This window comes from Bidens hawaiensis, unplaced genomic scaffold (assembly GCF_021521415.1).
Source record: "Bidens hawaiensis isolate Kalapana, Puna unplaced genomic scaffold, B.hawaiensis_p1.1 tig00038209_1, whole genome shotgun sequence".
Taxonomy (NCBI): Eukaryota; Viridiplantae; Streptophyta; class Magnoliopsida; order Asterales; family Asteraceae; genus Bidens; species Bidens hawaiensis.
Window position 1 is genome coordinate 7,064 of NW_027496715.1, and position 72,089 is coordinate 79,152.

The 72,089-nt window shown below is 38.4% G+C and overlaps 4 protein-coding genes and 1 pseudogene across 4 annotated transcripts; 1 reads left to right on the forward strand and 4 right to left on the reverse strand.

The window, feature by feature from the left end:
- Positions 1 to 2,310: 2,310 nt before the first annotated feature.
- Positions 2,311 to 13,175, forward strand: LOC143590209 (uncharacterized protein At1g76660-like). Its single transcript, XM_077070760.1, has 3 exons — positions 2,311 to 2,394; positions 3,206 to 3,826; positions 12,053 to 13,175. Exons 1-3 carry the CDS (start codon positions 2,311 to 2,313, stop codon positions 12,518 to 12,520), a joined length of 1,173 nt encoding a protein of 390 aa, XP_076926875.1. The 3' UTR covers positions 12,521 to 13,175.
- A 10,551-nt stretch (positions 13,176 to 23,726) lies between these two features.
- LOC143590206 (uncharacterized) lies at positions 23,727 to 25,243 on the reverse strand. The gene is made up of 2 exons (XM_077070757.1): positions 24,707 to 25,243; positions 23,727 to 24,626 (listed from the first exon to the last, which is right to left on the reverse strand). Exons 1-2 carry the CDS (start codon positions 25,241 to 25,243, stop codon positions 23,727 to 23,729), a joined length of 1,437 nt encoding a protein of 478 aa, XP_076926872.1.
- Positions 25,244 to 25,851: 608 nt separating this feature from the next.
- On the reverse strand, positions 25,852 to 27,322 carry LOC143590207 (uncharacterized). Its single transcript, XM_077070758.1, has 2 exons — positions 26,861 to 27,322; positions 25,852 to 26,616 (listed from the first exon to the last, which is right to left on the reverse strand). The coding sequence occupies exons 1-2, from the start codon at positions 27,320 to 27,322 to the stop codon at positions 25,852 to 25,854; spliced, it is 1,227 nt and encodes a 408-aa protein (XP_076926873.1).
- Positions 27,323 to 28,924: 1,602 nt separating this feature from the next.
- On the reverse strand, positions 28,925 to 39,464 carry LOC143590210 (short-chain dehydrogenase TIC 32, chloroplastic-like; annotated as a pseudogene).
- Positions 39,465 to 49,113: 9,649 nt separating this feature from the next.
- Positions 49,114 to 49,584, reverse strand: LOC143590208 (uncharacterized). The gene has a single exon (XM_077070759.1). It carries the CDS (start codon positions 49,582 to 49,584, stop codon positions 49,114 to 49,116), a length of 471 nt encoding a protein of 156 aa, XP_076926874.1.
- Positions 49,585 to 72,089: the final 22,505 nt, after the last annotated feature.

Consider the following 72,089-nt stretch of genomic DNA (forward strand, 5'->3'; position numbering starts at 1 on the left):
TCTTGGGTTCGGTTTAAGAATTCAATATGCCAGATCACAACCTATCAGCTCGTCAATCCGACCAATGTTGTTGAGACCGGACCGAACAGTTGAAGCGCATCTGACCGGGATTCGGTCCACCGACCGGTCCAGTTTTATTAGTTCGCTCAGATCCAAAGAACCGACCGGTCTGAACCAGTTCGACTGGTCGGACCGGTTGAACCGGTGTCCTATGAAAAAAAATATTTTTTTTTAGAAAAATCATTTTTCCAGCCCGATCCATTATTTTTTGACAAAGTTGATTTATCGGTTCAACAGGTTAAACCGATGAATCGGTTGGCCGTCTATACGATGTCCGGTCCAGTTAAAAAAACATTGAATCCGACACATTTTACTCGCCTGATTATACCTCATTTATTTATTATAATAAATAAAAAATTAAGTTGTTTTGATAGGTAAAGTGGTGGTGGGCAAGTTGGAGAGGAAGTTTTAAAGTAGGACCCGCTTATACCTAGACGAGTGAAAGCCATTATTGACGTAGATGGACACACGTGCGGCTTATTATTATATTTATACTCAATTATTACCCTACATTATCATTCAATTCAATTAGTTTAAGCATCATTTTTATCCTTTTTAACCACTCATTTTCGTAATCAACTTAGCCCCCACCAAGTATAAGAATATTACAGTACAGTTTTGTTTATAACTCGTTTAAGTAAACCACAGTTCATTATATTTGTATTAAACTAAAACTTTAAAAACCATATAATAATTAGAAAAATCCATGATATCCATATACACAAACCCAAAACTAGTTTATACATAAACCAAACAGTTTATACACTAGTATTAAGACTCTCTGTGTGTGTGGGGTGGGGGTGGGGGGTAAGACCATGTTATGTAGCATCAATGTCACATCCTCACCAACGACCATTAAAACTGGAAAAGCTCGTAAAACATAAGAAATAATAAAATCGAACGGAAAATAGATGTAAAACGTTGAATATGTGCCCTTTGGCTTTTTGGGTGGCGTTTTGTATAAAACGCTGGTGGAAGGCACACAAATTTAAAAAAAAAACAAATAAACAAAGTTATGGAAAGTTATGGAGGCTTTATGACTACACCCTATTTTTGTAAAAAGTCATAACTCTGACTGGGTGTCACGTGGCGCATAATGCCAGCGGGTGAAACTTTATGACTACTCATGGTCTTATAGTTAAAACTAAAAAAGATGAAGAAAGAAAAAAAAAAACAAAGTAAGATACAAGTTACAAAGCATGAAGTATAAACCACCATGCATAAGTAAGTTGCTAATTGTAATATACGGAGTATAAAATTGATTGATCCCATCAAAACACCGTTTGTTTGGACTAGGGTCTCAATAGAAGTGTTGGACCTGGATCCGGGGGATGACATTCAATTCAAGAGAAACCGGTTTTCCCATTTTTCTTCTTTCGCTTTTTTTCATTTTTCTTATTGCAGTTCCTTACAACTCATGAGAGACTGGCTTGTAGTCTCCAGACCTCGTAAAAAAAACAAGTGGACCCGAAGGATGGCGTTCAACGACACCCCTGTTTTTTCACTGTCTAATCTCGACTCCCACTCCGTTCCCTTCATATTAAGTACAATGTATGTATCAAACTATAAAAATAAATATTATTCAACTTTTAATATAGATAAAAAAAAAAGTTATACTGCACGTATAAGTACATATATTTCTTACTTTTTAGTTTTTAGCATTAATCACATGGATGTTAATCATATTTCATGTGATATGTTCACATGATGGTTTTGAACTAAAGTTTAAGAAATTGCATATTTGAATCAAAAGTATATTGAAACGTTATATCATCTCCTCGTCCAACGACTGTTAACTTTACATTCTTATATGGTTTTGGTCCAAACATATACTTGTCAAACTCCAAGACCAAAACCAAAATCAATACATGGCACGAAAACTATTATTATTATTATTATTATTATTATTATTTAATCAAATGTAGATTTGTGTCAAATGTTAGGTGAACCAAATAATACTTCAAACTCAGCACAAGGGCCTTTTTGTACTTTGACAAAAGTTACACTTACCCCCCTAAAAAAAGTAACAAAACCACCTTTTAAACTTTAAACTTTTAAACTTTTTACTTTTTAGCTTACATTCCCAATACCAAATTGAAGTCTTTGCCGTGTTTGACCCCAATGTGATTCACACCCATCATCATTCATATATTCATATTCATTAATAATAATCATTCTATTCTATTCTCACAGCACAAACCCATCAAATTCAGATCAAATAACCAACGTGTTTGATTTGATTCCTTCATCATGAATGATCCTACGGCCACCGTCAACGCCGCGTCGGTGATCGCATCGGCGGAAAACAGAGCACCTCAATCGACTCCGGTTCATGTTGGTTTTTATCAAATTGGAATTGATGATTGTGTTTTGATCAAATTGGTTGATGGGTTTTTGATTTGATGAGGTTTTAGATCTGGGTTTGCTGTTGATTGACCGTTGGTGAATCTGATGTTGATATTTTGTGATATTTGTATTGATTTGAGTTTGTGATTATTATTGATTTTGTATTAATTAATGGAATTGATGGTGATTCGTGTCGTTTGGATGGTTTATGTGCAAACATGAAGCTGATTTTGTGTTAAATTTGTAGTGATTTTGTTGGGATTTATGTTATAGGTTTTCTTTTTAATTAATTTGTGTGTTTATATTCCCAATTTGTGTAATTGTAAGATTAATTAGTGAAATGGTTTGATCCAAATGCATTAGCAGCGCTGTAAACGAACCAAACGTTCGGCGAATTGTTCGTGAACTTCACTGTTACGCGGTAGGTTCGTTTATGTCCATTCGTTTCCCAAAAGAACGAACCTGAACAAGGAATTTCGTCTAATTAACTAAAGGAACAAAGGGCGTGTTCATGATTAGATAATGTGTTTGTTTACGCCCGAATATAAATCTAAGCAAATTATTAACTATAAAGCAAAAATACAGATGAGTATTACGTGATAGATTTATAAGTAAAATTAACATTAATGAAACATTAGGTTAAATGTGCTTGTTCAGTTTGGAGTTCAAATTGTTATAAATGGTGACTGTTATGGGCAGTTAAAACTTAAAAGCTAGAACTTTAGAAACAACTGTTAATACAGGCAAATTGTTGAATTGTAAGATACTATTTGTTAATTGTTTATCGTTTGTTATATAGAAACGAAGATGGGGAAGCTTTTGGAGTATTTCTTCTTGTTTTGGATCTCAGAAGCAGAATAAGAAGATTGGGCATGCGGTTCTTGTACCTGAACCTAGTTCATCAAGAACCGAGGCTAGAACAACCGAAAACCCAACTCAAACCTCTACTGTGGTGCTTCCGTTTATCGCACCGCCATCATCTCCTGCATCTTTCCTCCAATCAGAACCGCCATCTGCCACCCAGTCACCTGGCGGCTTATTATCCTTCACAGCTATATCCTCCAGCATGTATTCACCTACTGACCCGACCAACATGTTTGCTGTCGGGCCATACGCCCATGAAACACAGTTGGTTTCACCACCAGTGTTTTCAACATACACCACCGAGCCGTCAACCGCACCGTTCACACCGCCTCCAGAGATGGTTCATTTGACCACACCGTCATCACCCGAAGTGCCATTTGCGCGGTTTCTTGGTTCAGCTAGCCAAAATGTTGGACCTGGTCGGAAATTTTCATCATCACCACATGAGTTTCAGTTGTATCAGTTATACCCCGGAAGCCCAATGGGCCAGTTGATATCGCCAGGGTCGGTGGTGTCCAATTCTGGGACCACCTCTCCGTTCCCGGACGTGGAGATTGTTGGGGTTTATACAAGTTTATCAAAGTCAAGTTAACCATATTTAACTAGAAAACGCAACGGAAGCTTAGATTATAAATCTTGTTATGAACATACCATTATGTTAAAACTAAAACCCAATTAACAAGGATCAAAATTACAAGAACATAATGCTCACAAAATGTAAGTGTACCTTCTTCTACCTTTAGAAGAACAAGCAAGATGTTGAAGATGATGGTGGATGAATGGCAAGCCTCCAAGGAAGAAGACCTCAAGAGTGTGATACCCCAAGCTTTTGCAACAACACCAACTTGATTGCTAGGAATTATGAACACTTAAACAAGCTCACCAAGCTCTCCCAAAAATGCCAAGGTTGGCCGTGGGGTGTGTAGAGAGAAAGAGAGTTTGAAAAATTCAAAAGTTTACTTGAGAATCCAAAAAGGGGACAAGACCCAAATGCATGTAATTTGAATGGAGATATAAAGGGATGGTCAACACAAAAGGACAAAACATTTGGTTGGACCAAAACCTCCACCCACATGGGGTGGCCGGTTTTTTTTTTTTTTTTTTTTTTTATTTTTTTTTTATTGTTGTTTTGTTTTAACATTTAAAAACATCTCCATTTATTTTATAAAACTCATTTTTATAAAATGCACATACATTTATGTAATTATTTAACCAATTAAATAATTATTTTATATAAACAAATTATCCAGATAATTTATTTAAATCCTCAAGTGTGTTTGTTTAGAAAACCAATTTTCTAAACACGTAGTGTTCGGTATTCGTTTAAATGATCAAATCACTAAAAGAATACATTTGGTGTTGTCTAGCTTGTTATTGGGTATGACCCGACTTGGATCAAACACAGTTAGCCACATTAATATAAGTATGTGTCTCGGGCATACGTAATTCCAACAATCTCCCACTTGCACGAGATACATAGAAAATTAATGCAAGTGGTGAATACCGCCTAACAACAGTTCACCACCCCTAATGTGTTTGACGAAGTGCCATTCAATAACATCATCCCTTCAAGTCCCTTACTTGATATGATTTAGGTGAATCTATCATTATATCCCTTTGTTACTAGATGTCATGTTGAATCTAAGAGACATAGGTGATCATTCTCTTTACAATTCAACTTTATCAGGCCTTAGACATCTAAACTCTCAACACATAAGAGGAACAAATTCCGTCTTGACTGTATACGCCTCTCACTATCACTTTATACTCCACCTGAGCTCATCCTTATGTACCATCTTTTACGAATAGCGAAGGGGAGAGTCAAAGTGTAATACTCGGTGAAAATCAAGACCCAATATACATCTCAGGTCTAAGGATAATATGAAATTCTCCTTTACTCAAGATTACTAATGATCAAGTCAATCGACTCCATGTAGTAATATTGAGAGCGGGTCAGTCCAATATTTGTATCCCACAAATATCTATGAACTTTGGCAGCAAACCTATGCTCCATATTCATTTCTTATGAATATCCACCAAACCTAGTTCATAATAGTCTTGCTTCATATTTGTTCCCACAAATGTGATCGACTACGGACTTTTAGAATAAGATAACTTATTCATGGATTAAACATGCAAAATTAGAATTTAACTCAAGATTCCATAATCATATAAAAGAGTTAAATTACAAAAGTCTTTTAAACTTTAATACAAAATAGATCAAATCCAATTACTAGAATATCGAAGTCCTAAGCCACTCGCATGACGCTCATGTTTCGGTCTTTCTAGGAGTTTTGTGAATGGATCCGCAAGATTTTGATCAGTTCCAACTTTGCGAATACATATCTTTCCCTTTTCAACTTCATCCCTTATGTAGTTGAATCTCCGCTCTATGTGCCTTGTCTTTTGGTGCGAACGAGGTTCCTTGATTTGTGCAATCGCACCCTCGTTGTCACAAAAGATTTCTAGGGGGTCTTGAATGGAAGAGACCACCCCTAGATCAGTAATGAATTTCTTCAACCATGCAGCTTCCTGAGCTGCCAATGAAGCGGCGATGTATTCTGATTCTGTAGTGGACAATGCTACCACTTCCTGTTTTGAGCTCTTCCAAGAGACAGCTCCTCCATTAAGAGTGAACACATACCCAGATTGTGATCGAGAATCATCTCGATCAGTTTGGAAGCTCGCATCCGTGTAACCTTTTATAGCGAGTTCCTCCTCACCAGATCCATATATCAGAAACATATCCTTAGTTCTCCTAAGGTATTTCAATATGCTCTTAACAGCCATCCAATGACTGTTTCCTGGATTCTGTTGGTATCTGCTTGTCATGCTCAAAGCGCATGACACATCCGGTCTAGTACATATCATCGCATACATGATGGATCCTATAGCAGAAGCATATGGGATTTGTTTCATCGTCTCTTGCTCACCCTTTGAGCTTGGACATTGAGCTGAACTCAATATGGTCCCTCTTTGAATAGGTACAAAACCTTTCTTGGAGTTTTCCATCTTGAACCTTTTCAAGATCTTATCAATGTATGTACTTTGGTTCAAACCTATCAAGCGCCTTGACCTATCCCTATAGATCTTTATTCCCAAAATATAGGCAGCTTCACCTAGATCCTTGATGGAAAATCTACTTCCAAGCCAAGCCTTAACGCTTTCCATGGTTGGAATGTCATTTCCAAATAGTAGAATGCCATCGACATACAATACTAAGAATGTAATTATACTCCCACTAGCCTTTTTATACACACAAGCCTCATCAGCGTTTTTGATGAACCCAAAACTTTTGATTTCTTCATCAAAACGATGATTCCAAGTTCTAGATGCTTGTTTCAATCCATAGATTGATTTCTTTAACTTGCATACTTTATTAGGATGTTTTGGATCGACAAAACCTTCAGGCTGAACCATATAGACATCTTCCTCAAGATATCCATTTAGGAAAGCGGTTTTGACATCCATTTGCCAGATTTCATAATCATAATGTGCAGCTATGGCAAATAATATCCTAATAGACTTTAGCATTGCCACAGGCGAAAAAGTTTCATCATAATCAACCCCTTGAGTTTGAGTGAAACCTTTAGCTACAAGTCTTGCTTTATAAGTATCCAAGTTTCCATGCATATCGGTTTTCCTTTTGAAAACCCACTTACTTCCAACAGCTTTGGAGTTGAGTGGTGGTTCAACCAATTCCCAAACTTGGTTATCATACATGGATTGCATCTCAACGTTCATGGCTTCAAGCCATTTGTCACAATCATTCTTGGACATTGCATCACGGTATGTGGTTGGTTCATCCGAATCTACCACGTAGCAACCTTCTACAAAAAATCCATATTTTTCAGGTGGATTGCTAATTCTACCAGATCTGCGAACGTTTTGTGTGTTTTGATCAACCACTTGATCACTTTCAACAACCTCTTGTTGAGTGCTAGTATCAACCAATTGTGTATCATCTTGTGATTCTTGATCCTCATCAAATTTCACTGTTCTACTATTAGTTCCTTCCTCAAGGAACTTAGTTTCCAAGAACTTACCCTTTCGAGCAATAATAACATTTTGCTCACTAGGATCGTAAAAGTAATATCCTAAATCATCTTTAGGATAACCTATAAAGATACACTTAGTGGATCGGACTTCTAATTTGTTTGGGGTGTATTGCTTTACATAAGCTTCACAACCCCAAACTTTTAAGAATGATAGCGATGGAGCCTTTCCATGCCATACTTCAAAAGGTGTCTTCTCCACTTTCTTGGTTGGAGCCATATTCAATATGCGAACAGCGGAAAGTAAAGCATAGCCCCAAAATGATAGAGGTAAAGTGCTTCTAGCCATCATCGATCGAACCATATCTAATAGGGTACGATTTCTCCTTTCAGACACACCATTATGTTGTGGTGTTCCAGGTGGAGTAAGTTGTGAAATAATTCCACAACTCTTAAGATGATCTTGAAAAACACCACTTAGGTATTCACCTCCTCTATCACTACGAAGTACTTTGATTGTGGTTTTGAGTTGCCTTTCTACTTCAGTTTTGAAGTCTTTGAACATTTCAAAAGCTTCATCTTTGTGTTTCATTAAGTACACATAACCATATCGACTATAATCGTCAATAAAGGTAATGAAGTATCTTTCACCATTCCTAGTCATTGGTCTAAAAGGACCACATACATCCGAATGTATGATACCCAATAATTCTTTTGACCTTTCAAAAGTTTTATTAAAGGGTTGCTTTGTCATTTTGCCTTGTAAACAAGATTCACATACATCAAATGAATCAAACTCATTGGTTTCTAGAATACCACTCTTGCGAAGAGTTTGCATGCGATTCTTGCTTATATGTCCAAGGCGACAATGCCAAAGATAGGAATCACCCAAGTCCTTCTTGAGTTTCTTGGTGTTGACATTATACATTGAACTATTATGTGACATACCACTTTGATCTATTTCATATATACCATTCATGGGTATAGCTTTAAAATAAAATATGCCATTCATCAAAACATGAATATCATAATCAATAAACTTAAGATCAAAGCCACATTGTTTTAAAAGAGACACGGAAATAATGTTTCTCCTTAACTTAGGAGCATACAAAACATTCTTCAAAATTACTTCCAAACCACTTGGAAGCTTTAATATGTAGTCTCCTTGGGCTTGGACTTCAACTCTTGCTCCATTGCCCATAAAGAGACTAATGTCCCCTTTGTTGAGTTGTTTACTTCTTTTGAACCCCTGCAACAAATTGCAAATGTGAGTTCCACATCCGGTATCAAGTACCCATGTATTTGAAGAAATAACATTTAGTTCAATATGTATAGTAAAGATAATACCTGAGGTATGCCCCGCATCCCTCTTATCTTTTAACGCATTGAGATAGGTCGGACAATTCCTTTTCCAATGACCTATCTCTCCACACTCAAAGCATGGATCTTGCGCCGCAACCTTTTGCTTCTTTTCCTTCGGTTTGATGGGCGTGATGGCTTTTCTCTTTCCCTTTCCTTGGACGTGGCCCTTGCCCTTAGCAACACTTGCTTTGGGGTTGGAGTTATGTCCCCTTTTGCCTTCATTGATTGTTAGAACGGGTAAAACCCTTTTACCCATTCCCGCTTCGGCCGTTCTTAGCATTGCGTGAAGCTCACCAATGCTTTTGTCCCACCCGTTCATGTTATAGTTCATGACAAATGTTTCAAACCTTTTGGTCAAAGAGTTGAGAATCAAATCCGTAGCCAACTCATTAGAGACGGGACAATTCAACCTACGAAGCTTTTCAATGTAGCTTTTCATTTTTAGGACATAAGATGAGACGCTTTGGGTTTCCTCCATACGACATGCATGAAACGCTCGAACCGTTTCGAAACGTTCCGCTCTAGCTTGTTGAAGGAACATTTCCTTCAATTGAGTTATCATGTCGTATGCCCCATGATGCTCGAAATCCTTTTGGATTTCGGGAATCATAGTCCCCAACATGAGGCAAGAGGCTTGCACCGAATCTTTGGTGTACTTGACCCAATCGTTATACGCCTCCTCATCTTCCACGTTAGGCTCATCGGGAATGGGATCGTCTAAGACATATGATATCTCTTCTTGTTTGAGAACTATTCTCAAGTTGCGATACCAATCCATAAAGTTATTATGGTTTAGACGATCCTTTTCAAGGATGGTTCTTAAGGATAGGTTACGGGTGTTATGGGTAGAGGTGTTTGCATTGTTAGCGGCCATCTACAAAATTTAACAAAGTTTTATTTTAGTATTATAAACAATTTAATTATTAATACCCTTTTATTCCAAATTTTAAAATAATAATTAAATTCTAGAATCCAACGATAAATCAAATTTCGGTTAGGTGACCTTTATCCCGTTATTTGATTTAACAAGGTAGTCAACCTTGACAATTGCAACCCTTTGCAACTTCTAGAGGTATGGGACCATTCGAAATCCTTATTTCGTGTTGGCATGTTTATCCCATCAACACCATTGGACCCCATGCTTAGGTGACCTTTATCACATGGTTTCCAATTCAAGTCGTCCTACTTGTATAAACATGTAAGATTAACATACAAGTGGTTAGGTGACCTTTATCCCACAAATATGTTAATATTACCTTAAGTATATTAGTTTGCTCTAAAATGGTTAGGTGACCTTTATCCCATTTAAAGTTTCCTAATACGTTAAGTGTCTTACAAAAGGATGGTGTTAGACTTGTTTCCTTGGTAATTATGAAAAAGGGATTTTAAGTTTTCCAATATTCTAGTTTGAAAAACATTATGCCATATCCTAACATGCATTTAGTAATATGGCGATTTTGAAAACCAATTTTCAAGGTTCAAGTTATAATAAAACCAATTTTATTATATGTGAGTAATCGCTTAGTTTTAATAAACCCATTTTATTAACTAATTGACGCGATATTACCAAATATATATAGAACCCGTTTTATGCTAGTTGTCGTTCCTATGTGACGGTTTGGATATCCTAATATCTATCAACCACACGTTACATAAAGTAAAACAAACAACCAAGCATACATGCAAAATATAGTCATAACCGAGAACCGCTAAGTTTGACCATACTTGTTAGCCGAAACAAGTATAGGTCATAAGTCTCACCTAAGGGACAAAACATGACACAAGGATGGAATGTTGACTCCCACTTGATCTTGCATCCAAATGCTTCAAGTATCCTTTCCAAGTTGTTGTGTTCTTGTTGGGCTTGTAAATGGGCTCCAAACTTCCAAAAGTCTTCTTGGGCCCAAGAGTGAAATTTATGGGCCTAATGGGCTTGAATCCCATGATGGGCCGGTGAGGCCCAACAAGCCCAAAATTTGGTCCAAGGCCCAAATCCACCAATTCTTGCATCTTCAATTTTTACAAAATGTATCCTAATACATATTTTTCTAAAACAAAGAAAATGCAACTAATCTATTTATTACATACCAACTTATGAATAAATAAATTACACAAGCCTAAAATATGAATTATTACAACCATATTGAATAATAAATATAACCAACATACACATAACAACAATCAACACATCCAAGGTCTCGGTTTCGGTTATGACACATCCAAACATACCAAATGTTCTAAGCATGCAACCTAAGCAACCATTGCCCAAAAACATCAAAGGAATCGGCCCCCCCCCCCCCAAAAGGCTACGGCCCAAACCCCCCCCCCCAAAATTTTACAATTTTCAACATGCAAATGTTAATAATGGTTTCCTAAGATCTTTCCATGCATGTCAAGATCTTACAAAACCATGGGGGTTAAATCCACCAAAATTTCGGACCCCTTTTTCACCCATGAAAAAACCCGAAATTTATGAACATGCAAGGAGCATAAGTCCTTGTAACCGGCTCTTGATGCCATTGTTGGGGTTTATACAAGTTTATCAAAGTCAAGTTAACCATATTTAACTAGAAAACGCAACGGAAGCTTAGATTATAAATCTTGTTATGAACATACCATTATGTTAAAACTAAAACCCAATTAACAAGGATCAAAATTACAAGAACATAATGCTCACAAAATGTAAGTGTACCTTCTTCTACCTTTAGAAGAACAAGCAAGATGTTGAAGATGATGGTGGATGAATGGCAAGCCTCCAAGGAAGAAGACCTCAAGAGTGTGATACCCCAAGCTTTTGCAACAACACCAACTTGATTGCTAGGAATTATGAACACTTAAACAAGCTCACCAAGCTCTCCCAAAAATGCCAAGGTTGGCCGTGGGGTGTGTAGAGAGAAAGAGAGTTTGAAAAATTCAAAAGTTTACTTGAGAATCCAAAAAGGGGACAAGACCCAAATGCATGTAATTTGAATGGAGATATAAAGGGATGGTCAACACAAAAGGACAAAACATTTGGTTGGACCAAAACCTCCACCCACATGGGGTGGCCGGTTTTTTTTTTTTTTTTTTTTTTTTTTATTTTTTTTTTATTGTTGTTTTGTTTTAACATTTAAAAACATCTCCATTTATTTTATAAAACTCATTTTTATAAAATGCACATACATTTATGTAATTATTTAACCAATTAAATAATTATTTTATATAAACAAATTATCCAGATAATTTATTTAAATCCTCAAGTGTGTTTGTTTAGAAAACCAATTTTCTAAACACGTAGTGTTCGGTATTCGTTTAAATGATCAAATCACTAAAAGAATACATTTGGTGTTGTCTAGCTTGTTATTGGGTATGACCCGACTTGGATCAAACACAGTTAGCCACATTAATATAAGTATGTGTCTCGGGCATACGTAATTCCAACAGAGATCACGCGTGGCGTTCCGGTTATTCTTCACAACCCGACGCGTGCAAAGCTCTGGCCTCAAGGGTGGAAATCCCAGCAACAATCAGGGGTCACGACTCCTGCAGGCCCGCAGTCGGTTTTGGGCCGACAACACTCGGATGTGGGCCCGTTGACGAATTTCTCGAACGATGATCAGCATGTAGTTGATCATAGAGTGTCATTCGAGATCACGCCGGAGGAAATTGTAAGATGTGTTGAAAGAAAACGTATAGCTGATGTGGCGAACGGACGAGATTGTGGTCTTGATGACATGGCAAATTGTCACAGATCAAGTGGCACTCTTGGATCTGCTAAAGAGTTTAACTTTGGTAGTACAGATGGAGGGGATTCTGGCTGGTGGGCCAGTGTGAAGGTTGTTGAACAAGAAACTGGGCCTGGGCCCACAAAAAACTGGGCTTTTTTTCCTATGGTACAGCCAGGTGTCAGCTAATGATTGGTGTAATCTAAAATGTTCAAAGTTAAAAACTTTGTTGTTAGAGGAAAGAAGTTAGTGTAAAAGATCAACAAATGACAAGGTTTGTTAGATAGATGCATATAATATTATAAGATTTCAGTTCTTTCTTTGTTTTTAGATTTTAATAAAGTTTCACATTATTTATAATAATTAGCTATGAAAACTTCTTCTAATCTGTTGTTTAATAATTTGAAGTTCAAAGTTTTTTTTTTATTAACAAAATTTTATTATGGTTTTTGCAGTCACAATTCTCAAAGAAAGAAAAATTGATGACAAAAGGGCATGTGAAAAGTAGATGGGGATTTGGATCTTGATATCTACATACATGGGTCTCACATTATTTGCTAAATCTAAGGTTGTAAACGAGTCGAGTTTGATTTCGTTTAACTAGCTCAAGCTTGAACTCCCATTGTTTCAATCCATGTTTAGAGCTTGAACTCTCGAGCAACTTTACAAAATCGAGTTCGGGTTGGGCACTACTCGTTTGTTAGTTAATCAATTTTTATGTGTATACATATATATTTATTATATTCAATTTTAGTACTCTTGGGAATGTAATAAAATGCTAAGGAAATCGAATAGTTTTTGAAAATTTTGTGGGGTTAAATCATGAGTTGAGCCAAACCCGAGTTTGCCCATTTAACACAAAATATTTTGAGTTAAAAGACTTTTCTAGAGCTTTATTATGAAGCTCGAGCATAGTTCATGAGTGATTGTTAAAGTTTGAGTTTGGATAGGGCCATACTCACTTATTATTTATTATATTTATATAACATATCCCTGTTTCTGACTGGGATTGTAGAACACACAAAAAAAATGACCCATAAATAAGAGGTGTATTTTAGTCACTTTACAAAAACTTAGCATACTAATTACCGATTGTTATCAACAAGGACCATTCATGTTACACGCTAGGAATTAAATGCATAATTTCTCGTACATAGGGACCAAACTAATAAAGCATACATACCATAGAGACTCATTCCTAGCATGTAACATGAATGGTCCTTGTTGATAACAATCGGCAATTAGTATGCTAAGTTTTTGTAAAGTGACTAAAATACACCTCTTATTTATGGGTAATATTTTTTTGTGTTCTACAATCACAGCCAGAAACAGGGACGCCAGATAGATATGATAATCATTGTCTCATATATGATTGTAAAAACATGTTCAATACACAGCCTAGTGGTATGTGTCGGATAATCACTTGTAGGGTATTGAGTATACCAGTTAGTTTATTAAAAATTATCCGTTGATATTTCAATTAGATTTCTTACTTTTTAAGTTTTATATAATTTTATTACTTAGATAATATGGAAATAAAAATTCTAAAGTTGGTGAATTAGTAGATTAATCTATACAGACAACAAAAGAATATAAAAATAAAAGAAAATGTTTATGGGTATGATTCAGATAAACATGTATGTGCTTCAGGTAATCGGGTTGGATATCACCTAATACCATCCTTGTCTCGTATCTGTGGAAATTTTTAAAACTAATATCATACATTCATACCTAATAATCTCATACCCACATATGTACATGCCTAATGTTTCACATTTTGAGTTTGTATTTGAGCGGGTTAAATTGTCATCCCCTAGCCTTAACAGGTAGAGACGGGCATAAGGGGATGTTAGCGAGGGGCGTGAAGGTGGTGACTATTGAAGTAAATCTTGCATGTGATCGGTGATCGAGCAAAAGAGGAGAAGAAACGTGGGTTGATGGACATGTGATTATTTGTTTATTAATGTTCCTCTTTCTAGTATTTGTTACTACTTTATTTTACTTTTTAGTTAGGGGGACGGGGCGGTGCGTGATAAGCCACCCATCACACGTGATGGGTAATTGAACACCGCCGTCGGTCCTTTTTTCAAGCGTGATGGCCATCACGCAAGTGATGGATTTGAGTGATGGAACTCTCTCTCTCACACAAAAACCTATATGTATATATATACACCCCAAATACACTCCTCTCACTCACACAAAAACCTATATGTATATATATGTATGTATATATACCCACCTATCACACCACACCACACCACACCTTCTAATATCCATCAAATGTGATAGATTTGTAGCTAGTAACCACCCCTCCCCCCTTATAATTTAATAAAGTTGTAAGATTTTTAACGTATGTTACCATTAAAGACGGTGTAATCTATCAGTGTATAATGAAAACAAAAGGTGTAATTTCTTGTAGCTGTGTAACAGTGTTATCTGCTAGTAAATAGTGAAAACAAAAGGTGTAATTTCTCATACAATTTATACACTACCAAATTCATGAAACATAGATACTACACGGACAATTGATAGAAATATGTTATATGTCGACACATACTTTTTACTTATTTATATCATAATTACATGTTTAATAATATTTATTATATTATTATTCTATTTATATAAACAATATGTTATTTTAGTACCATGAACGTAATCAATCCGAATAGATGAAACTCATGCTCAAACTCGTTCATTAATGAGCTTAAATTTAGGTGTGGGTTCGTTTAATTGTTTAGGCTTAACTTGACCCGGATTTTTAATCAATTTCAAGTATCTCAAAAGGGGTTTACACTCCTTCCAAACCACAAATTTGTGTATTTTGCCTTCTCTTTTTGTGTTAGGACTTAGGATTGATTTTGACATTAACATTAACATCATTGATGGAGTAAAATGTCAAAAATCGTTTTTAAGGTTTGGTTAATTATGTGATTTTCATTCAAAAAGTTTTTTTTGCACGACTTGACCACCAAGATTTCCACTTCTTGGCAATTACGTCCAACTTGCTAACTCTGTTCAACTCGCTAACTCCATTAGGCTTTTAGCGACAAGTAAAAAGAAGAGAAGCAGAGAGGAAGGTGGGAGAGCCACGGTGCAAATTACAAATACACCCTTTATTTTCGACCAAATACACCTTTATTTTCGATCGGGAAATGATTAATAAAGTTGGGTCATGTTATTCATACACCCCTTCTAGAAACTCACACACCCTTTATACGATCGTATAGGATCTATATGATCGTATGGAATAAAAAAACGAAAAAAGTACACTTGCAGGCGCAGTGTACGGAGTTTGACTGAGAGTCATACGATAGTATAACTCCCATACGATCGTATGGAAACAAAAAAAAATATAAATTGAATGACTTATCTGTGCATGTTAAAACCAAACGTGATATACATGGATAAGAATTATGCATGATATATATATATATATATATATATATATATATATATGTATATATATAATATTCCGTACGTACTTACCCTCGGTTTACGGAACGTCACGATACAATATTCCGACGTGATATAATATTCAGTTTATTATTTGATACGACATAATATTCCGGACATGATATAATATTCTACCGATTTTAATATATAAACACGAAGGAGACTTGTTTCTTTCTCATTCATTCACTACCAAACCAACGTGCGTGATGTCGATTTCTGGCGATGACGATAACGATAGCGAATTCTATAACAACATATCAATGTTTACAACTGATCATGTCTATTTTTTAAAAATTATATTTGTATTATTTAAGCACGGGCATCACTAAATATTTATTTTGTTTAAGTTGTTTGGGTCCGTCGATGAACTGAAGACATGGGCGCAAACTACTGGTTGTGAGAATGGTGTCGTCATAGTCACAGAACGATCAAAGAGTAATGTTGCTGGTGAGGTGGTCAAAATATACCTAAGGTGTGATCACGGAGGGGAGAACAAGTGCACTGCAAAAACTCGACGTACTGGTTTGACCAAACAAGTTACCCGTGGTATGAAGATTTATACGGCAAGGAAGTTAGGTGAAGCAACAGTTAAAAAATATGGGAATTGTTAGAACTTTTCCGGAGGGTCTTCGATTTTCTGTTCAGGAGGGGGTCATTTGGGATCCTCATCATCCGCCCCCTTTAGAGGTACATGTGTTCAAAAAAGAAAAAAAAAATATAAGAATAATTATAAGAAAAAAAGAAACTGTTAAATAACCCCAAACCGTAGAATTTGGAAACCGAACCGAACCAAACCGTTAGTAACGATTTGGTTTCGGTTCGGTTTCACGGTTTTGGATATTTGCCAAACCGTGATACTTTTTTTTATATATGCTAACTTTAATTTGATTATGCCTCATAAAATAACTGTGAAGGTTGTTTTAGTTATATTCATCTAAAAAATATATATTTAACACCCTTGCAGGAAGAGCATTTGGATGAGCATGCTCAGCAGCCTCAGCAGCATCAACATAGGCATGCTGTTAGAGTTGAAAGGGTGCCCCACCAGCTTACTCAGGATTTTGAGCACTTGAAACACCGCATCGAACTTATGGTGGGCATGCAGGAGCGGTATCATGGATGGCAGGCTGAGTTGGTGCGGTCACACGGTTTTGTTGTTCCTGAGTTGACGCAGCCACAGCAGGATCCGGGTTAGCCCCACCCGCCTCCACATGGTTAGGGTTTTGACGTTTCTATATGTTGGTCATATTTTGGTACTATATTTTAGACTTATGTTTTTAATGTTATGGTGTTAAGACTTGTATTATCTTTTGGAATATATCTTTTTAATGTATTAGGGATGTTTGTTTGAAGTTTAGTTATGATGTTATTTGGTATTTTCTTTTGCTTCTTTGTATCTTATTATTCTATTTATTTATCATATCAACAAAGCTACACCAAGAATGTTGTGTATGAATTGGTATAGTATTCATCTAGCAAATTGGGTTTATGCTATATATTTTTTTCCTCTAAATATACGTCTCTCGCGCCGAACGAATAGGACAAACAACTAGTTATACACTATATAACTTTATGTTGATATGCCATACTGAATTTGTAAATATAATATATATGTTTGTAACAAATATATAAAACTTCTTTAAAAAGTTGCAAATTGTTGAAAGAAAAATTAAAAAAAACAAGCCATACGATCGTATAGTATCCATACTATCGTATGAAATGTTCCTGAACAGTAGACAAAGCCTACGAGAATCTGACAAAAGCTGAAGTCCTATACGATCGTATAGAACCCATACGATCGTATGTGTTCCAAGGGTGTATGAATAAGCCAAAAGCTGTTTGAATAACTAAAGCCATAAAGTTTTACTTCCATCACAGTCAATAAAGACTTTTCAAATCAATATTATCACAGTTTAACTACTTTTCAAATTAATAATAAAAAAAAGGGTCATGCTATGCATACACCAGCCCCCTGGTGTGGGAATAACGCTATACGGCTCGTATAGGGCCTATACGAGTCGTATAGCCCTAACCTATTGACCTGCGTACGAACGTGTCAGTGTGGCATCTTTTTGCAGTCTATACGAGCCGTATAGATTTTCCAGCTCGTATAGCCTACGTAACTCGTCTAACCTATACGAGTCGTATAGGGTCTATATGACTCGTATATACAGCATGTCAGCATGTACTTTGACCAGAGATTTTTAATTACTTTTCTGGTCTATACGACTCGTATATGTGGTATACGATCCATATAGACCAGGTACCAGATTTTCAAAAGGCTCTATTATGAAGGCTATATTTCAAAAGTTGAGTTAACACGAGCCAAAACATCTACACCAACAAATGAAACTATTTTTATAGCAATTATATTTCAAAAGCTTAGATAACTCATATATGTGTCAACCAAAATGGATTGCATTACCACATCTAAAAAGTCGTTACCCCGAAACGCTCATGTTGTACGTAGGTTGCTATGTATATTTTTATTTTGTAACCAACTTGGGTGTTGTTTTTAATATTTTGTAGTTTTAAGATTGAAAAAAAAACTATACGAGTCAAATAGACCCTATACGAGTCATATAGCCCTATACGAGGCGTATATGGGCTATACGATACAAAAGAATAAAACATGACACTTCTGCTTGAAAATGACTTGATCATGCACCTATACGAGCCTATACGACTCGTATAGGCTACCCTGGTGTATGAATAACTAACATGGTGTATGTATAACCCAAGCCATAAAAAAATGTATTACTTTTAGTGTGTTTTCCAAAAGTTTCTTGTGCAGTGTACAGGAAACAACATAGAAACTGTCCTTTCAGAATTATTACTTTATTATTTTCACTCGCTGACGTGAACCGCATGGTTCCATTGCTTGTGCCTTGTAGGGATTAGCTCAACCTAACCGATACCGATAAATACTGATCACAAATTTTCTGATTTTGAATTTCTTAAAGACAAGATACCGGCACCGATATTTTTAAAAATATTTGATTCAATGCTAGTACGGCACGCTACCAATACAGTACCTGTTTGGTAGCACTACCATAGAAAAAATCTCGATAATTACCGGTACTGATCCTGATTTTCTTATAAACTTGGTACCGGTGCGATACCGATACCTGATACTATTTGCTTGTCCATAAATTGTTGGTTTGTTACTCAACGCACAATAATTTGATTCTAATGGTGCACAATCCGTTATATACATTTACGTCGATATATGTTTCTTCATTATGACCTGAAGAGTTTTAGTAAATCCGTTGAGGAAATATGTGACACACTATTAATGATCACTTTTAACAAATAAAGTGGTAACATTCAATTACGTATTCATATTTCACAACAATTTAAGAAAATATTGTGAAGCAATGAAGCTGGAGGTGCACAAACCGGTTACAAAGTCAAAATCGGTCCGGGTTGTTCAACATAAAGCTAAAACCGGTTCGGGTTTTGGTCATGTTTTTAACTGGGTCGGTTTAGGTAAAGTGGTTGGGAACCGACTTTAATGGAGAAGATTATAAACGATTCTGAGCCTATGGTTCAATCGACTCAAAACTAGTTTCTATCTTATGGAACAGTATTGAAAATTCAGTAATTTTGGCAATCTGCCATTGGGTTAAGCATGACAAGATTATACATTGTATGACATGACAAAAATACTTTAACTTAGATTTTTATTTTTTAGAACTTAAATGAAGCACTATTTAAATTCGAGTTTTGAAAAGAAGTAAATCAAAATTCACAAATTTGTATTAAGTTCGAAATTAGTTTACTGAAATCGAATCGAATTTTAATGTCTTCGAACCGAATATGAACCTTGAAATTTGAATTGTAATCGAATTACAAGTTTTCCGAGCCTAAATTCAAATATTGAACTCTCCTAATCACGCGGACATATAAACGAATATGTGGCATAAAAAGAAATCCTGAGGGTTACTTCACCCCGGTGCCTTTGTCCGCCCTAGCCGACAATTGTAAAAGCCTAGGTGTTCGAACCTACGTTGATTTATACTGGAATGTAAGCCCAAGTGGTTTTTTTAGGAAGAAGATGATGATTATGATAAGAGAATGTATATATTGATTATGAATATTCTGGATTACATGTCCTGCCTCTTTGTACTCCTTCCTTTATATATACAAACCTAAAGATAACTCCTTTACCCTCTAGGTCTTGACTATTCTTTTGTTCTGTGGACTTTTTGCCTCATCGCCGAAAGCACTTGGGGATTCCCTTTATCCGCTGGTCGTTCTTCTTCCTCCTGATCATGCGTGCGCTGATGGTCTTCACTCTTCTCGAGTCCACAGTGGCTTTCCCCCCATGTTATAAATTCCCGCCTCTTGACTATTGACCTAGGCTCTGGTTTTATGGGCCAATTGTCTTGGGCTTGATGGACTTTATTATGTCTTGTGGCCCAGTTCATATGGTAGCTCTTCAAGTCCCCCAGTTTATTGCCTTCGTTATTAATGACAAAGGTAATAAACTTACACATCATACTTGGGCTTCTGGCCTTATGTCCTATTTCCCTGGCCCAATTATCTTTGCTTGTTGTAGCCCAATATTCCAGCCCACAAGTCAAGACGACTTGTATAGGTTTCTTATTAATAATAAGACTGAAGCTATGACTTATCTTGAACCCTTGTATATGGCTGGGTTAAGTTCAGTGTGGTCCGATCCATTGACTCGTCCGTCCGTGATTGAGGGTGGACGAGGTCGCTTATCACATATTCTTTTCATTATTTTCGTTCGTATTTCCTGTTGCTAACTCCTTTACTTGTTTGTTTTACAGAACGAAGTTTAATGGAGACCCTCCATAAAGGTCCCTTAAAGGCTGCTGAGTTTGTGAGCCTGCCCGTGTCTCCTACTACAATTCGGACGTGAGTCCCCCAGCTGGCTCGACTTCCCCAGATCCGTCTTTTTCTGTTGCTGATATCCATGTCCGTGTTGAAGAAACTCCGAAACGTAAGACTCCTCTTGTCGACATTTTCGATGATTCCATGAAGGGCAGGTTACGCAGCTCCAAACGTCCCTACTTATGCAAGTCTTCCACTTCCTCGCCGGCTTCGGTTTCTTCACATGAAGTTGTTGACTTAGACTCGGACTTTTCCTTCCCGGTGGTTACCTCAACTGTAATAGACCAGGGGGCCGGTTCTTCCAAGGAGGCAGGACCAGATCCCAAAGGAAAGTTACCCCAAGCACTGACCTGTGATTCGCCTAATCCTGCTTTGGATGATTCACAAGACATTTTCGTTTCTAAATGGAAGTTGATTGTGGGGTCATGTGTTAACACTCCTCAACTGGCTCATGAGTTCCTAACTCAAGCCGTTCCTCCTGCGGATTACTATTACATCCGATCCTTGCCAGTTGATTCCCTCGTTGGTGAGTTTGGGACCTACTTGTATCGGGCCATGGCTTTGGGAGCCGCGACTCGTCAAGCAGTAATAGATGCAGATCAGGCTCTTCGTGAAAGTGCAGATGAGATTTCCTCACTCAAGCATGCGGATGAGAAAGATAAACAGAAGATTCAAGACTTGAAATAGAAACTTGTTCTTGGTGAAGAGAGGGTTTTGGAGTTATCCAGCTTCGAGAGCGCTTTGAAGGTTTCAAAGGACGAGGTTGCCTCCTTAACTGCCGATTTGAAAGTGTCCCGTGATCATGCTGCTGGTCTTGAATCGAAACTCTCTAAGGTTGGTGTCATACCCTCTCCATTTATTTTTTTTCTTCTTTTTCTTTTTTTTGTATTGAGTTTCTTTATGTTACGTATTGACAGTTGGAGGTCTTGTTGGACCAAGAACGTGCGAAGCTTGAAGTTGCCAAAAAGGATGGTGAGGCTGCTAGGGTTCAACAGGATCAGGCTATTGTTGAGTTGCAGGGAGAGTTGGCTCATGCTCGAGAGGATAGGTTGTGGATGATGGCGGGGGGATTTGGGCTGGTTTATGAGATAGCTCGTTCGTGTCGTGAAACATGTCAGGTTCGCGATGTTTTGAACAGGGCTATCTTTTCCTCCGGGTTCCAACATGGGCTTAAAGCCGGTTATGATCACAGTGTAGAAGGGACTCCTCTTTTCGAGGTCCCCACTTTCTCCCTGACTGTCGTGGCTGAAGCTGAACGCGCCTTTAGGGTGTACAATGCTCACCTCCCCCCCATTCTGTCCCAGCTGTGTGCTGCTCCCGACTTTTCTATGGATGAAATCAAAGCTTTGTCATCGATGATCGACCCTTCTTCTTCCCTGCCATAGTGGTTGATTCTCATGTGTCTTGCCTCAAAACTCTTTTGGGTGTTTTATTTTGATGTTTATGTATGAACCTCTCGAAGGTTAAGACTTTGTGTGGATGATAAATCTTTATTGGCCATGTAGTAGTTTGGGAAAGGTTACCGTAGTATCTTAATTATGACTTTCAATTATGCCCTTGTTGGCTATGTAGTAACTTGGGAGGGGCTCCCGTAGTATCTGAATTATGATTCTCTTTTGCTTTAACCTTTAATGTTTTGATTGACCGGTCAACCCATCGACGGGGCCTTCTTTATGTCATTTATGGCATAAAGGTATTGTGTTATTGTTATGAATTGCTCTACTTGTTTGTTCTCGCGGAGAGGAACGTGGTTTAAGAATAACTCGAATGTTTGTCATGTGCGCACATTTTTAATTTCGAATAAAACGGATTGCCATCAAATCTCTCATTCCACATACATAGATTACAAAAAGAAATCTTCAAAGCTTAGTTAATGGATTGATGTCCTCACGGAGAGGTTCTTTGAGATTTATCCTTTCTTCTGGGAGTCACGCCACCTTTTAATGTTTATCCAAAAATCGATGTTATGGGTATCCTCCCTTCTTCCCCTGGAGGGTTTAGGCATAATATTTCCTCAATTGCATGGAGTTCCAGGTCCGGGGGATTTCCTCCCCGGAGTGGTATGCCAACTTGTACGATCCCTTGTCTCCGGCCCAAATGACTTGGTAGGGTCCTTTCCATCTGGGGCCCAATTTTCTTTGGTCTTCCTGTCTGCTTGCTTCATTTTCTCTAAATACCAAGTCCCCCACTTTGAATCTTACTTCTCTCACCCTTGAATTATAATACTTCTCCATTTTCTTATTGTACTCGATTTCCTTTCTTGTGGCCATCTCCCGTCTTTCTTCATCTAGATTCAAGTGTAGCCTGAGGCCTTGTTCATTCTCCCGCTCAGTTAATAATGTACGATGAGTGGGCAGCCTTATCTCAACGGGTATCATCGCCTCCGTCCCGTAAGTTAAACTGAATTGGGTCTCTCCGTTGCTGACTTTTGGCGTTATTCGATGTGCCCAAAGGACATGGGGTAGTTCGTCAACCCACGAATGTCTTTGTCTGCCCAGCCGGTTCTTGATCCCTTCTACGATGCTCCGGTTCGCTCTCTCCACTTTTCTGTTGGCCTGGGGATGGGCCACGGATGTGAATATTTGCTTGATCTTCAACTGGTGACACCAATCCTTGAAGGGACCACTAGAAAATTGCTTCCCGTTGTCACTTACTATGGAATGAAGGAACCCAAAATGACAAACTGTGTTTTCCCATACAAACCTCTTTACTTGCTGCCCGGTGATGGTGGTGAGGGGCTTTGCCTCTACCCATTTCGTGAAGTAATCTATAGCCACTACTAAAAATCTAGTTTTCCCGGATCCTTTTGGAAAAGGACCGACCGGGTCGATGCCCCACTTTTGGAAGGGCCAGGAGGAGCTAACGGGGACGAGGTTATGCTTAGGCTGGTGAGTGACTGGGGCATAAATCTGGCAGCTATCGCACTTCTGTATTTCCCTTAACGCGCTCAGGAACATTGCTGGCCAATAGTACCCTGCCCTCATAGCTCGAGCAGCCACCATCTTTGCCCCCATGTGCATCCCACAAATACCCTCATGTATCTCCCGAATGATGTATTCTGCCTCCGTAAGGTTCACACATTTCAAGGAAGCTCCCAAATAGGATCTTCTGTACAACGCCCTTCGATTATCTCATACTGCAGAGCCTTGATTCTGAGCCTTCGAGCTTCTTGCTTAATTTCCGGTACGACCCCTTCCCATAGGTACAGTAGGATGGGGGTCATCCAATTCTCCTCCTGGACTTCGACATTGGTCATGGCTATTTCCATAATAGACGGCTCTCCCAGGGTTTCTACTTTAACTTCTTTGGCTAGGTGATCAAAAGCAACGGAGGTTAGCTTACTTAGGGCGTCTGTTTTTTTGTTCATCCCCCGTGAGATGTGCAAAACCTCGGCTTTTTCGAAACTTTGCATTAACTCTTTGACTTTCTTCAAGTACTCCACCATCTTTGGATCTTTTGCTTCGTAGTCTCCCTTTATTTGATTTTCCACCAACAGTGAATCAACGTGAGCCTTGATACGTCGGACTTTCATCTTTTGAGCCATTCTAAATCCGGCCAGTAGTGCCTCGTATTCGTCTTCATTGTTGGTGCTGGGGAACTCGAGTCGTATTACATATGTTAATTCGATACCCTCGGGGCTGATAAGGATTAAACCTGCACCGTTCCCGTCCCCATTAGAGGCTCCATCTGTGTAGAGGAGCCATAAAGGCTCTTTTGGGTCTTGTTTCGTCCTCTTATCGAGTCTGTTCCCAGCCCCTTCTTGCTCGACGAGTATGACACCATCTTCTGGCACTGATTCCGTGATGAAATCAGCCAGAATCTGCCCTTTGAATGACGTCCTGGGTTTGTACTCGATAGCATGATCGCCCAGTTCAATGGCCCATTTGGCTAACCTCCCCGACACTTCGGGCTTCATAAGAACCTGTTGCAGAGGCCAGTCAGGACGCGGATCACATGGGCTTAAAAATACCGTCTCAGCTTTCTGGCCGTGTAAAAGAGGGATAACACCAGCCTTTCTATAGGGGAATACCTCTCTTCAGGCCCTTTGCGTGTGCGACTTACGAAGTATATGGGGATCTGGGCCTCTCCCCTCTCTACCATGAGAACCAAGCTGATCGTGCGATCGGTTTGGGACAGGTAGAGTATCAGCGTCTCCCCGGGTTTGGGGGCTACCATGGTAGGAAGCTCGCATAAATGAGATTTCAACTCTTCAAAAGCTTTGTCAGCCTCATTGTCCCAGCAAAATTTGTTTTTCTTCATGCTTCTTCGGAGGACTGCCATAAAGGGGAGTGTCCTCTCGGCTATTCTGGATAAAAAACGGTTAAGGGTCACCAGCCTTCCATTCAATCGCTGGACCTCCTTGATGCTTGTGGGCGGCTTCATGTGTAACAACGCTTCCACTTTCTCTGGATTAGCCTTCATACCCTCGTTGGTTACCACCACCCCCGGGAATTTCCCTTCTTCTACTCCAAACAAACATTTTCCCGGGTTAAGCTTCATGTTGGCCCCCCTAAACGTCCGGAAGGTCTCGTTGATGTCTTCCAACATTTTATCTTCATCGGTAACTTTTATTACCAAGTCATCTACGTATATTTCCATGTTTCTTCCCCTTTACGGGTCGAAAAGCCGATCCATAAATCGCTGGTAAGTGGATCCAGCATTTTTCAAACCAAATGGCATCTTGGTCTAATAGAAAGTTCCCTCATTGGTATAGAAAGCTGTTTTCTCTTCATCTCTGGGGTTCATCTGGATTTGATGGTACCCCTTGTAGGCGTCCAGAAAACACCTCAATGGGAATTGGGACAAAGACTCAATCTTCTTCTCTACTTCCGAAAGAGGGTACGAGTCCTTAGGACAGGCTCTGTTCAGGTCTTTAAAGTCAATGCACATACGCCAACTGTTGTTGGACTTGGCTATCATCACTGGATTGGATATCCACCGAGGGTATTTTACCTCGCACACTATCCCCACTTGTAAAAGCTTCCCCGTCTCTTCCAGAACGGATCGACTTTTTTCCGGCCCAAGCTTCTTTTCTTTTGCTTCACAGGTTCCATCCATGGAGACTCGTCCAGATTATGCTGTACCAAATTCCTGGGGACCCCGGTCATGTCCTCATGGCTCCATGCGAAGACATCAGTGTTGCATAACAAAACCTCTTTGAGACCAGCCCTCCCTCTATCTGACAGCTGAGTCCCGATCTTGACAGTTTACTCGGGATGATCCTCTTTAAGGACCCATTCCTGGGTCCCCGGTTGAATCTTCTTAACTCTACTGCATTTCCCAATGCTGGCCACGATCTTTGCCGAGGACCGAACCGTGGCCACCCCCATGGAGGTAGGGAACCTTAAATACCCGTGAATCGTGAAAGCTACAGCTCTGAAGGCTTTCATACCTGGTCTTCCAAGGATGATGTTGTACTTAGATGGAGCAAGCACTACCAAGAATTGGAGGTTCACCGTTCGCGTTCTCTCACCGTCCCTTAACGTTATGGGTAACGTAAGGGAACCCAATGGCTCTACCACTTCCTCCGAGAATCCCATTAAAGGGCAAATATCCTCTTCCAGTCTGCTTCGAACCTCTTCCTGAAGTCTTGTGAAACAATGTTTGTACATTACTTCTACTCCACTTCCCCCATCAACATGGTTCCGGGCCACCCGGTGTCCCGCAACACTTGCTGAGATATTCAAAGGCATCTCATGAGCCTCATCCTCCTCTAGGCCTGGGAATGAGATGGAAGCCTTCATCCATGATGAGTTCCCGGACCAATGCCCCAGGCGACCCAACTTGGCATGTCTCATCAAGTCGTCTCCCTCTTCTTCCCTTCTTCTAATCATATCCACAAAATGCCTATCGTCGTCTTCATTCTTTACCTTTGTCAGGCTTTCCTTGGGAACTGACAGTGGGAGTTGGCCAGATTTTAGGGTGGCTTCCCATAGTTTCTTCAACTGGACGCAGTTCTTCGTGGTGTGTCCCTGGCTCTTGTGGTAATTGCAATACCCCTGGGGATTGGCTTTGTAGGCTTGCTTGAAGGGGTTGGAGGTTCTGGGAGTATACTTTGCCTTATCGGCCAAAAGGACGTCTCCCGTGCTCGGAAGGTGTCTCTCCTCGAATGGTGGTCGATGTCAGGGATCTTCGGGGCGCGTATCTGTTGGAAACCTCGGGGTTGGGGGGCTGGTATGGGGTGGCTGGAGGTGGTCGGTATGGGGTGAAACGAACCTTTTTGAATGAGGATCTTCCTTTTCCTGGACTTAAGCCTCCCCCAAAATTTCCCCCGCTTCCTCCCTTTGGTATGATTCTCTTGGTTTCCCATTCTATGAGCTTTGTCCCCGTGTCTTTGCCTCTGACGAAGGCCCATACTCGGTCCATGAGTTTATCGAAGGTGGTGGGAAAATCTTCCCCCAGCTTCTCCGTTAGCTGGGAAAACCTTAGGCCGTTAATGAACCCGCTAATCTTCATGACCTCCAGCACCCCTTTGATGTTCATGCTTTCTGTCACATATCGATCCATGAACTGTTCCACTTTTTCATCGTCTCTTCTTCTTATGTGTAGAATCTTGTTAGGATTCTTCATGGCCTTTCTCTGCTGACTAAAATTTCGTAGGAACTTTCCCCTCAGCTCCTCATAACTGTCAATACTTCCCGGTTCGAGGCTGTCAAACCAAATTCGAGCTCCCTCCATCAGGGTTTGTGGGAAAATCAAACACCATGCGGGCATGGACTACCCGCTAACCATTCCGGCTCTCCTAAAAGCATGCAAGTGATCCTCTGGGTCTTGTGTTCCATCGTACTCGTCTGCCGTTGAGGGATATTGGAGCTTCAGGGGCATCGTGGCTTCGGCAATCCGTCGGGTGAACTTGGACATATCCGACGTGTCTGAGGGCCGGTAAGGGGTGTCTAGGGCACCAGGAAGGAACTTTTCTTTCCCTTTAGATGCAGCTAGCAGAGTGGCCAAAGATTCTAACAATGATCCTGGATCCTTTTCTCCTGTCTTTTTTAGCTCTTCCCCTCCTTCTGGACCAGGGGTTTCAAATGACAGCCTTGTCTTAACTGCCATTAGTTTCTCTCTTTTCTCGTGTTCTTCTAAACATGCTTTGAGCGTGTCCTTGTGCGCCCGGATAAACTCGGGGGTTATCTTCCACCTTTCTTTGGTGTTTCCTTCATCTCAAGTCTTATTTTCCTGTCTTTCTTCCCTTTTCGTCTCATCTTCTATCAACACCGAGCCGTCGTTGCTTCCCATCTCTTTATCAGACTGGGGTGTTACGTCCGTTCCTCCAGGAGTAACCATCGTGCTTTCTTCGTCAGAACCTGATAGGAAAGCTGTGGGCATCCCTGTCAAGTTTGAATCAATCATCCCTTCCACTGCAAGCGATAAGACCTTCAATTAAAGGTCCCACGGATGGCGCCAATGTTCGAACCTGCGTTGATTTATGCTGGAACGTAAGCCCAAGTGGTGATTTTTAGGAAGAAGATGATGATTATGATAAGAGAATGTATATATTGATTATGAATATTCTGGATTACATGTCCTGCCTCTTTGTACTCCTTCCTCTATATATACAAACCTAAAGATAACTTCTTTACCCTCTAGATCTTGACTATTCTTTTGTTCTGTGGACTTTTTGCCTCATCGCCGAAAGCACTTGGGGATTCCCTTTATCCGCTGGTCGTTCTTCTTCCTCCTGATCATGCGTGCGCTGATGCTCTACACTCTTCTTGAGTCCACAGTGGCTTTTCCCCCATGTTATAAATTCCCGCCTCTTAACTATTGACCTGGGCTCTGGTTTTATGGGCCAGTTGTCTTGGGCTTGATGGACTTTATTATGTCTTGTGGCCCAGTTCATATGGTAGCTCTTCACTAGGCTTTCACATCAGGCATGTACTCGTGTGTAGGGGTGAGCGTAGGTTGGGTAAGGTCCGATTGGTGTTTTCAAGAAATAAAAGAAAAAATGTGATTGCTTTTCGGATATCACGGTTTCTGATACGCTTTTGGCTGTTTTCAAGAATGGTGTAAACTCGAGAGACGTGTTTTATATCGACTTAAAACACATGGGTTCGAATAATACTTGGTATTCAATTGTGATAGTTGGAGTATAAATGAAAGTTTAGTAATCATTCTTTTTAAAAAAAGTTAGTTTTTTTTAAGAAATATAACTGTATATGAAATAATGAAAATGACTTGGAATGGAAGAAAATGTATGAAAAAGATTAGAACGGTCAACAAACCAAACACTAGAAGCAAAAAAAGTCAAAAAGACAACCAGACTTTCATCACAAACTTTATTCACTTTGAGCTAGTCAAGCCAAGACTAAATTCCCACAATTCCTTGGCTAACTCTTCAACTTTAGCTCTCAATGACGACTGTGCCAAATTACAGTTTGAGAAAAACTCACCCGTCACGCCTTTCACCTTCGGGTCTAAAGCTAGATAGCATGTCATGGACGCACCCTAATAACCGTACAGTACAATTATTAGGCAAAATCCTTTTGCTAAAAGAAACCTACAATACAAACCTGTGAAACATCTTTTATAACGTAACTCAAAATCCTGTTGCAGATAACTGTGATAGAAAAAACATGTCAACTCAAACACGCTTTTTGAAACAAGTTTCAAGTAAACATATTTAGGGCCATATACGAACCCGAGAAAATACTGTGGCCACGGAAAAGTTCAGTGTTAATGAATCCAGGATGCAATGAGTTTGCAGTGATGTTAACCCCCTCCTCCTAATCAAGATGGGTTAGTATATAATGCATAAATGTCAAGCCAGCACTGGTTAAAACTTAAAACCAGAAAAAGGACTAAATTCACATTCAAAAGCCTTCCTAGCTAGTTAGCATGAAGTATATTAGCCAGTTTTGATAATCCATATGCATATACAGAATTATAACTGCATGCATATAAAATATCAACTCCATGTATTTTGCAAAACTAAGTTTAATGACGAGATAGAGTTTGTGTTTTTCTAAACCTTGATTCATTGTTTATATAATCAGAAAAATTTCCACTGTATGACAAACGATGTCCTTCAGATGATACGTTGATTATCCCTTCCTCTGTGTTATGTTCATATAAAGTTGTCTTCATAGTCTCCAACAACAGATTCATCAATAGAAAATGACCTGCAAGTTCGAAGTATTGATGCTTTTAATGATAAAGAGATTATTAAAGACTTAGCCGATTCTTACTTGGACTAGCTAGAGATGGGAAAACGAGACCAAACACTAGTCCAACATACAAAGAACATAATTCGGGCCACAAGTGGAGTTACTTGATCCATATGTGGTTAACGTAGTTGTAGCGTTAATCACGCATCATCAAGAAGTACAAGGGTCTTAGTGTAAATAGTTAAAAGTATGTTTAAGTTATACTTAAACAAGTCTGTAAAGTCTAGGTCCTAGATGTGTTAATTTGGAAGTTTGTAACTTCCATGTACAAGTGTTAATATATGATTGGATCTTGTAATATATAAATAGGGCAACAATTAGTATGTTTTAGTCATTCAATCCAAGTTCAATTTCAAGTATTCAATAAAGATTGATTGTTCATTATCATTGTTCATCTTGTCTCTTTATCAGTTCATAATCAAAATCCAGATTGGGCCAACAATTGGTATGAGATTGTAACATGGTGAAAATGTCGGATCAAAAATACCAAATTTCTTAAAGTCCAAGGACCAAAAATGGAAATTTATGATTTTCTGGCCAATCGCGATACGTGATGGCCCAAGTCTTAACGTCATTGCGTATCGTGATGACATGGTCTGATAGCAAGACACGTGTCCCGCCACGTGTCACCACGTGGCAAAGCTACCGGATGATGCATCAAGCCTAGTCGCGATACGCGATGGATTTTCTTTGGCCCATCGCGTATCGTTATGACTTAAAATAATGATAAAAGGGTCCGTTGACCCATCGCTATACGCGATGAATCATAATCAAGACCCATCGCGTATTGTGATGGGTCAGCTTAACAGCCCCTATAAATAGGGCCATCAGTCCTCATTCTCAACACACAACTCAAGTATCTCTTTCTCTCTCTCTAAAAATATCAGCCTCTCGCTACCTCAATATCGTGCCAACTTTCCTCATAATCCGTTCCCTAAACCGATGATACCTCGAAACCCTTGCCACACACCAATGATGTTGCTTTGAATTACGTGCCATCAAGAGACGACCCGACTCCCGCCTCGAAGCGCGTGCCGATAAGTTTTGAAGACCGGTGTGCCTTGATTTGCGTGTCGAAGAAGGTGTTGATCAAAATAAGTTCAATAAAACGTAAAGGCGTTGAAGTGTTGTTCAAGTGTCTAGGGATTTATAAGCCAACCAAGGTAGGGATAGTGCCCGAATAAAATATTAATAAAATATTAAAAAGGCTTAAAACCTTTGTCGAGGTTATACTCGATACCTTGAGAATAAACAAAAGAAAGTTAAACAAAGAAAATGTAAAGATAAAGATAAGAATATAATTCTTTGTTATAGATAAAGTGTAATTATTATTTAAATGATTATAGATAATAATAAAGAAATAAAGTATACGTTTCTTCAAGAAGAAGAAACGTAGTATTCAAAAGTAAACGAGTAAAACTAAAGGTTTAACTTGTAAAAGAAAGAAAGTAGATTCTAAACTAAAGGGGTAAAATAGAAAATATAATTGAGGTAAAGATTATACAAAACAGACTAAAGGTCTTAAGCAGGATTAAAAATCTGGTATTAACAAAAGGTTATACTCGTACTATAGGTCCGAGATAACAAGAAAGACCAATCAGTGAAGTAAAGCTGGTTATTTGAACAGGTGAATACGCCCAACTTTTACAACTTGTATTATCGAGTCAAACAAATTGATTACATGAGATTACGTATCTCTAAAACATTATAAACAAAAGTAATCGCTGGCCCTTAGGTTGTCATGTACGTTTGTTTGAATCCTTACATATGTGGTTAGACGGTGGGCACACCGCGCCACACCTGGTAAGATGACTCCGCCACGATGGGCCGGACCTAAGTTACGTCCGTGAGAGGGTAATCATGTGTATGCTGATGGTAGCTAAGTAATCTCGAACGCTGCGGTGTTTGCTGAGCGGTTTCGAGTAGAGATTAAGTTTGTAATTGTGTTTTGTTTTAACTTAATTATTCATAAGCTATGATGGGCCGGACCTAAGTTATGTCTCTAGGGGTAATTAAGATAATAAAATATTTTATGCGTCAGCTTATTCACCAGCATGTGTTGCTGACCTATTGTCAAACTGTTTTACAGGTAACGAAGGTTAGTCGCTTGAAGAATCAAAGTGGACGATAGATGATCTGATGGCTCAGATCCTTTTGTTAAATTTTAAAGTATGTAAATGGTGGTTTGATAAACAAGTAATCATTTTGTAAACATTAACTAGTATTTTTAAAATCCCGTGTTTTGATTATGTAAATATAAGATTTTTTATTTTAATCCATGCTAATATTTTCGCACAAACCTGTAACTTTGATTTATTTACAAAAATGGTACCGACATTTGGGTCACACGCCTAGGCCGTAGTTTGGGATGTGACACAGATCATCAAGGATATCACGAATTGATCATTAGATTGAACATTAAAACTGACCAGAAAAGAATTCCGGCAAAAAAAAAAAAACATGTCGCAGCAGATTCCGGCGTAATTCCGGCAGCCACATTTTTCCGGTGAGATTTTTTTGGCAAAATTGGACAACATAAGTTAGAGACAGACTTTGTTCATTATTATATTGAAAATTCCCACAAGAAAGAAACGCGGCAGTAGCGTTTTCCGACGAAAACGTTTATCCGGCGACGTCTCCGGCAAAAAAACACGATTTTTCGGCAAGGTGTTTTTCGGGCAGATTTTGAACAACATGTGGTTTCGGTGGTTTCCGGCAGTGGATTTAAGGATTCCAGCACAAGAAAAAGAGAGCGGTGTGGTTTATTTCGGCGGTACATGTTTTCCGGCGAACCTGTCTTATCGGCAACGAATTCCGGTTAATATGTGTCTTGCGCAGCAGCGTTTTTTTGAAGATAACGCTTAGGATTAGTGGCGGTGGTAATCCCGGTTTCAAAATTCAACAAATAAGGATTGATATTGGTTGTGGGTAGCGGTGCGACTTTCTGGTGGTATAAAAAGGGCGTCGACGTGGAGTTTTCCGACAGGGTAATCGGAATTCAAGAAGGCAACGTGGCAATTTTGTTTGCGGGGTATTGTAAATCCGGCGATATCTGGTAAATAAAGGCTTACACAACGGTGATTTGTTACGAATGCGAATCAAAAAACTGAGGTTAAAGATCAAAGTTGATCGATTCCAACAAAGAGAGTTTTGTTGAAGAACCAAACCGAAGAAAGATATACAGGGGCTAATTCGGTTTGTCAGTTTTCAGTTAATACAAATTCAAGTTTGCAAGTTATATTCCTGAATCATTGTATTTTAGTATATAGAACCAAGAGGTTTGTCTATACAAAGGTGTGAAAACCGTAGTCAGTCAAGGTGAAAGTTATACGATTTGAAAGGATGTCAGATTTGGAGACTCCTTCAGATAACAACGCAATGGTAACACACAGAGGGGTAGGATCGGTATCCCATTATCAATGCCCAATTTTAAAGTCTACAAATTATACCGCTTGGGCAATTCGAATCAAGATAATTTTTGTGGCGAACGGATTAAAGGAATCAATTGAACCTACTGAAGCTACGCAACCGGATGTTCAAAGGGACAAAGAAACGATTGTGTACCTGTATCAAGCGATACCGGAGGCTGTCATTTTGCAAGTAGCAAATTGCAAAACGGCAAAGTAAGTGTAGGAAGTGTTGAGGAAAAGACATGTCGGTGTTGAAAGGGTACAGAAGGCTCGTTTACAGTCGTTAATGGTGGAGTTCCAAATGATGCAAATGAAGGAAGATGAGTCGATAGACGCCTTCATGGAGAGGATTAGCACGTATACTACTAAAGCTAGTGAATTGAGAAAATCCTTGGATGAACCCATGCTCGTACGGAAACTCTTAGAATCCCTACTAGACCGGTTTATCCAGATTGTTGCATCAATAGAACAAAGTAACGACATAGATGAAGTTTCAATCGACGAAATCATCGGGAAATTGAAGACTTATGAAGAGAGAATAAGGTTCAAGATAAGAAGCCCTGAAGACGGTCAAGATATATTGTTGTACACACGTCATGACAACAACTCAGACCGAGATAAGCGATTTGGAAATCGTGGACGAGGAAAATTTAACCCTACAAGAGGGAAATGGCAGGATAGGCAGAATCCTAAGGAATAAGGCTCGTCAAACAGACCTAGGACGAACAAGATTTGGAGGAAGTTCGACAAGAATAAGGTCAAATGTCACAAATATGAGAAGTATGGACACTTTCAGAAAGATTGTCCACAAAGGAACGCTGGTGAAGCATAGTCAAACTTGGTGCAAGAAGACGAGGAACCGGCATTGTTAATGGCAATCACTGTGGATGATAGTGAAAATGTCATACTGAACAAGGGTGAAGTCCAACCCAAGAAGCACACTTCAACAAAGGAATGTCTATGGTATTTAGACAATGGTGCTTGTTATCACATGATCGGAGTGGGGAGTCACTTCAAGGAAATTGATGAAGCAATCAGTGGTCGTGTTCGATTTGGAGACGGATCATATTTAGAGATCAATGGAAGATCCTCTATATTGTTAGAATGTAAGAATCAAGAACAAAGGATCATATCCGATGTTTATTACATTCCAAATCTCAAGAACAATATATTGAGCCTAGGCAACTAACAGAAATCGGGTGTAAAGTGGTCATGGAAGGAAATCATCTATTGATATATGATCATGGGAAGAACCAATTATTCAGAGTAGAAAGGTCTAAGAACAGGTTGTACAGCGTCACGTTGAAGATAGGAACACTCGTATGCGTTCTAGCAAACTCGTATGCCTTCTAGCACACAAGATTGGGTCATTTAAACTTTGAATCAATCAAAAACATGACTCTAAAGAAGATGTTCAAGGAATTCCAGAAGTTAAGCACACATGACATATTTGTGATGCTTGTGTTATAGGAAAACACAATAGAGATCCATTTCCAAATAAGGCTAAGTTCAGGTCTATAAAACATTTAGACTTGGTCTATGGAGATCTTTGTGGTCCTATATCCCCACCAACACATTCGGGAAAGAAGTATATATTCCTACTTGTAGACGATTGTACTCATTACATGTGGGTCTATTTCTTAGTCTCGAAGGATCAAGCATGAGAGCTATTTAAAGAATTCAAGGAAAAGGTGGAGTCAGAATTACGAACCAAGTTAAGAATGCTGAGGACTGATAGAGGATGATAATTCACGTCAAATGAATTCAATCAGTACTGCAAGGGAAACGAGATTGCAAGGCAATTAATAGCACCTTACTCGCCACAACAAAATGGAGTAGTTGAACGAAGATACATGACAATGTTATCTACTACTCGGAGCATGCTTAAGGCAATGAAGATGCCTCAAAATTTATAGGGAGAAGTAGTTAGGCACACAATATTCGTACTGAATAGAGTTCCTACGAAAGATCTATTGGATAAGACACTGTACGAAGCACTAACTAGAAGGAAACCAAATCTAGGATACTTGAAGATTTTTGGTTGCACGGTATATGCCAAGGTAATATCATCTAACTTGAAGAAATTGGATGATAGGAGCACGCCTATGGTGTACATAGGTGTGGAAGAAGGATCGAAGGCATATAGGTTATACGATCCGACAAAAGATAAGATTTGTGTAAGTCGTGATGTTAAGTTCGTGGAGAAGAGGTCTTGGAATTGGGATAGTTATATCAAAGACAATGGTACATTAGAGAGGCAATGGACAAGTTTTTTCATTGAAGAGTTTTATGAAGTTCAAACAATACAGGTAAATCCCGAGATTCACGAAGAAAATAACCACAAAAGAGAAGTTGGAAATCAAAACTCTCTTGTTACCCCTCCAACGTACTCCTATGAACCTATATCAGATGAAGAGGAGGAGGTTCATGAAACGAGTAGGAGTTTACATCATGAGTTTGATCATACCCTTAAACGAGGTTTTAGGAGGATATCACAAGTGCAAGAGAATGCACTAGCAAGACGTTTAAACATGGAAGAGTTGGAAGAACTTATGATAGTGGAGGAAGAACCACGAAACTACAAGGTAGCATCTAACGATGAAATATGGATTGAAGCAATGAAGGTTGAATTAGATTCAATCAACAAGAACAACACTTGGAAGTTGACTACTTTGCCAAGCGGTCATAAGACGATTGGTCTGAAGTGGGTGCTCAAGACGAAGAAAGATGCTAAGGGAAACATTGTTAAATACAAGGCAAGGCTAGTAGCAAAAGGTTACGTACAAGAACATGGAATAGATTTCGATGAAGTATTCGCACCAGTTGCACTTATCGAAACTGTTCGGTTGATCCTAGCCTTGGCAGCCTATCATGGCTGGGAAGTACATCATCTGGATGTAAAGTCAGCATTCTTAAATGAAGAATTGAAAGAAGATGTCTATGTCTCACAACTGGAAGGTTTCATAGAGCCTAAGCATGCGGGAAAGGTATACAAGCTTACCAAAACTTTGTATAGACTAAGGCAAGCACCACGTGCTTGGAATATGAAGTTGGATCAGAAGTTGAAGTCGCTAAACTTCAAGAAATGCAATCAGGAACAAGCAGTGTATACAAAGAAGACAAAGAATTCTACACTAATCATTGGAGTTTATGTTGATGACTTAATAGTCACGGGTACTCCAAAGAAGGAAATTGACTGTTCAAATCCCAAATGAAATATAATTCTGAAATGAGCGATCTTGGATTGCTTGTATACTATCTTGGGATTGAAGTTACCCAAGTCGGGGGTGAGATTGCAATAAAGCAAACATGATATATCAACAAAATCATGGAGGTGAGTGATATGGTTAACAGTAACGAGACCAAAATTCCCATGGATCCGTGAACAAAGTTAACCAACACTGAGGGAGGCACACCCGTAGACTGCACTCGGTACATAAGTCTAATCGGAAGCCTAAGGTACTTGTTGCATACAAGGCCTGATTTATGTTACTCAGTGAGATTGCTAAGTAGATTCATGCAAGAACCTATGGATCATCACTTGAAGGCTGTTAAGAAAGTGATACGCTACATCAAAGGGACGAAGTAGCATGGAATTATCTACAAGAAAGGAGGCTGCAAGATAACTGGTTATAGCAATAGTAGTTATGGCGTCAACACAGACAAAGGAAAGGGAACTACTGGGCTCGTGTTCTACTTTGGAGAATCTCCTATAACCTGGTGTACACAGAAGCAACAAACGGTTGCATTATCATCGTGTGAATCTGAATTCATGGCATAAACAACAGCAGCATGTCAAGCACTGTGGTTAAAATGCTTACTTGGAGAACTAATTGGCTAGAAGGAAGAGAAGATAACTCTAAAAGTTGACAACATTTCAGCAATAACGATTATGAAGAATCCGGTGTTTCACGGAAGAAGCAAGCATATAGAAACACGTTATCATTTCATTAGAGAGTGTGTGGAAGACGGACACATCAATGTGGAGCATATTAGCGGTTGTTGCAAACGACGGATATACTGACAAAGGCGCTCGCAAGACTCAAGTTTGCAACTATGAGACAAATGCTCGATGTTCAAGATCTACGACAAGAAGATGATCGTGATTAAGGGGGTGAATGTAGCGTTAATCACGCATCATCATGAAGTACAAGGTTCGTAGTGTAAAGTTAAAAGTATGTTTAAGTTATACTAAACAAGTCTGTAAAGTCTAGGTCCTCGATGTGTCAATTTGGAAGTTTGTAACTTCCATGTACAAGTGTCAATTTATGATTGGATCTTGTAATCTATAAATAGGGCAACAATCCGTATGTTTTAATCATTCAATCCAAGTTCAAGTATTCAATAAAGATTGATTGTTCATTATCATTGTTCATCTTGTCTCTTTATCAATTCATCATCAAGATCTAGATTGGGCCAACATTTGTAGGCGGTTTGGCCAGCTGCCAAACCCAAATTCCATCACTAAAGATTTTCCCAATTATTGGAATTTTCATTTCTGTTGTAAAAACGAGTAAACTACTTACGTCTTTAATTTCAGTATTTAACTTCCGGTTGTCAGTCAGCAATATATGTCAAACTTAGAATTTCCTTTAAAAAGGACTTGATGTAATGTTAATAAACCATTTTGTCTGAGAATTGTCACCGTTACTTTTTTGTGCTTTCGCTATACATCATATATTATGGTTTCTGAACTATATATCGTCTCTGGCTACAAAAGTGAATGAATTTAAACATACCTAAATGGTTAGTCACAAAATGTAGCTCAATATTCTCCTTCGAAAGCTTGAAATGTGGAGACAAAACACCTGCATTATTACTTGCAACAAAACAAACCCGTAACTATGAACCGTTATTCAACCAACCCGCCAATCAATTCACTGCAAGATCTTATGCATGTTACATATGGTATCTTACATTAGAATGTTTAGGTGAAGGCCCGAGGAGCAGTATTTGGCTGCAAAATCCCGCACATATGCCATAGAGCTTAGATCTAACTCCATTACATCCACTTTAGCATCTGGTGTCTCTTTAAGTATACTCTCTTTAACTTTTAAACCTTTTTCTGTGTTTCTTACTGCCATAATAACATGTACTCCTCGCAATGCAAGGACTCACGCGCTCTCAGACCCGATACCACTTGTAGCTCCTGAGTGTTTACACATGCCTTAAGATCGTTCAGTACCAACTTATGATGATATGAATTAGGCTAATTAAAAACCAAATAAATTTTCTATAAAAATATTTGGGATTTATAAATGGAATATAAGTCATCTCATTTTAGATTGTATGATAAAAACAAAATGTGTAAATGACGCGGTGACATGTGGTAGCCTCAGCATGCCATGATCTAAATTGCAGTCTTGCAGACTACAATACAATAAAAAACATTTTTTTTGTTAGCAGAATACATTATTTTTATATATACATACATATATACAAACAAATTCACTTTTGTATATATTTTAAAAACTCAATAAGAGCATCACCAATATTATGGTGACGGTTTCAGATGATATTTATATTAGCGGAAGTCGTAATCATCGTTAACATCATAATTAATTCGTGTTGTTCATGTTATATGTGTGTAAACAAACAGAGCATGCAATCGAATTAATGAAAGATGAATATATTATTGAATATATCTTGATGATTAAAACACGGGTACAATAGTCATATTTATACACTAACAAAATGGCGGGTAACTGTCTTTTATAACCGTTATGACGGTTACGTTGATGTGTACCCCGACAAAACATAATCCTAATCTAGAAATACATAAGTTGCACTATAATACAAATAATATTATATGATAAAGTTTAGCTTATAATATCTAATAATTTATCCTTCCGTTGGATAAATTTATTATTTATGTGTTTTAGTCATTTGAGTATATATATATCCTCATTGGATTCCACATATTAACTTAATCTCTAGAATTTGAGAACAAGTATATGGTTTTCACTAATTAATAACACTTAATCAAAAGATTATTTGAACTCAAAGAGAAGTAGTAGCCAACTTGCGTAGGTGGCTTTTTAAAATGACTATACAAACCGGCCGGTATTAGATTACATTTTCAAACACAAATGAATTAAGAGAATGAGAAACGTCGAATTAACATGCAAGCTCATATATACCGGTAACAATGGCAGTTAGACCCGAAGCATGGATTCCTTCAGTAACTTCCTCCGCAGTTGAAGACGATGAAAACCCCAATGCACCTTTTTGACCGAAGATCCACATGATATTCTTGCAGTTTCAAATCACAGGTTAATCAACAAGCTTATGAATGGTCTAAGGATGCCATTGCAACAAATATATATATACACTGACTAGACCTGCAACCATATTTATATATACGTTAATATTGTATAAATTCTAATAAAATACTCCTTGCTTATTTTGTTAAGAAAAACTTATAGTACATATTTGACTAAAAAACTTTTAAAAAATAAACATTGACTAATCAATATAACCAATTTAATGATTTATTTAACCAATAAAAGATATCCACGTGATAGTTTCTTCTCCCCATGTTAGAGCATCCACTACAACAAACATTAAAAAACTGTCACATCAGTGTCATATCATATTTCAAACTTTTTTAAAAACTCACACTTTTTTCCGTAACAACAAACCTTCATAAACTGACACATCATCACCTACCACTTTATATTTAACTAGGTTAAAACCCGTGTATTACACGGGCTTATCGAAAAAAAATCATAATATTAATATAATATTAAGAAAACATTTAACATGAATATACATTTTAGATACAAAGATAGAATCACACGGTATTAATTATATAGCTCATTAGAAATCTTGGACTAATAGAGGTTTTAATTTTTAAACCTTAAAACATTTACAAAACGTATATAAAAAAATCAGAAATTAATAAGCATACTGTAAATAAGTAGGTAGTGTAAATTGTCTTAAAAACCTTGGAACAACAAATATGTATAACTTGGGTACATTCTTTCATTGTTACATTAAAAAACAACTTTTTTAACCTTACATGAGACATTAGGGGGATGGGTGGTTCAAAACCCATCACTTGTAACATCCAATGAGGGTGTGTTATCTCATCCTATTACTTTCCATCACTAGTGATGGAATTTTAGTGGAGGTGGTGTGATGGTATTTTTTTTACAACTTAAAAATTAAAAACAATATTACTAGAACATATTACAACTTAAAAATTATAATTAAAAAATAAAAGTTACATTAAACAATCTACTGCTCGTCTGAATTCGGAATTTCAAACCTAAAGAACCTACAAGTTCAACTATATTATATCTCAACCGATGGTAAATATCTTCATCCCGCAAGTCTAATTGCACATTCTCAGGAACGAGAACTTGAGTAGGAGGATCCAGAACCGAATCTGGAGAAATTGCACGTCCGTCTTCTTTTATTATCATATTGTGTAATATGATGCATGCATATACTATGCTAGAGATCATGGGTTTTTTCATTACACGAGCCGGTCGACTAAGTATGCACCATCTACCCTTTAAGACACCGAAAGCTCTCTCGACATCTTTTCTTTCCGATTCTTGCAACTTCTTGAACGCCTTTTCATTGACCTCGATAGGAAACGAAAGGCTTTCACAAAAACAGACCATGCCGGGTAAATACCTTCGACAAGAAAGTAGCCACGTCTGTAATATCTCCCGTTGACAAAATACAGACAGAAGGGTGCGATACCATCTGTTACGCTTTGAAACAACATTGATGTGTATAGAACACGGATGTCGTTGTTTGAGTCAGGAACACCAAAATAAGAATGCCAAATCCATAAATCATTTGACGCAACCGCTTCAAGTACGATCTTCGGTCGTTTGATATCACCCCTAACATACGTCCCTTGAAACTCCCGTGGACAATTCTCCCATTCGATATGTGTACAATCGATGCTACCGAGCATCACTAGAAAATGCCATCTAGCCTCATGCGCGGCGTAAAGACATGTAATGTCGTGTCTTGTTGGTTTTCGTAGAAACTCTTTGCCATACAATTTAATAATCGCTTTACAAAATAATTGCAGACATTCACGTGAAGTTCTCTGAGACATTTGTAAGTATTCATTGAATTGGTCGGGTGGGTTACCTGTCGCTAATTGACGAATAGCGGATGCGCATTTTTGAAGCGCCGTAAAACATCGTTTGCCCCTCGCGTCGTAAGATTATTGAAACCATTCTTCTCTTGCTTCGACGTCGGCAAACGAAACCGATCCCTAAACGTCTCGTCATTGTATTTCGGCTCCTCCACAAAATTATCGTTCAATAGCACTTCATGGGCATGTATACGATCACGATCCACTATTTTTTTTCTTTAGATGGCTCAAGCCTTCAAGTTCGTTATATAACAACAGGAACAATTCAACAATGTCATCGTCCGAAGACGAAGAGCTATCGGTGTCTAGCGGAAACGAGTTGCTCGGAAATTTCATATTTTTTTGTTTCGAATTGAAGTGGTGAAGAAATAGGTTTTTGTAGTAGAAGATTGAGAGTGTTTTGAGTTGGATTGAAATGGTAGCTTATTAATATTGTTTAAATTTTTTTATTTTATTTTATTTCCCCCAACGGTCATTCAATAGTAACATTCCCCACCCCCAACACGTGATGGCCACCGCATCGCGTGATAGAGGGACCGGCGGCGGTGTTACAACACCCATCACGCGTGATGGGTGAGCTATAACAGACCACCCCGCCTCACCTTAGCTTTCTCGGTTGTAATGACTTTTTCTGTCGACTATGTTACTCCAATTCTTGCATGCATCATACCACCATGGTATCGTTCTTGTAATGACTTGATTGTTCTCAAAAATATCACTGGCTCACTGCTTAACCAATAAATGTGTATATAGTTTAGTATTAATTACTTTTTAAATATCAAAATGATTTGAATCATAATTAAGTGATTTGATATTTATAATTAAAAACAATTAGAAAAATTACGGAAATACACATAGAAATCAAAATGTTTGGAATGCATGTGACATCTTAATTTTTCTTTTTATTTTTTGTTATTAATATGTAAAAAATGAGAGAATATTAAATAACAAATAATTAGAAGTTAGTTACCATTGATGTAAGAGTAGTTAAGTATATATAAAACATCAAAATCTTATATGCTAATTATTAACAAAATAAGTTTAGAAAATTTTCTATAATCAACAACTAATCAAATTTATTAAAAAGTAATAAACTAAAGAAACATATTATGAAACAAATATTTTTGTAGTATGATCTAGTTACGAACTATAACTGCACATATATTTCAATCACAAAGAGTCACTAAAACAAACTTCATTACAAAATAGAAAAGACATGCGGGTGTCCTTATTAAACTAATAGAACATAAGTTTTAAGTAATACACTGGTTATAAACTTCAAATCAAGAGTCCAATCCATATAAAATTTAAGCAAACTTAATCAAAAGAAAAGGTTAAAATGTGCTTGTACATGTGCGTTGCGATGTAGATGCACCAGGAATTCAATTGGTTTGTTACGATAACGGTGAGGTATTAGTTAGGCCTCTTCTAGATAATGTGATTCTTGCTCAACATCCTTATTTTTTTTACTTAAAATAATAGGCAGATAATAACAGATACATGAGTTGCATAAACTCAAATTTTAACCACCATTTAACTGGTATCATATGTATTCTCTGAAGCGGGTTATTATTACTTTTTTTATAAAGTGATCGTTTGAAGATAAACGTCTAGCAAATTAACACCCATCCGTTAGTAATAGGGTATTATGGTGAAACGACATTTAAAAAATCATATGAAAAAACATGGTCCAAGAAGGCAATATTATGGTATCATATCTTTATTTTGGGGATAATTATCTGAAAACACTCTCCTTAAACTATTGAGAAAATTAAAAAACATGAATAGTAAAATCATAGTTACATCCTCATATTCATGTTATGCATCTAACATCTTTATATTTAGTTAGATAAAAAATACTTTAATAATATATTAAACTTTATATTTAATCAAATACAAATATACTTTTATAATATTATAATATATCAATGTGTATATCACCTTTTCATTTTCATTTCCAGATCTTTTCTCTTTTCCCGTGCACCACACTTTTTTCCCTTTTCATTTTCAGATTTGAAGCATCTCCGTCGACCTCTCGTCGGAAAATTGATTGATTCAAATCCGTCGCCGAAGAACACAAATCAATCTACCCATAGATCAAATCGTAGTGGAGACGAAGATAACTTTAAATGTATTTCGATTTCACTTGAATATGGATGGAAGGAGAAGATGCAGGTTTGTATAAGAGAGGGGGGCCCACGCTCCATGTCCTTTGCAGGTTTGCAGAGCTGGACTTGCAACACTCCTCAATGATCCACGACGATGGTGTCTGGCTCCTTCTGCGTCCATCGGCTGCCATATCGGATCGGATCTAGAGGCATGTAGCCCGTTGTGGATGCTTTTAGACGTTCCTCTATGGGCGCCGTTGAGAAGAAAGTTGGGCGCCTTTGGGCGCGGAACACCACCAAGGGGCGCTCTTGGTGGTGGGGTGCGGTGGATGAAGGTGGTCAGGATGATGGGCACTAAAGAGGAAAAATGGGTAGGCCTTTACACGTGAAGAGTATTTACAGATGTCGGAGACAGTGGCTCGTGAAGCCCTTTACAAGCTTTGCGAATGTGAGTATTATTATCATTTTAAATATTTATTTCTAAATATTCTTATTTTAAGTGTAAACTTTATAAACCGACCTTAAAATTATTAATATTAGGTATTCCTCAACTATATCATAAAAAATATTTGAGGATGCCGACTCAAACTGACATACAAAAAATATACGAGGTGCATCAACAAAGACACGGTTTTCCCTGGATGCTTGGTAGCCTTGATTGCACACACTGGGATTGGGAAGCACGCCTAGTTGTTTGGCTAGGTCAATATCATTGGGGTGATCATGATGACCCAACAATTATCCTTGAGGCTGCTGCATCATTTGATATGTCACACCCCGACTAGGTAATTGCGGAAGCGTAATATGAGAATGTAACAGACACATCTGGTATCAACCACATTGTCATAAAGAAAATTAAGACTAACTTACATCATATTACATTGTTTTGTACTAAGTTTATAAGCTAGGTGAAACACGCATAACCAATTTTCCTGACCGTTTATTCTTTATTAATATACTTGTATCTATCTACAACGATTAGATCTCACTCTTAGCATTGAGCACATAAGCAAATTATTCCAACTTCGGCTCACCTGGAAAGCATGCTTAAACAGGTTAACTACAAAGAGTTGGTGAGTTTCATAAGTTTGTACGAGATCAGTATCTGTAATCATAGTACTCAGTATGTATGTATGTATGTATGTATGTATGCACGTATGTACGATGTAATTATACTAAGCCACACGGGAATCCTTGACACGTTATGCCACATGGCCTCCTCTGCCCACATGTTTCTCAATGCCTCAACGGCCACATGCCCCAAAGGTAATATGTCTACACCACATAGCATGATAAAAAAGGTTCGTGTGGTCATGTGCAATTGCAAAACATGTTTCGGCATACCTCACCGACCCTGTCAATTGGGTTCGTCAAACCAATAGTACTATTCACATGCCATTAGCTCGAAGTTAATTATTTGTGTGGGGGGACTTTCAAGTGTTAACACTTACATAATTCACATCATACAATGTTTCCAAATAAATAAGTATACATAAACTTGCTTTCCACCCCAAAATTTCGTAAAAAAGTTTAAAAAGTGGGGTGACGTGAGGTCGATGACTCACTCAAAAATAAACCGATTACAACTTATTAGATAGCGGTAAGCGGGTGTAGAAAACAGAGAGTTTGTGGAAAATGTGTTACTAAGTAGCCTTGTAATTAATCTATAATAAAATAAATGCAGAAAATAAATTCAAGTATTTGATTTGTTGATTTTGATTAACGAAAATAACTGAAAACAATTTAACTATTTTAACTGAATTAATAAAAAGAATGCTCCCTCCCAATTTCATGTTTCCAATGTTAATAATGTTAACGTTTACTTTTGGGATGAACTACATAGACGTAGTTCGTAAAAATGCGTTTGATTGTGATAAAAGAGGACTAAGTACTTGGATTGTAAAAACGCAAGGTTGTCACTCAATAATCAGTTTAATATAAATAACCCTAATTCCCTTCCAATAAATCCCGATTTCCTATTGCACCAAGAACTGATAGACAAGAATACGAATTATACTATACTAACAATTACTAATCAAACTCACAATAACCATAACAATACAATCATAAGATCAAACTACTATCCCACAAATAACATAAATGATTCATAAGATCAAAAGGTTCAGACCGTGGGCCACGGTGGGCTTCAACCACAAACTTCATTTTTTCTCTATTTTGACCTCTCTCAAGTCTCCGGTTCCTTCGGTTGCCTCGTTGTACACCATAATAGCTCCGGAACCTCCTTTTAACCTACAAATAACCACACAATAGTAGTTATCTATTTCCCATGAATTTAACACTTAATACATAATTTTATATCGTTTAAACACACTTACGGGTCATCCTTCGATGCACCCGTCACATTCCCACACTTAACCGTTGCTTGCCCCCAAGCAACACCTCAACCCAATTTTTTTATTTTTTTTTATTTTCAACTTATAACCACCAATCTTACCAACAATTCCGGTTCAGTTAAGGTCCCAAAGTCATATCCTATTCCCTCATTTCTATAGATTTGCACTAGTATACTTGATGTTCTATTTAAACCCTAGATTTCTAACCAAACCTAATATGCTTTCGGTTTTTGCCCATACATAAAACACATTTACACATTAACCCTCTTCTTGGTGATCATACATATATTTTTCACAAATAATCAATTCTCCTCGCATACGCTTGTACAATCATCAAATCTCCACCTATATAAATGCTTGGACATAAATGCAAATCATGAGGGCTTAAAACGGGTTATAACGGGGCCAGGTGTAAAGGTATGGAAGGGAATATTTAAAGTAACTCAAACGATCCGATCCGACTTATTACAAAACAACTAAGTAAATAATGATATAACCAACTATATACATCACAAATTTTTCTCTTGTTTTTTAACCAAAACCGAACCCATTGGAACCCTTCAGCACCGCACCATGGGCCACGGTTTACACCGTGGTCCACGGTTTATTATAGTATGCTCATCCGTCGAAGGTGGACCATGGCCCACGGTTCACACCGTGGGTCACGGTTCAATTGTGTCAAATTGAGCAGAGGCCATTGTACCGTGGAGAAACCATTCACCGTGCCCAATGGTCTTTCACCGTGGGCCACGGTCTCCACCGTGGTCCATGGTACACTCAGTTATTATTATTATTATTATTATTATTATTTAGAGAACTAAAAATAAATGACCAAAAGTTTACTTACAAAATCAAAATAAATAAATAAAAATTACCCTACCCCCATGAAAAAAATTCGCACACTTGATTTGGACATACTCCAAAGCGAGAAAGGTAATTTTTAAAATCAAATTTGAACAAAAAGCTAAACTAAATTATACAACATACCTGGACCTTTACTAAGTGGAAACATCCGGTGAGCTTAGGAAGAAACTCGCCTTATCATCTTTAAGCATATTAACATCTTTACCTTCTAGGTATGGTTTGAGGCGATGTCCATTCACAACTTGTTTAAATTTTTTTTGCATATCTTCAATCTCCACATCACCAAACCTACCTACTCTTGTGATGACATACGGATTCATCCACTTGCTTTTTAGCTTCTCGGGAAACAACTTGAGTCTTGAATTGTACAACCATACTTTTTGCCCAACTTCAAATGTTCTCTTCCTTATCTTAGCATCATGTACGAAAAATTTTTAAAAATAGGAAATATTAAAGGGGTGTAATGGTTTATAGAAGAGAGAAATTTTTTTGGGTTTCTAGGTGTTCCGCCATTTGAAATGGCGGAACCGACCATGATAGCATAACCTGTCAAAAACTATCTGGTGACATGGATGTTAATTTTGTGTTCTGCCATTTCAAATGGCGTAAGTGAAATAAAAACCACCTGTTCCGCCATTTGAAATGGCGTAACACAATTATTACCCTTTATAGGCTGCCCCTATACATTTTTCTCACTTCCGCCATTTGAAATGGCGTAAGTGAACAGTGACTTTATGAAATGGCGGATGTGAATAGTACCGAAAAGTAATGACCTGACATGACCTTTTTGGCAGCTTTTTGACCACACTATTCACTTTCGTCTTTTCTAATGGCGGAAGTGAACAGTGACTTTATGACACCCTTTTTATGCATGCTTTCTTAACCACATATTTAAACTAACACACTATATTAATATAATATTCACTCATGCCATTTCAAATGGCGTAAGTGAACAGTAAAATTTATAAATAAAAATATATTATTACATTATATATAAAAATATCATACGTAATTAAGACTCAGAAAATTATATTTTAAATAGGCGTTTTAATTTGTTTAGTAACCATACTTATAATTATTTTTTGAAATGACAAATATGACAAATCGGCTTTTTAGTGCGTCTTCAGGCGAGTGTTTATGAGTATAATTTGTTTAGGTATGGCTACTAAACAAATTATACTCGTAAACAAATTATAGGTATGGCTACTAAACAAATTATACTCGTAAAAAAAAGTATTTGAATTATAGGTATGGCTACTAAACAAATTATACTCGTAAACACTCGCCTGAAGACGCACTAAAACGCCGATTTGTCATTTTAAAAAAAAATTATAGGTATGGTTACTAAACAAATTAAAACGCCTATTTAAAATATACTTTTCTGAGTCTTAATAACATATGATATTTTTATATATATAATATAATAATATATTTTTATTTATAAATTTTACTGTTCACTTACGCCATTTGAAATGGCATGAGTGAATATTATATTAAAATAGTGTGTTAGTTTAAATATGTGTCAAGAAAGCATGCATAAAAAAGGTGTCATAAAGTCACTATTCACTTCCGCCATTTGAAATGGCGGAAGTGAATAGTGGTCAAAAAGGTGCCAGAAAGGTCATGTCAGGTCATTACTTGTTGGTACTGTTCACATCCGCCATTTCAAATGGCGGAAGTGAATAGTTTTTTGGTCAGCAGCCCCTCGTCTGGATAATACCGTTCACTTATGCCATTTCAAACGGCGGAAGTGAGAAAAATGTATAGGGGCAGCCTATAAGGGGTAAAAATTGTGTTCCGCCATTTCAAATGGCGGAACAGGTGGTTTTTATTTCACTTCCGCCATTTGAAATGGCGGAACACAAAACTAACGTCCATGTCACCAGACAGTTTCTGACAGGTTATGCTATCATGGTCGGTTCCGCCATTTCAAATTGGGGAACACCTAGAAACCCAAAAAAAATTTCTCTCTCCTATAAACCATTACACCCCTTTAATATTTCCTATTTTTAAAAAATTTTCCATCATGTACCATTTTTAATTTTTCTTTATAAGTTGAGGCACATTCATACGCTTCATCCCGGATTTCCTCTAGTTCACTCAAATTCAACTTCCTCAACTCGTCGGCTTCATTATAATCCATATTAACACTCTTAATTGCCCATAATGCCCAGTGAGCCAACTCCATTGGCAAAATGGCAACCCTTTCCATACACCAATCGATAAGGAGTAGTACCGATCGGTGTCTTGTAAGTGGTTCGATATGCCCATAACGCATCGTCCAACTTAACCGACCAATCTTTCCTATCCAGCTGAACCGTTTTCATCAAAATTTCCTTAATTTGGCGATTGGAAACTTCAACTTGGCCACTCGTTTAAGGGTGGTAAGGTGTTGAAATTATATGGTTAACACCATAACGTTTTAACAAATTACTAAACGTGAAGTTCTAGAAGTGCGATCCACCATCACTTATAATTACTCTTGGGATACCAAATCTTGAGAACATGTTAGCTTGTACAAACTTACAAACCACAGAGTGATCATTTGTTCTTGTTGCAACCGCTTCAATCCATTTCGAAACATAATCAACCGCTACGAGAATGTACAAGTACCCACACGAGTTCGGAAACGGGCCCATAAAATCTATGCCCCATATATCAAAAATGTCAACCACCAAAATGGGTTGTAAAGGCATTTCATACCTTTTTGATATACCCCCCATTCGTTGACTATTCAAGCACTGTCGGGCATATTCATTAGCATCTTTGAAAAGTGTTGGCCAATAGAATCCGCATGTAAGTACTTTATACCTTGTTTTAGAACCACTAAAATGGCCCCCACATGTTGATGAATGAGCATGTGTCAAAATTTCATGCACTTCATTTTCGGGTACACATTTGTTCTTTTGAGGTTGCATTTATTTTCTATAATAAATGCACACTCGCCACCCGGTTACTCGTCGGGTGACGATTTGTTCACCATTATCATCTTTTATTACCTGGATGCCGACTTTCTTGGGTACTACCTGTGTCGGGCTCACCCATACACTGTCAGAAATGGGATAAATGATCCCCGCATCCAACCAATTAATCACCTCCTTTTTCACCACTTCTCGCAAATTCGGGTTCAATCTTCTTTGAGTTTCACTTGTTGGTTTAGCCTCCTCCTTATTAATTATTTTATGCATAACAATCGAAGGACTAATACCCTTTAAATCTGCAAGTGTCCATCCAATGGCAGCCTTATGTGCACCCAAAACCTTTACCAACGCCTTCTCTTGATCTTCCTCCATGTTGGAAGCAATGATAACCGAAAGGTTTCATTATCCCCTAAAAATGCATATTTCAAATGACTTGGGAGTTCATTCAATTCAACCTTTGGTGGACACTCCAAAGATGGCTTTGTGCCAGAATTGATCTCTGTTGGTAAATTCTTAAATTGATCAGTCCACGGTGGTCTTCCTTCTTGCATAGCTAAAGCATCTTGTTTTTGTTCTTCTATCCGCAAAGCACACAAGTGTACCTGTTCAGAATCATCGCAAATACAAGCTTCCACACAATCTTCATCATATTCATGAGGAATACAATGATCCACCAAATCTTCCATAAAACATTCTTCACCACTCAAAGAATTAGCAACGTTAGTAAAAACATTAAGGCACATTTTTCGATTACCAAACGCCATGTCAACGGTACCAAATCTACAATCAATGATTGCATGGGCAGTGTTTAAAAATGGTCGATCCAAGATAACATTTTGTTGTTGACTTGGGTCACCCGATGAACAATCTTACACCCAAAAATCCTCAGGATAATAAAAATCCTCCACTTTCACAATTACATCCCACACGATTCCATGGGGGAGTTTATGGGACAAATCTGCCAATACAACCATGGTCTCAACACGTTTCATAGGACCAAAGTCATATTGGTGATATAAACCCCCCGTGAGAATGCTTACTCCGGCCCCAAGATCTAGTAACGCCCTAGACATTTGAAAATCGCCAACTTGAATATTAATTAAGGGCGTTCTCGGATCTTGGAGCTTAGGAGGAAGATCTCCTTTTAAAACCGCCCTTACTCGCTCGGTTAAATCCACCCACTTAGGAATTTTTTGTTGCCTCTATTGGGTGCACAATTCTTTCAAAAACTTAGCATAAGCGGGTACTTGCATAATTGCCTCAAGCAGAGGTAAATTCACTTTTACCTATTTGAATACCTCCCACATTTCCTCCTTTTGAGGACCCCATTTAACAATTATGTTTTTCTTACCCGGGTCAAGCAAAGCCGAAGGAAATGGAACCGCATTTGGTTCGACTTCCTTATTTTTATCTTTTAAATTTGGATCTTGACCCAAAGTTTGTAAGGGGTTTTCAAAAGTGACACGTTTAGTGGGTTTGTTAGCTTCAATTTCATCATCACTTTCATTACCCGTAATATCCTCAACTTCCCCCTCAACCACACCAGGTGACAAATCTGTTTTATACTCTTTACCACTTCTCAAAACACTAACATGGTTAATAGGAACTACGAGAAGAACTATGAGAAGGATTTACCTTAGTGTCGCTTGGCAATTGACCCTTTTTTTCTTTAAGTCTTACGCTTCTGTTGCAAGTTGACCCATTTGAGTGGTTAACGATTGAATGGCCTTGTCACGAACCTCATCCTTTTGCATGCAAATTTCATCAAGTTGGTTCCTCCTTTGCATGTCTTGTTGCATCACCTTGAGCATCTCCATAACTTCATTTACACTTGATGAACCTTGACCCGCGGACCCACTTTGACCACCACCCCTTTGACCTTGGAACCCTTCCCAAAGAGCAATACCATGGTGAGGACAATTCTTGATCATCATATTAAACTGCTCAAACGCTTCATGAAAGATCTCACCCGATTGTTGTTGGAAGGTTCTCAAACTCCTCCTTGCATCATTAGTCTTTAGGGCTGTGTAAAATTCTTCCAAGAATATTTGTTGCATCTCGGCCAAAGTATATATGGATGCAGAAGGTAAGGTGTAAAACCATCTCTTTGCCTTATCTTCCAATGAAAATTGAAATAAGACCAACTTAACCTCATCCGTTGTAAAACCTTGACCCCAATCATATTGCAAATGAATTCATATGCCTCCTAGTGAAAGTAAGGTTCCTCCATTTCTAGACCCTTATACTTTGGTTGACTTTGTAGAGAATTCGTTCTCACCTCAAATGTCCTTCCTTGTTGATTGTGAGGAATAACCACTAGAGACGGATTATTAGTAATTATCGGTCACAAATGGGCTTCAATCCCCCTTATCATCTCTTTTTCATGCCTTCTTGGTACCCCCATTGGTACTCTTGGTTGACCTATTTGCCTATAAACGGGCCTTGGAGGTGCATATTGTTGAAACTATGGTTGGGGCTTTTGTTGTTGAAATTGTTGATCTTGTGGTTGCCCTTGTGGCTGTTGTGGGACTCGTTGTTGTTAAATAACCGGCTGCGGTTGGGCATGTTGTTGAACAACCGGTGGTGGTTGTCTATTAAGCTCTTGCACCGGTTCCGGTTGTTGCCCTTGATCATAAGCAAAATTTCCCGGATTTACCCTTTGACTTCCATCACACCCCATGTAGTACCTTTCTACTTCATACCCTTCAAATTCACTATCAAACCCATACCTGTAACCGTCACCTTGTGTTCTTGAATGTTGCATGAAAGGTGGACATTGATATTGGTAGCTTGATTGTGGTTGTTGAAAGGTTGGTTGTTGGTTTTGTTGATATGATGATGCACCAAAGGTAGGAAAAAGGTTGGAAATAGGTGGCAATGTTGATGATGTTGAGTAGGTGAATTGAGCATTTATGGGTTTGGTTGTGTGATTTGGTTTCAATTCACTTGATGAAGTAGGTATGGTAGTAGTGATCGGTGGAGGTGGATTTGGTGGAGGTGTGGATGGCAAAGTTTGACCCGAAGTGGGAACTGGTGATTCCATGGTGTTGTTCGATGCAGTTGGAGAGCCAAGAAGCTTGTTCTCCCTAAGTAGGACTTGGTTTCTTCGAAGTGTTCGGTTAAGCTTAGGATCGATAACTAATGGTGATGACCTGTGAGAGCCTCTAGTATGCATACACATGTAGGTACTTGCACACTAACACAACCAGCGTAAACCCGAAAATAACAAAGAAAAACTACAAAAGCTAACACACGTTGCGCACGACTCCCCGGCAACGGCGCCAAAATTTGACGTGAGGTCGAAGACTCACTCAAAAATAGACCTATTACAACTAATTAGATAGCGGTAAGCGGGTATCGAACACAGAGAGTTTGTGGAAAATGTGTTACTAAGTAGCCTTGTAATTAATCTATAATAAACTAAATGCAGAAAATAAATTCAAGTATTTGATTTGTTGATTTTGATTAATGAATATAATTGAAAACAATTTAACTATTTTAACTGAATTAATAAAAAACATGCTCCCTCCCGATTTCAGGTTTCCAATGTTAATAATGTTAATGTTTACTTTTGGGATGAACAACATAGACATAGTTCGTGAAAATGCGTTTGATTGTGATAAAAGAGTACTAAGTACTTGGATTGTAAAAACGCAAGGTTGTCTCTCAATAATCAGTTTATTATAATTAACCCTAATTCCCTTCCAATAAATCCCGATTGCCTATGGCACCAAGAACTGATAGACAAGAATACGAATTATAATATACTAACAATTACTAATCAAACTCATAATCACCATAGCAATACAATCATAAGATCAAACTATTTATCCACAAATAACATAAACGATTCACAAGTATTCAATTGAAAACCTTATAATTCGGGAGAGAACATAAGAGAACTAGCCACACATAGTTTGACTCATCATCACATCAATTGGGTTATGCATATGAATCACAAACACCAAGCTAATGATTACAATCCCAAAATATTGTTCTTTGACTCCAAATTCGTCCATAAGATGTTCTTGAATGAAAGACAGGTGAAAAGACACCAAAAACGAAATAAAACAAGCAGGAACAACGGTTACAATTTCCGGACCGTGGCCCACGGTCCACAACGTGGATCATGGTCCCCCCACGGTAATGACAGACCGGCGGTACGGTGGGATCTACTGAATTTTGATATGAGCTAAATTATATATAAATAGTATAACTATTTCCTACACTTTTACATAGCTTTAAAGTTGTTTTTATTATAAAATAAGTATATTTGGTTCAAATTTAAATTTTAAAAGTTCCGTAATACAACAAAACTTTTATTTAACTTAAGACTGAGTAAATTTTGGAACATAAACTTTACATATTTATTGTTATACATTTAAAGTTATGATTTAGTCAAATCACTCAAATCGATGTTTCTAAAAAGCTACGGTGGAACCAAGTAAAAGAAGTTAATTGGGTGATTGTGCAATGACGAGTGGTCCATGGGACAAACCTTAGTTGATATAAAACTGTAATAATCACGTTTTGAATTTGTTTATTTTGTGGAATTGGATAACTACGGTATTATTGGTGAATTGTAGGCTCAAAGGAGGTTCCAGGGCTATTATGGAGTATACCGAGGCAACCGAATGAGCCAAAGAAGCGAGAGAGGTCAAAAGAAGTGAAAACGAGAAGGCGTGGTGGAAGTCCACCGTGGCCCATGGTCCAGACCGTGGGCCACAGTCCAAAATGCATAATGAAATAGAAGCCACCGTGTCGTGGCATCTGATGTCACCGTGAGGGTCACCGTGACCCACGGTCCAGGTTATTCAGAAATCACCGTGACCCACAGTGTTAACCGTGGGCCACGGTCCGGAGTCGTAACTACCGTTTTTTCTGGATATTTTATGAGGTTTTCGGATGTCTTTTCATAATATTTTGATCCCAAAACACCTTAGAGACGAATTTTGGAGTCCAAGAACAAGTGTTTGGTGGTTTTAATCATTAGTTGATGTTTGTGATTCATTCCTAAAAACCAATTGATGTGATGATGAATCGAACCATGTGTGGCTAATCATCTTTATGTTCTCTCCCGTATTGTAAGGTTTTCAATTGAATTACTTGTTTTTCGCTTGTGTTATTTGTGGGATAATCTTTTGATCTTATGAATATATTGCTATAGTGATTGTGAGTTTGTGTTGTAATTGTTAGTATGATTTGAATTCGTGTTCTTGACTATCCGTTCTTGGTGCCATACGCAATCGGGATTTAGTAGAAGAGAATTAGGGTTAATTATACTAAACTGATTATCGAGTGATAAACTTGTGTTTTTACAACCCAAGTACTTAGTCCTCTTTTATCACAATCAACTGCATTTTCACAAAACTATATTCGTGTAGTTCATCCCACAAATAAATGTTAACTTGATTAACATTGGAAACCTGAAATCGGGAGAGAGCATTCTTTCTTATATTGTTTAAAATTCGTTTATTGTTTTAGTTAATTTTGTTAATTAAAATCAAACAACCAAATCATTGAATTTAAATTTTGCACTAAGATTAATTTAGATTAATTTTATAGCTACTTAGTAACGCATTTTCCATAAACTCCCGGTGTTCGATACCCACTTACCGCTATCTATTTAGTTGTATTTGGTTTATTTTTGAGTGAGTCTTCGACCTCACGTCAAATTTTGGCGCCGTTGCCGGGGAGTAGTGCGTAACGTGTGTTAGCTTTAGTAGTTTTAGTCTGTTATTTTCGGGTTTACGCTGGTTGTGTTAGTGTGCAGGACCTACAGGTGTATGAATACTAGAAGCTCTAACTGGTCATCACCGCTAGTTATTGATCCCGAGATTGACAAAACACTTCGAAGAAACCGAGTCTTACTTAGGGAGAATAAGCTTCTTGGTTCTCCAACCACATCAAACAACATGGATTAACCAGTTCTCACTTCGGGTCAAACAATCCCGACTACACCTCCACCAAATCCACCTCCATCGATTACTACTAATATACCTACAACATCAAGTGAACTCCAACCACCACCCACAACCGAACCCATAGCTGCTCAATACACCTACTCAGCATCATCCACATTGCCACCTATTACCAATCTTTTTCCTAACTTTGGTGCGTCATCATCATCTCAACAATATCAACCACCACCCTTTCAACAATCACAATCAAACTACTAATACCAACCCCAACCGTTTACGCAACATTCAAGATCACAGGGTGATGGATATGGATATGGGTTTGACAGTGAATTCGAGGGGTATGAAGTGGAAGGTTACTACACGGGAGGTGATGGAAGCCAAAGAGTAAATCCGGGAAATTTGGCCTATGGTCAATGGCAACATCCGAAATCGGTGCATAGGTTTAATAGACAACCACCACCGGTTGTTCAACAACAATCTCAACAACAACCGGTGGTTGTCCAACAAAACATGCAACCACCGATGGTTGTCCAACAACAAGCTCACCAACAACCACCGGGTGTTGTTCATCAACAGGTTCAACCACCACCGATTGTTCAAAAACCACAAGGGCAACCTCAAGATCCACAATTTCAACAACAAATGCCCCAACCACAGTTTCAACAACAATTTGTGCAGCCAAGGCCCATTTATAGACCAATGGGTCAACCAAGAGTAACAATGGGGGTACCAAGAAGGCACGCAAGAGAGATGGTTAGGGGGATTGAAGCCCATTTCCGACCCATAATTACTAATAAGCCGTTTCCGGTGGTTATTCCTCTCAATCATCAAGGGAGGACATTTGAAGTAAGAACCAATTCCCTTCAAAGTCTTCCGAGGTATAAAGGTCTAGCAACGGAGGAACCTTACTTCCACTTGGAGGCACATGATTCATTTGCAACACAATTAGGGGTCAAGGTTTTACATCGGATAAGGTAAAGTTGGTTTTATTTCAGTTTTCATTGGAAGACAAGGCAAAGAGATGGTTTTACACTTTGCCTTCCGCGTCTATTTATACTTGGGCCGAGATGCAACACAAATTTTTGGACGAATTTTACACGGCCTAAAAGACCAATGATGCGAGAAGAAGTTTGAGAACCTTCCAACAAAAAATGAGGGAAATGTTTCATGAAGCATTCGAGAGGTTTAACATGATGATCAAGAATTGTCTTCATTGTGGAATTGCTCTTTGGGAGCTATTAAATGCTTTTCATGAAGGGTTGAGTATGGAGGATGAACGGGATTTGCGGTCGATCACTAATGGTACATTTGATACCAATTATGAACAAGATGATTGGGCATATTTGGAACAAATGGCGGTGACCTCAAAGAGAAAGGCTCAAACTGGACGAAGATCAAGACCGGCGATTGGTAGACCGTAAGTGCAAGCCGTGGAAGAAGGAAATGTACAAACCACTAATCAAGAAATTGATGTTTGTACAAATTGTAACGAGTTGGGTCATGCAAAGAAGGTATGTACGGTAGGTCAAGCATCGGTGGAAGAGGTGAATGCACTTCAAGGGGGAGGTGGTAGAAATTACAACATGAACTCCAACACCTACCACCCCGGGTTAAGAAATCACCCGAATTTTCGTTATGGAAATCCGGCCACTCAATCTAACCCAAATTTTCAAGGAAGTCAAAGCAATTATGTCCCTCGCCAACAATATAATAACCAAGGTAATTATCATGGTGGGAATAATCAAGGATTTCAAGGTCAAGGGTGTGGCGGTCAAAGAAGGTCAATGGGTCAACGGGTCAAAGTTCATCGAGTGGAAATGAGGTTATGGACATGTTGAAGTTGATGCAACAAGACATGCAACAAAGAAATCAACTTGATGTGGTTAGAATGCAAAAGGAGGAAGTAAGAGATAAAGCCATCCAATCGTTGACCACACAAATAGGTCAACTCGCAACTGAAGTATCCGAGTTGAAGAAGAATAAAGGTCAATTGCCAAGCGACACAAAGGTAAATCCTTCTCATAACTCTTCTCGTAATGTTCCTATTAATCACGTTAGTGTTTTAAGAAGTGGTAAAGAATATAAAAAGATTTATCACCGGGTGTGGTTGATGAGGAAGTTGAGGATATTACGGGTAATGAAAGTGATGATGAAATAGTAACAAATAAACCCACTAAACATGTCACTTTTGAAAACCGTTACAAAAACCGGGTCAAACTTCAAATTTAAACGATAAAAATAAGGAAGTAGAACCAAAGGTGGTTCCATTTCCCTCGGCTTTACTTGACCCGGGTAAGAAAAACATCATTTCAAGAAGGGGTCCTCAAAAAGAAGAGACGTGGGAAGTTTTCAAACAAGTAAAGGTAAATTTACCTCTACTTGAAGCAATTAAGCAAGCACCCGCATATACAAAATTTTTGAAAGAATTGTGCACTCAAAAGAGGCAACAAAAGGTGCCTCTACGAGTGGATTTAACGGAGCGGGTAAGTGCGGTTTCAAAAGGAGATCTTCTTCCTAAGCTTCAAGATCTGGGAACACCATTAATTAACATTCAAGTAGGCGATTATTAAATGTCTAAGGCGTTACTAGATCTTGGGGCTGGAGTAAGTATTCTTCCAGGGGGTTTATACGACCAATATGATTTTGGTCCTTTAAAACGAGTTGAGACGACGGTTGCATTAGCCGACTTGTCTCATAAACTCCCCCGAGGAATTGTACGGGATGTGATAGTAAAAGTTAAAGAATTTTACTATCTGGTTGACTTCTTAGTCTTAGACTACTCATCGGTTGATTCGACCCAACAACAAAATGTTATATTGGGTCGACCGTTTTTAAACACCGCTCATGCTATTATTGACTGTCAATCGGGTACAGTTGATATGGCTTTTGGAAATAGGAAAATGAGATTAAATGTGTTCACTAACGGATCTAATGCTTTATGTGGTGATGAGTGTTTCATGGCAGATATTGTTGACATGTGTGAACCGCATGATTATGAGGAAGATGCTTTGGAAGCATGTGTTTGTGATTTTTCTGAACAGGTACATCTTTGTGCATTGAGGATGGAAGAGAAAAATCAAGACATGTTGGCGGTAAAAGAAGGACGACCACCATGGACTTATCAAATTGAAAGTCTGCCAGCTGTGATCGATTCGGGTACAAAACCTTCATTGGAAAGCCCATCGAAATTGGAATTGAAAGATTTTCCTAGCCACTTGAAGTATGCGTTTTTGGGGGATAATGGCACGTTACCGGTATTATTGCATCTAATATAGAAGAGGCCCAAGAACAAGAATTGTTAAAGGTGTTGAAGATAAACAAGGCGGCCATAGGTTGGACAATTGCCGACTTAAAAGGCATTAGTCCATCTATAGTTATGCACAAAATCATCACCAACGAGGAGGCAAAACCAACCCGAGAGACTCAAAGAAGGTTGAATCCCAATTTGAGAGAAGTTGTGAAGAAAGAGGTAATAAAGTGGTTGGATGCGGGAATCATCTATCCCATCTCGGATAGCGCATGGGTAAGTCCTACACAGGTGGTACCGAAAAAAGCAGGTATACAGGTAATTAAAGATGAAAGCGGTGAACAAATCGCCACCCAACCGGTCACCGGGTGGCGAGTTTGCATTGGTTATCATAAATTAAATGCCGCTACATCTAAAGACCATTTTCTATTACCTTTTATTGACCAAATTATTGAAAAATTATCGGGTCAAAAGTATTACTGTTTTTTGGATGGGTACTCGGGATATAATCAAATTGCTATCCACCCGGATGACCAACATAAGACCATATTCACTTGTCTGTATGGCACTTTTGCTTTTTGGAAAATGCCATTCGGATTGTGTAATGCCCCGGCCACATTCCAACGTTATATGATGAGTATTTTTTCGGATATGGTTGGGGATTCACTCGAGGTATTTATGGATGACTTTTCCATTTTTGGTCCAACTTATGAAACTTGTCTCAATAAAAAGTTTTAAAAAGATGTGTTGAGACAAATTTGGTTCTAAGTTGGGAGAAAAGTCACTTCATGGTGCAAGAGGGTATCGTGTTGGGTCACGTGATTTCGGAAAGGGGAATGAAAGTGAATAAAGAAAAAGTCCGGGTAATATCATCTTTACCACCACCTAAAAACATTAAAGGGGTAAGGTCATTTTTGGGGCATGCGGTGTTTATAGAAGATTTATTAAAGACTTTAGTGTGATCACAAAACCTTTATGTAATTTATTGTTAAAAGATGCACCTTTTGATTTTACTAATGAATGTTTGCAAGCGTTTGATGTTTTGAAGAAACAATTGGTGAAAGCTCCTATTCTACAACCACCGGATTGGTCAAAGCCATTTGAGATCATGTGTGATTCTAGTGATACTACTATCGGAGCGGTGTTGGGTCAACGAGTTGATAAAAAACCGGTAGTCATTGATTATGCAAGTAAAACATTATCCGAAGCGCAACTTAATTATACAACCACCGAAAAAGAATTGCTTGCGGTGGTGTATGCTTTGGATAAGTTTCGCTCGTATATTTGGGGGAGTAAGGTGATTGTGTATTCGGACCTTAGCGCGGTTCGATATTTGATGGAAAAGAAGGATGCGAAAGCGCGTTTAATTCGATGGGTATTGCTTTTGCAAGAGTTCGATTTAGAATTTTGGGATAAAAAGGGGTGTGAAAATGTAGTGGCGGATCACCTATCCCGAATTCCATTGGAGGGTGTCGATGACCCGATGGAGATAAACGAACGGTTTCCCGACGAACAATTGTTAGCCGTGTCAACCGCACCGTGACCTTGTGAACTATTTAGCAACGGGGTCTATTCCAAGTCATTGGATGAAGAAAAGAAGACAACAGTTCATGGCTTAAGTGAAACATTATATTTGGGATGAACCGGACTTGTTTAAGAATGGTTCGGATCAAATGATATGGAGGTGTATTCCAGATTCTGAGGTACGGGAGATTTTGACTCATGCACATGCATCGGTGTGTGGAGATCATTTTAGCGGTCAAAAGACGGGTTACCGGGTGCTCTAATGTGGGTTTTATTGCCCACCATTTTTAAAATGCAAGTAAGTATGCCCGACATTGTTTAAATTGCCAAAAGTTGGGTAGTATCTCGAAACGGGATGAAATGCCATTGCAACCGATTTTGGTGTTAGAGATTTTCGATATATGGGGAATTGACTTTATGGGCCCGTTTCCAAAATCGAATGGATTTTTATATATCTTGGTTGTGGTTGATTCTGTGTCCAAGTGGGTAGAAGCGGTAGCAACAAGAACCAATGACCATTCGGTAGTTTTCAAATTCGTTCAATCCAACATCTTGGCTCGTTTTGGTATCCCGCGGGTTATTATTAGTGATGGTGGGTCACATTTCAAGAATTTCAACTTTGGAATGCTTTTAAAGAGATACAATGTGAACCACCGAATTGCTACTCCTTATCATCCGCAAACTAGTGGACAAGTCAAAGTGTCCAATCGCCAAATAAAAGAAATTTTGATGAAGACGGTGCGGGTCGATAGAAAGGGTTGGTCTTCTAAGTTAAATGATGCATTGTGGGCATATCGGACCGCCTACAAAAATCCTATTGGCACAACTCCTTATTGGTTAGTTTATGGGAAACGGTGTCATTTACCAATGGAGTTGGCACATAAGGCGTTTTGGGCGATCAAGAATGTCAACGCGGATTATAAGGAAGCGGGTGAATTGAGAAAGTTGAAGTTGAATGAGATTGAGGAAATCCGGGATGAAGCGTATGAATGTGCTTCCTCATACAAAGATAAACTAAAAAAGGTCCATGATGCAAAGTTGAGAAAAAGGACTTTTGAAGTGGGTCAAAATGTGTGGTTGTACAATTCATGGTTGAAGTTGTTTCCGGGTAAACTAAAGAGTAAGTGGATGGGTCCATATATCATCACAAGATTGGGTCACTCGCATTATTTGACCATCAGACCTTTATGGGGGCCTACGCTGAACGGGCCGAAAAAGAGAGGCAAGACAGGTTGGAGATGTGGAACCGTGCCAATACTTACGGGCGAGAACTTGAGATAAACATGAGGTACTTGGATGATCGTAATCGGAGGATGCATGATCAATGGCATGCGGGTGAACCGGTTGTGTCGGATCCACAAATGGTAGATTACACGACTCTACCTCCGTATGACGGTTCGGTACGATATCCCAAACGACCACTCCATCATTCAATGTGAGTAAGCCCATTGCAATCAATGGCACCACCACCACCACAAGAAGAAGGAAGCAGCGGCGGCGATGGGGCATTTAATTTCGGCCAGTTTTCGGACTTCATGACATCTATCTTTGGGTCCGCCCACCCGCCTTACAACTGAACAAGCCGTGTGAGTCCAGGTGAACCCCGTTTTTTATATTCTGTACAATTGTTATCTTTTGTGTTTTTTTATTTGTTTTTGGGTGGATGGGTGGTGGATATAATACTTTTGATTAAGTATTAAAGGGTTGTGTTGAAAAGAGGGTTGTGTTTGAAGTAGTTTGTTTCTTTTGTCTCTAAAAAACCGTACATTGGGGACAATGTATCCCAAGTGTGGGGATAAGAAAAATTTTCGTTTGTTTTTGTTTCAATTGAATTTAAAAAAAAGATTAAAAAATCAGAAATATCGAAAAAATTTTAAAAAAATGTGTTTAAAAGAATCGGAAAGTGGTAAGATGGCGGGGTGAAGTTTTGGTCCATTTTCATGGTCACAATTCCCTAAATAACACGTGCCTAGTTGTTTAAAAAAAGAGATTATGTAGTTTTCTAACCAAGGTTAGCATACTTTCGGTGTAATAACTTGCATAACATGTTCGTTTACACTTGAAAATTGAGAAAGTATTGGTTGGTGAGATGGTTGATATTCTCCGATAGAACTTGTACAATTAGTGCATTTCGAGATCTTAGCTTGACATGAGTGCAAAAATGATAGAGGCACTTAGGTTAAGCCTCGTCTGGATGAGCGAGAGTGTGGGATTTGGGGGGTTGGGGCCTCATACATTATACATATGAGGATGGTTATGTGAGGGGCGGGGGTTTGGTTCCTTTAGAATACCTTATTGGGCCTATTCTTTTATTTGATCAACCCCGGTATTATTTTGCGAAACGATCCGACTTAATAGGTTTCTATGTAATTGTTTTAGTATTTATCAGTTAGAGATGTGAAGCATTATGTTTATCATGCTAGTATGTAATATTCAAGTATTATATTAGTTTGAAAAAAACAAGTTTGTATTAGAGTTGCAATGTTTATGTATGCAAAGTTCAAAGTATTATTTATTGAAAAAAAAAAGTTAGTGATGTTTATAGTTGTTTATTTTATTATTTACTTAGTTTGTTTGTATTAAGTCGGATCGGATCGCTTGAGCTACTTTCAATATTCCCTTCCATACCCTTAAACTTGGCCCCACTACAACCCGTTTAAGACCATCTTTATTTGTATTCATGTCAAATGCATTTACATAGGTGGAGATTTGATGATTGTACAAGCGTATGTGCGGAGAATTGATTAAATATGAAATGTATGAATGATCACCAAGGAAAAGTTAATGTGTAAATGCGTGTTATGTATAGGTAAAAGCCGAAAGCATGTTAGGTTTGGTTAGAAATCTTCGGTTTAAAAGGAACATCAAGTAAGCTAGTGCACCCGATAAAAATAAGGGAATAGGGCATGACTTGGGACCTTAACTGAACCGGTTTTGTGGTAAGATTAGTGGATACAAGTTGAATGGAATATAAAGTTTGTGTCAAGATGTTGCTTGAGGGCAAGCAACGTTTAAGTATGGGAATGTGACGGGTGGTCCATGGGACAACCCTTAATTGATTTAAAACCGCAATAATCACGTTTTGAATTTGTTTATTTTGTGGAATTGGATAACTACGGTATTATTGGTGAATTGTAGGCTGAAAGTAGGTTTCGGGGCTATTATGGAGTATAGCGAGGCAACCGAATGAGCAGAAGAAGCAAGAGAGGTTAAAAGAAGTGAAAACGAGAAGGCGCGGTGGAAGTCCACCGTGGCCCACGGTCCAGACCGTGGGCCACGGTTCAAAATGCATAATGAAACAGAAGCCACCGTGTCGTGGCCTCTGATGTCACCGTGAGGGTCACCGTGACCCACGGTCCAACCATGGGCCACGGTCTAGGTTATCAGAAATCATCGTGACCCACGGTGTTAACCGTGGGCCACGGTCCGGAGTCGTATGTGCCGTTTTTTCTAGATATTTTATGTGGTTTTGGGCTGTCTTTTCATAATCTTTTGATCCCCAAACACCTTAGAGATGAATTTTGGAGTCCAAGAACAAGTTTTTGGTGATTTAATCATTAGTTGATGTTTTTGATTCATTCTTATAACCCGATGTGATGATGAATCGAACCATGTGTGGCTAATCATCTTTATGTTCTCTCCCGAATTGTAATGTTTTCAATTGAATTACTTGTTATTCGCTTATGTTATTTGTGGGATAATCTTTTGATCTTATGAATATATTGCTATAGTGATTGTGAGTTTGTGTTTTAATTGTTAGTATGATTTGAATTCGTGTTCTTGACTATCCGTTCTTGGTGCCATACGCAATCGGGATTTAGTAGAAGAGAATTAGGGTTAATTATACTAAACTGATTATCGAGTGATAACCTTGTGTTTTTACAACCCAAGTACTTAGTCCTCTTTTATCACAATCAACTGCATTTTCAAAAAAGTATATTCGTGTAGTTCATCCCACAAACAAACGTTAACTTGATTAACATTGGAAACCTGAAATCGGGAGAGAGCATTCTTTCTTAAATTGTTTAAAACTCGTTTATTGTCTTAGTTAATTTTGTTAATCAAAATCAAACAACCAAATCATTGAATTTACATTTTGCACTTAGATTAATTTAGATTAATTTTATAGCTACTCAGTAACGCATTTTCCACAAACTCTCTGTGTTCGATACCCACTTACCGCTATCTATTTAGTTGTATTTGGTTTATTTTTGAGTGAGTCTTCGACCTCACGTCATACAACAAGTATAATTTACATTAGTAATATTTAATGCCTTCATTATATATATTTTTTAACCGTAAAGAGAAAAAAAGAAAAAAGAAAAGGTCATTGAAAGAGTTTGCGCTAAATCTACACTGCATGGTTTTATAATTTTAGTTGGGCCATCAAGGTTAATTTGGATGGGCTGCTAGAGAGAATTGTAAGATAACAAGGGCTCTGGAAAAAAACGAAAAGGATATATAAAGCAAAGAATTGATGTTGGCAAAAAAGACCCTATGATAATTGTGTGTGGCGGCTGTATTTTTTGCAATTTGTTTTTTTCGATACCAGTGGAGCAAAGAAGCAGATAGATATTAATATTGGTCTATCAAATCAATAAGTCAATGGAAGAATAATATATGATATAATAAGTTACGTGGAAGAGAGCTCATGTGCACAATTCGTGAAGACAAGAAAATAATGCAGGTCAACTTTATTTTAATAATATGATGAACTTTAATAACATATATACTATTTTTGTTTCGTACTTTATTATGAGTGGCTAAATACTTTACACTGCTTAGGTTTTGGTTGAGTATTATGTTAGATTAATTGTTTGACGAATTATTATTTGACATTGGTTGAGTTGATGTTATGGTAAAAGTTTTTAATTTGTTAGGTCATGGTATTATTGAGTAATAAAATTTGATTATTGCTTTAATAATTATTCCACTTGTATTTAATAGTTTTTTATGATTGTTAGACGCATGATTAGGTTGTTTACTTTGTGTTTTCAAATTGTTTGTGGTTTATGGTCGAAATAATCGTAGGAATAATTTATAAAAGTTTATTAGATTTTATTATTCTATCTCTAAAGAGGCCGGGAGGCAATTTAGTGTTGTGTCATCTTTGTCTTTTGCGGGTTTGGGTTATAATTGCACGGGAATGAGTTATCCTAGATCCCTTAGATTATTGTGATACAAGTCATGTTCAAATAAATTAATAATACCCCCTTATATTAATATATATTGCACTCGAAGAGACCAGGAGGTGATTTTGGTTTTGGGGTACCATAGTATTAATAAGTAAGGAGAGACCGGGAGGTGATACAAACCTTTACCAATTGAGCTTCACATGTCATTAGAGTTCTAGGGTGCCATTGTGAGGCCGGGAGGTGATCTAGCATACTTTAATGGTCTTTAGTGTCATATTTTTAAGATATTGTTTTTCAACCAAGTCAAATTCGTTAACTATTAATTTAACTAATAGGATTCGATTACCTAGGTAGTCGTTTCTCATATTTGTTTTAAATCCAATTTTTATAAAGTTTTGTTTTTAGTTTAAACTATAATTAGTTAAGTATAATTATTTTAATTAATATAAAAAAAGAATTCTAAAAATAAAAAAAATAAAGTCTAGGTTAGCAATCTTTTAGGTTTAATAATTAGAGTTTACCCATAGTGTCCTAGTTTCGATATCCGTTCTTACTTGCTAGCTACATTGCGACCGGTACACTTTCCGATTGTGTCTGGTTCTTTAGGTGAATTCGGAAAGACTTAGTATTTAATATTATATACGTTTTTCACACATCAAATTTTTGGCGTCGTTGCCGGGGACATTGGTAAATTCTTTGTTTAAACCGAGTTGATTATCTGATCTATTTATTTGTTTATTTTCTTTTTAGTTGTCATTTTTCCTTTAGGTGACTTTACTTGCTATTTGTGCCTTTAGGTTTAGTTTTTCTTAAAAAAAATAAAAATAAAAATTAATTAAATAATTTTTTGTTTTAGTTTATGTATAATACCCGTTCTCAAGGCCCATCTTATTCACTGCATCAAAAGAGCCTGAGAAAGAGTTTCACGAGCGACTTAAAGAGCCTTCGGATAGCGAGAGCGATTCACCCGACATCCAGGTACACGTCTCTACTCCTAGAATAGATATGGGCAACTCCGTTGCACCACCGAGACAAACCATTCATGCTAGAGCCAACGATGGCATCGTGGGAGCCCGATCTGCAATTGTCCGACCTGCTACGACTAATACCCAAAACTGGCAAATTCCCTCTCACGTCATGAATTCGATCACCTATTCTGCTTAGTTCCATAGCTTGGATAAATAAGATGCTCCGGAACACCTGTCCCGATTCGTGCGGATCTGCGAAACATTTAATATTAATAATATCTCATCCGACGTCATTCATCTTAAGTTATTCCTATTCTCATTTTCCGGTCATTCTGCTTCATGGTTTGACTCTCTTCCAAACGCCTCAATCACCACATGGGCCGACTTGCAGTCCAAGTTCCTTAGGAAGTATTTCCCTCCATCAAAGGTTTGGGCGTCTACGCGAGCAAATCCGTTCATTTCATAAGGACCCTGATGAGTCCTACTATTCCGCGTGGGAGCGTTTCCAAACTCTCATAAACCGTTGTCCTCAACATGGCCTAAAAGAATGGGCTGTGGTTGAAAAATTCTATAACGTCTTACTCCCGAAACCCAACAACGGTTCAATACCGCCTCCGGAGGAAACATGATCGACAAACTCACCATAGAGGAGGCTGAAGAAATGTTCGAGAGCATAGCATTAGGGGATCAGCATACACCGAGTAGAAGGTCCGTCTCGGCTGCCAAGGCCGCAACCATCTCAGCATCACGTGGAGTGCATCATGTTGATCAGAATACGAGTGTGTCAGCAGATGTGGAGGATTGAAGAGGGAGCTCAGAGAGCTTAAGTTGCAAACTCGTAGGTTCGAGATATGTCGTGGAAATCACGAGACTGCCGATTGTCCCGTTGATTCTCAGGAGGAGGTAGATTTTCTTGCTAACCAAAACCGTTCTTTTAATTCAAGGTCGAGAAACAACAATTCTAACTCTAATTGGCGGCCCGGTAACTCCGGTTATCAGCAACGCCAAAATCTGTTTCAAGAACCTGCCCCCGAACTTGCTCCTGTACCAAATAGTACTTCCAAGATCGAGGAGATGTTGGCTAACCAATCTCAATTGTTAAATCAGCTCTTACAAAATGATGCCAACACAAAATCCACTCTTTTGCAGATTAGACATTTATGAAGGGACAACATCTTGCATTTCAGAATCTTGAGGCAAAGTTTGGTGATTGTCTGCAAAGATTGATCAACGACCCTCGAGGAGTCTTTCATATACGTCTATTTATACATCTCGAATCCCTAGTAAAGTTATGTTTATTTAATGTTTTGAGTTTGGTTTAGTTCGTGTTTTGTTAGTCTTTTATTATTTAAGGTTTTGAGTCAAGTTATTTATAGTTATCATGTTTTATATCGTTTAGTGTCTTGAACGTTAAATCTAATTCTTTCTATCATCTCATAAGAAGTTTAAGTTCGTTTTGCTCGTTAATGATTACACGATTATTCCACTTAGTGTTTTGATTTGTTTGCATATAGATGGTGGTTTGAAAGTCAAGGAAAAGAAGGTCTAGAAGGTTTCAAGTGTTACTTGGAGTTCAAGGAAGAAGATTTATCAAGATTTTACAAGATGTTTAATAAAATAAAAAAAAAAGAAAAATATCCTCCTAGAAAGCGCCGCGCCGCGCGACGGGGAAGGCTAGGCCGGTCGCGGGGCGCCTAGGCATCCTGATCAGCCATATTTTGCAATTTAAGGCCCATCTCGTTTATATATAAAGAGGGTTATAAACCTAAACGAAAGAAGCTTATTTCCAGCCGATTTTCCAAGGTTTTGAGCTACGATTGAAGGTGTTTTGGAGGCTAGGAAGAAGGAGGATCATAGAGCTTTCGTACAAGTGTTTAAGGATCAATTTCAAAGGGTTTTATCGCTCTAACTTTCGTTCCTTGTTCATTATTTGTCATGTCTTTCCTCTTTGTTTTCAATACTTGTTTAGGATTGTCTTTAATAATGATTCTAGGCTAGACTTCATTTCTACCTAGGTTTGATGAACATGTGTTGATTTGATTCTTGCGTTGGACAATTGATTTGATTATGGTTTCGTTATTTTAATAGTAAAATACTTGATTTTGCTTTCATGATGCATATGACTATTTATTATCTATATTGATTGTTAACTAATGCTTCACATAGATCTTTTATCTTTTTATTGTGTTCTTTAGATTTAGGGTTTATGTTTAATCATTACTTGGTGTTTTGATTATTATGGTTGAATAGGCCTATTAGATCATAGAAGCTTGTTGATGGTTGGTTAGGGTTTTAAATGTCCTGCTAAATTCTAATAGCTGTAAGGTGAGAGTTGTTCATGTGTCTTGGTCAATCGCATGCTAGGATAGATTAGTGAGAATATTCTTGCTTATTGTGTTGATCCTTGTTCATGACGTCGTGTTTAGCTTATCAAGTTATCTAGGGCTTAGTGTTTCGTAAGGTTACTTGCTTTAGATAGTATTAATTAACCCAATTTGATAACTGTTAGGAATCAATATAACTGATTGCTTAATAATCTAATAATTATTCTTTAGGATTTTACTTGATGCGATCAAGGATTCTTTAGGGTTTGTTAGATGAATACGTTTAGAAATCAGTTTCCATATCATATTAGTTGTCCATTGCTTGATGATTCTTGATGCATGGGATTCTGTAGGTTCCCTGGACGGATCGCACGAGATATCTCGGTCTACTCAGGTGCGGAATCCCTGCGTAGATCGTTACGAGTATAGAACACGAGTCACACGAACACACGAAACGAACACACGTTATATATTATAACTCAAACACGTGATGTAATATCACTGTTACAGACTCTCGTCCTCACGTTACAATGAACTCGAACAACTGACACGAACTTAAACCACGATTCCAAACCAAGCCGTAACCTAGGACTATAAATACACGACAACTTCGCCTGGCATGTTCAGGCGAAGTTGTCCATAACTTCGCTTGACTAACAAGTTCGCCTGTTAAGCGAACTTGTCAGTAACTTCGTTTAAACATACAAAACATAATTAAACATTACAGACTCGATTATAGACACTAGACTATGAACTACTGACATTATGCACCAACAGACTCCCCCTTGGCAGTAGCTTCATATCTTGATCTTTAAGCACTTGTCTTGTAATCTTCAATCTTGTATCTTCACGCATGCACTCCTTCTCTAACACAAACTGACACAACTCTTTGATACTTCCTCGCTTCGTCCTTCCAAGTAGGAATATAAAAGATTTTCTTCTCATTGAGCACCTGCAGATCAGCTTGCGATAAGTTTACCAAATGCATCGGATCGTAAACTCTTAGGAGCTCTTGTTCATCCTCGTCTTCCATCACCGCCTCTGCTGTCTCACAATCCACATACCACCACTTTAGGTCTTTAAGCACATCCTTGGGCATTAGCTTCATCGGTACTTCTTTAAGGCACCGGATCGGTTTATACTTCATGACCATCCAAGGTTTTCCATCAGCTCTCAAACCTCTATCCTTGTCTTCAACAAGTTTTCCCTTCTGCGTTTCAACAGCTCAAACTTCTTCTCTTTTATACTCTCTCTCCACATAATTTTCTCAATGACTCTAGCCATATTATCGTCATTTCGATTGATTAACCCCAATCTGGCTAAGTCTTTCACTTCACATTCTGGCAGTGTATTCAACGACCTTAACATTCTTTTAAAATACTGAACGCCGTCATATCGTTTAATCACAAAGAGCTTCAACTGCTCATCATAGATCCAGCAAATAATCCCTTTCTTCGCTTCGGCATAGCCTTTAATATTATAACTCTTCTTAAACATTGTAGGGACCGCTGGTTTCTTCGTTTTGACGAACCACTGAGCATAGCCTTCCTTCCACCTAGGCTGCTCTTCCCATTCAGTCTCATCGATTACTGTCTCATTACCCATATCTGCTTTCTCCACACCTGGAATGTCATGCTCTACATTCTCTTCTACTATTTCACCTTCTTCAACATCTTCTTCAATCACAATCTGAGCTCCAATCTTCTCAATCTCCTCAGTAGGCAGCACATCATCATCAAACATCACATCATCATCTAGCATATCATCATCTAATTCTTTCAAAGCATCAATCACATCATCTTCATCATCAACCATCACCACCTCATCACCACCAACTGCACCTGCAGACTCCCCCTGAGCTGTGGAAGTCCCAAGAGCTTGAGTAGTTCTTGGCAACTCACCACCTGCACCTTTCGATGCATTGGGATCATCGTCTCTATCATTTCTCTTCTTTATCTTTAACTCGTCGCCTCTACAGCTTGTCTCCCCCTGAGATGCCAAGAACTCCTTCATAGCATCTATAATTCGCCCATGTTCAACCAGGAGGGACGACTGTAGTTGATTCTCTGCTACAAGGCGCTGAATAGCCTGGGTCTGGATAAAGTTTATCCTCGATTGCTCTGCCACGACCCGTTCAAGTGCAGCTATTCTCTCCGATTCTGAGAGGGTTGCATCGAAATCAAACCTCATGTTAGATGTGTCTTGAGTATACTCAGCAGGGATCTCGAATGTAACCGGGACATCAGAAGCAGTTGTGGACGTAACCGCAGGTGGTATCGTGACCGACAACCCTGCAGTTGCAACTACTGTCGACTCTACAAATTGTGCCACCACCTCTGAAGGAGTAAGCGTTGGAGGTGGTAAAGACACAATCTCCGGAGTCGTCAGCTGGATAGTAGTGATTGGGATGCCGACAACTGATGTAGCCACCACGGGAACTTCCGCGGCGCTTAAACTTGTAACCTGTACAGATGTAGGAACAATCGACATACCTGACAGTGCGGATGGAGCGAAACGTACAACTCTTGAAGTCTCTCCAGCTCCCATACCTGCACCTGTCCTTTCCCGTCTTGAACGTCTAATAAACTTGTGAATATCCTCTTCTTCTTCTTCTGACTCAGTATCATCAACTGTCCTCTTTCTCTTCCCTAACGTCCTTTCTCGTGTCACCAACATCCTTCTCGCCTCATCCATAACATCATCAAGATCTGAGTCAGCCACCGTCGTAGCTGCTCTAGTAACATTCACTTCCCGAACCTGTGCAGCAGAGACCTGCACCTCTTCTTGCGGATCAAACCGGCCAATGTCGAAGAATCCTTGGCCGCCAAATGCAGCATCAAGGTCTACATCCTCCTCAGCCGACACAACAGGCACAGCAGGTACATCTCGAGGTGCTCCTACCTGTCGTGGTTGAGGGTCTCTGAACTCATCCCCACGAGCTGGCACATACCCCGGGTTTATTAAGTACCCAAAGAGTGGAGTATGCCTTGGACGCAGTTCAGGCTTGCTCCTCGCACTGGATGTGCGGCATTGAGCGAAGATACGTTTGCTCACACTCTCCACGTATCGTATTGGACGTCGTTGAGGCAACGTGGGAGCAACATGATTCAAGATCATCTGAATGAATCTTGGATACATGATGAACCTCTCACGAGCCATCACTCTTCTCTGTCTATCGATCTCGTAAAAGACCATCTGACTAAAGCTATAACGTTTGTTATAAGTCAGAGCAGTCATTGCTGACTGCATGGTCGCACCCATCCCGTCAGTGCCCGCCTTCCTCCCTGACATGCAGACAATCATTACGTGCATGAGGAAGCGCCACTGATCGAGTAGGAAACCCTTCCTCCTCTGAGTATCACCTAATGGACCAGAATAGCCCA

Coding starts and splice junctions, on each gene's coding strand:
- LOC143590209 (XM_077070760.1), top strand. CDS start 2,311: ATGAATGATCCTACGGCCACCGTCAACGCCGCGTCGGTGATCGCATCG. Junction 2,395..3,205: donor CTCAATCGACTCCGGTTCAT/GTTGGTTTTTAT, acceptor TTTGTTATATAG/AAACGAAGATGGGGAAGCTT. Junction 3,827..12,052: donor CGTTCCCGGACGTGGAGATT/GTTGGGGTTTAT, acceptor ATTCCAACAGAG/ATCACGCGTGGCGTTCCGGT.
- LOC143590206 (XM_077070757.1), bottom strand. CDS start 25,243: ATGGAAATATACGTAGATGACTTGGTAATAAAAGTTACCGATGAAGAT. Junction 24,627..24,706: donor CCCAGATCCCCATATACTTC/GTAAGTCGCACA, acceptor TTACACGGCCAG/AAAGCTGAGACGGTATTTTT.
- LOC143590207 (XM_077070758.1), bottom strand. CDS start 27,322: ATGGAGGGAGCTCGAATTTGGTTTGACAGCCTCGAACCGGGAAGTATT. Junction 26,617..26,860: donor GAAGATCCTCATTCAAAAAG/GTTCGTTTCACC, acceptor CACAAGAGCCAG/GGACACACCACGAAGAACTG.
- LOC143590208 (XM_077070759.1), bottom strand. CDS start 49,584: ATGCAACCTCAAAAGAACAAATGTGTACCCGAAAATGAAGTGCATGAA.